Genomic DNA, 70,452 nt, shown 5'->3' on the forward strand with positions numbered 1-70,452 from the left:
CCAGCCTTTATGACTCTGTGATTCGATGATAAATGCATTACAACTCTCTCCTCAGCACACACAAGCCTGAGCCTTGCTGCCACCTTGCCAGAGCAAGGCTGAGCCAGAGGAACTTCAAAGCAAGAGCTGGTGTGGTCCCCATGCATGGGCTGAAACCATTCACCCACTGCTCACAGGCACACACAACTACCACCAGTCCCTAGAACAACACAGCTTCAAAACCCCTCAGGTGAGGAATTGAGCCTAAACCTCTAAAAACAAGCCTTGACCTGGGCTCTTGGGCGAGAGGGATTCCCTGGAGGTGTTCAAGACCAGGTTGGATGAGACCCTGGGCAACCCGGTCTAGCGGGTGGCATTCCTGCCTTATGGCAGGGTGGTGGGAGAAGATCTTTAAGGTCCCCTCCAACCCGAGCTGTTCTGTGATGCTATTTCCAGTGACGGGGCACCCACAGCTCCTCTGGGCAACCCACAGCTCCTCTGGGCAACCCTCGTCCTATCCCCACACCCCGTGCCAAAGGGTCCCTCCCCAGCCTTCCCGGAGCCCCCTTCAGGTCCCGGCAGTTCCCCTTCCCCAAGCCCTCCCCAGCCCTTTGTTAACCCCAGCCGGGGGCAGCGCACCGGCAAATGGCGCCCGCGCCTGCGCAGCCCCGCCTCGCTCCCTCAGCCCCAGGGCCGCCTCCTCCGCTCCGGCATCCCCCCCGTCTGTCTGTCCGTGTGTCCGCCCGGCCGTCTGTCTGTCCGCTCCCGGCTGCGGGGCGGCCTCCGAGGGCTCCCCGCGGCGCCGCATGCGGCCCGCGAGAGGTGGTGGCCCCCCGGTGCCGGCGGTGAGGGGCCATGGCCGCCGCCGGGGCGGAGAAGGGCGGCAAGAAGAAGACAGAGAAGAAGCTGGCGGCCCGCGAGGAGGCCAAGCTGCTGGCCGGCTTCATGGGCGTCATGAACTGCATGCGCAAGCAGGTAACGCGCGTTGAAAAAAAAAGCGTTAAACCCCCCCAAATCTGCCTGTGCTGATTTGAGGAGCGGTGAGCATTTTTCCACTCCTTGAGAGCCCCGAACTTGTGGTGTGGGCGCGGGGTCTGCGCGGCTCCCTAAACGTGAGGGGAACTTTCTGCTCGGCGGTTATTAACGTGCCCGTCTGGGCTGTGTCCTGAAAGGCGACATCAGATATCCTATACATCTTTTATTAATAATGCTGTCAATTGCACTTGTGTGCATAAAGCTTTTTGTGTAGCTCAGCCCCTGTGTATGGAGAACGGAGTTGGCTTCGATGGAGGGTTTGTGGTGGCTTCAGGTAATGGGGCGCTAGGACTGACGTTGACGCTCGGAGCCTATGACCTACTTCTTGTAGGATTTCTTTCTGCTTTGAATCGGGTAAAACATGTTCCAGGGTGCGGCTGAGCCCAGTAACTCAGCTGGATGCCATCTGTCTCGTACTGCTGTCCTTGCTGGCAGGGGGACGCCAGGTGCTGGTGCTCTTTGTGCTTGGGTAGAGGGAATCGAGCCCCGGTGTGAGAGGGTGAAGCTGAAGTGCTGCTGTGACACCTGTGGGTACTTCTGGATGTCTTGAAATTTGGGGTGCCAGCGGGGATGCGACCCTGGATTTTGACGTCTTTTATTGTGCCAGAGTTTCCCAAAAACTTCAACTCAGACCTCAGGGGGTGGCTTTGCACGTCTGTCCACCCCTCTAGAAACTTGTGTGTAGCTCATGACACTCCTGCTTCTTCTAATTGTTTGTGGGAGGAGCAGCCAGAGGAAGGCGTACTAGATCAGCTGGCTCATTATGCTGTGGTTCAATAGGACCTGTAGGAAGCTCTCCTATGTGTTTCGATAACTTGAGGATTGTGCTGTGCTTATAAAACCTCAGTATGCTGTGCGTGAAAACTTTCCTGTGGTGGTTATAGCAGCCTGCGTGCACAACACCACCGATTTGACTGCGTTGGTTTAATGATGTAGGAAAATGCTCTGGGTGGAAGGTACGGCTAATACTTAAACTGTTTTTTGTGTGAGATGGGATCTGGAAGCAGCTGCTACGTTTATGGGATTTTAGAGCAAACTGTGAACACATCTGCGCTTAGTTCTGGTGAGATGTTGGGAGCACGGAGGAGTTGTTGCTCATCTCCAGAATGAGGTGACCCATATCTTTGTGGATGTCACTGAGCTATTTGACAGCACGCGCATAAATCCTCTGTTACCACTTTGTAGCTGAGTGGAGATGTGCCAAGAGGGAAGCTATTGAGAATGAAGTTGGGGTAGGTTTGCAAGGTGTCGCTGAGCTCACAAAGCTCGGCAATGCCAGCTGATGCCTGGGTGTGTCCTATGGTTGACGAAATGCTGGTCTTGCATTGAATCCTTGGAGCTGTGGAGTGATGCAAGTGGGCCTTTTTGGAACGAAGTTCTTGCTGGGAATTTCTGTATGGTGTTTGAGACGGAGCAGTCACACCCAGGCACGTCACAGAGGGAGAAAGGAAAGCGATGATCCGTTCTGGCTGACAAATATTTCTTCCCACGCCCAGAGAGGCTTTAGGATATCTGAGATGCTTCAAATGCTGAGCTGAGGCAGTAAACATGCGGACACTAAGCATACCTCACAAACACAGCACGTAGGTCAAGCAGCATTACAAGCCTTAGCACAGCTTGCCCCCAGAATTTTATGGTATCTTGTAGTGCTAATGTGCAACGCTTATTTTGAACCAGATGTGCTGGGAATTCCAGCTTTAAAAGATTTCCTTTGAAATTTTTCTCACATGGTCCTTTTTATTGATTCAGTCTTAAATGTTTTAAAGCCATGGGTGCGCAAAGAAAGTTGGGTGTCATACACCCCTCCACTCTCTGATGAGTGTCCTCTAAGAAACTAAAAAACAGATTTTTTTCACAAGTCTCCATGTGGATTATCAGCCTGAGTTGAACCCTGGGTAACAGTCTATGTGTGGAGAAAATTCTAACACTCTTCTAATCAAGTGTATTTCCTTCCTACAGTAGAAGTGCTGCTTTCTGGGGTTAGCATTGGGATGGGTGTAGGTAGGTGTTACCCAAAATAGTCTCATGAACTTAACATAGTAACAGAAAGTGCTGAGAAGCTAACTTCCTAAAAACAGTTTTTCTTAATAAGAGAATGTTATAATTAACTGCAGTATGGCGTGCCCTCATTTCAGTCCGTGTGTTCTTAGCAAGGATACCATGTTAAAATCTATTCAAATAACATATTTTTGCCCTCACCCCTTACTCTTGTCTCCTGACAACTTTTAAGTTCTGTCACTTTGTCCTTCTAGTTTTTCTCCTACATGAACTGTCATGCGCTGTTTATATGCAATGAGCAAACAATGAGAAATAAAAGTGTATTTTGTTGGAAAGTTAGTTGCTGATGGGGTGTGAGCATTCAAACTCTTCAATATAAGTGGTGGTTTTGGGATATGCTTCATTTAACATATCTAGCTGAATGTTTTGAATTTGTTCATCACTTTCACTCTGGGCAGCGTGGTGGGATTCTACAGGTATTGGGATCCTCTGAGTTATTTATGAAAATTGACAGCTCAGTAGGTAAGAGAGCCCCTGATGGATGAAAAGGCTGCAGTGTCAATGCAGCCCCCGCTAGATTCTGCAGGGACTGTTATAGGAGGTTGATGTAAATGTCACAGGAAAAGCTTTAGAGTTCATATTTTATCAGTGACCAGCTTCAAGGAACAAGTTCATGGGGAAAACTGAGCTTTTTTTCTTCAACCTGACCAAAGGTTTGACTTGGTTGCCTTTCAGAACGTATTTTTGTTACATGATACTCTTTTGAGTTATGCAGATTGAGGACACCGGTGAATTTCCTTAGAGAAATATTTTTGAAAGTGTTTCAAAAAATGCTTATCTTTTCCTGTTTGTCTTTTTCCTTTGATTCAGAGAACTCTATGTGATGTCATTCTTATGGTTCAGGAAAGAAAGATCCCAGCTCACCGTGTTGTGCTCGCTTCAGCAAGTCACTTTTTTAACTTGATGTTCACTAGTAAGTCTTCAAAATCGTTTGATTTTATGCTTTCATGGTAATATGCTGTTAGATACGTGGCTGACAAGCTGTTTATTTTATGAAAGTGATAAATTTCAGAGATAAGTGTGAGTGAAGATTTCAGTTTGTATCCTTCCATTCATCTCTGTTAACCATTCCCCTCGTTTTCACTTTCTCTCCTTTGATCAAGTCAAGTGTTACTTCGTATGAAAGCCCAGCTGGAGCCTGTCTTGTGGTTGCTTTCCCTCCCTTAACCTGAAAACTGGGAGTTGCTACTCCCGTGGCACAAAGGATGCCTGCCCTGTTCCTTCCCACCATTAGGCACTGCCGCTTACAAAACAGGCTTCCAGGAACATAGGCGTTCTTGTGTTTGCACTAACTTTACAAATTCAGCCACATAGCATCTATGTTACAAATCATAAATAAGGCATGCAAAATTTAAACTGACTTCAGTGCGTGTTTTATAGCACGGTAAGTAGCAGTAAAACGCGTGTGCCTTCCAGTGGTTGGCCTGTAACCATCTGCGGGTGAACTTGCAATGCGTGGGGAGCTCTGAGCTGGCTCTATTATCAGCGTGAATATGGAGATAGCTTTTAGTAGTGCAGTCTGTGCTTCCTGTCTTTGGTAATGCTGGCTTGGCAGTCTGCACTGCAGTCAGCAGCATTTCTGACCCTTTCTATTTAATACACCTTACAGCATAATTGACACAACACAAGCACGTGTGCGCACGAGTTCTCTTGGTTGTCACACTGCCTCCTTTCTTTCATGACTTGCATGAATAATCCCGGGAAACACCAATCAACTGTGTGCAGTTTTAGCAAGTTCCCATTTTGTATAATCACTTTACATTTTGCAAACAGTGGAAAATACAATAACCAGAGTGGCTTATTGATGTAGTTTGTCTTTTAATCTCTTTGCAGCGAATATGCTTGAATCCAAGTCCTTCGAAGTGGAGCTAAAAGATGCAGAACCTGACATTATTGAACAGCTTGTGGAGTTTGCTTATACTGCAAGGTAGTTTTGGTATTTTAAAATGACATTTCTGCTAGAAAGCCTGCCAATTGTAAATGGTAAAATGTTAAAATAATGCTTTCATGATTCACCAGTTTTATTACTATTATAATCCTTTACTCATTTGAAGTCTGATGTGACTAGACCTTCTATTCTCCTCCCCTTTTCCTTTTTATTTAATCAGTAGGAAGCCCCACAGACGAAAGAGGGTGGTAATTGTCTCCAGAAGGCAATTCAGAATGCTTCTGGCTTCAGTGTTGGAGTCAAATGATATTCCCCATTGTTCTGAAATCCAGGCCCCTGTTGATAACAGCAGGGGTTTCTCTTTATGCCCATAGTAGCTATCACAGATAACCATTTCTGGGAGCTGCACCTTCACCTCTGGTCGAGCCGGGTGGATAACAACTGTGTGAACAGCATTTCCCTTCTATCTCAGGCTGCCCCCATGCTTGGTTTTAAATAGCACTGCAGGCACTGCAGTGTTTATACAAAGCTCGCTCAAACAGCTAGGATTGTGAACAGCACTTTGCAACGAGCTCTTATGGCAGATGGATGGCAGGCCCTTCATCTTCGTGCTGATGGGATTAACTCTCCTTAAGAAGGCTTTTTCTGTTTTCTCAGAGGAGCCTTGTATGCTTCATCCGTGGTCAGACACAGTGTCAGCGCCCCAGCTGTACTGTTGCCTCTGCTGGCGCGCAAATGCTTGCCTGTGGGCTCTGGACCTTTTCTTCAGGCACTCCCAAATAGTTGTTGTGCTCACACGCTTTAGACAGATCAACCAGAGCGGTGTCCACAATGAGTCTAGATAAAATTTGCTGATGTCTGTTTGGGAGTAGGTGGCTGTCAGGAAAAGGTTCTGTTCCTTTTCTGTTTTGTAAAAATGGTTCACCACACAAGTCAAAGTAATTAGCATGGTATTCCAGATGGCCTGTGTTAGAGGCTTAGCCTTTAAAATCCGGGACTGTTTGCCCTTCCTCGGCAAAGTACAGCAAACCAAAGCAATTTGGAAAGAGCATGAGGAGAGGCTGTGTCTTCTTTGCATGTAAGAGAAGGATGCCTGGGGAAATAGCAGGGGAATAATTTTGCCATTATTTCAATTGGTGTAAGTTGGTGTTTTGGCTCCAATGAAGTAGGTATTGGTGCTAACTTTGCATCTTCTGTTCCGCAGAATTTCTGTTAACAGCAATAACGTCCAGTCTTTACTAGATGCAGCAAACCAATATCAGATTGAACCTGTGAAAAAAATGTGTGTGGATTTCTTGAAAGAACAAGTCGATGCTTCAAATTGTCTTGGTAAGAGAAATGCAGACTTTTTACTTTGTTTTTAACTTTGCTATTCTCAAAACATAGATAGCATCATCTAAAAGACAGTAGTGCTTGGCTAAATCCAGATATGTAGAAAAATAATTTGGCTCAATCTAAACTGTTTTCCCTTGCCATAAACAAAGTGATCTGGCAGTTTTTGTTCAATACCAAGGTCCACTGACTTTGCTAGGTCTCATCCCAGTTTAGCAGCAGCCTGTAACTTCTTGTTTGTTTGAGATCCTTACCTATTTAATAAGGTGGAGCTTTCAGTTGTTGTTACTGTACTTGGAGGTGGAATTTGATGCTCATAGTTCATACAAAATTAGCCTATCTTCTAAAAAATATGAGGAGGGTAAGTTTAGGTTGATCTCTTTTTAATTGCTTCTCCTTTTGAGTGATGTCTGTGATTGTTATCTGGGCAGATTTGGTAGTTAATATAGTAAGTAGCCTTACTGTAAACTCTGAGTTACAAAAAAGGTAACAAGCAGAACTTGGTGTGTATTGGTGCTCCAAGATTTGGAGCACTTTAGTCTCTGTTTAAAGAAAATTTATAAAGCTTCTTACTGACCTTGGTTATGTTATTCTCCTAGTGACATCTCAAGTATGTTATAGATGTTTATAATATCAACAGAAATGTTTTGTGAAGTTTCTGAATTAAAGGATTCAACTGGTGCTTCAGTGCAGTACAGCAGTGGCTCCAAAACAACTGCTGGAAGGAAGACGTTACTTTCTAAGGAAAATGCCACTTATGCTTGCCTTGGGGCATGTTCAGTCCTCTGTGGTCTTTGTTAACTAGAAAGCTAATTATATTCTCTTAACGCTTGCATACTTTGCTAATTTATATCAAAAGGGAGATCGAGATTAAATCAAATCTTCCTCAAGATATGCTTTACAAGTTGAAATGTGTTCTCTGCAGACTCACAGGCAAGCCCTTAGCTCATAAAAAATGTGTACTTGAAAGAAACCGTGGTGAATCTGGAATCTCTCAAAATTGTTATTTCTCACTTGGACAGCAGCTCATCAGAGAGATGCTTGGATTTCATTATTGTATTTTTTATCTTACTACTTAGAGAAGCTCAGAGTTGCATCCCATGGATTGCCTTTCACTGGTGGGTTGCTTCTACCACCGCCCCAACCTCCAAAGGAGGAGAGGGAAGATTTGCAGCATGCTGAGCAGATTTCCTGCTGAGTATCCCTCTGCTTACCAGGTTACTAGAGGGAGGGTTGGAAACGGTGCTTCTCAGTAGCAGTTGCCTTTTGTACCTTTATGCCAACTTTCTGCTCTTGATGCAGTATTAACTCGACTTCTTTGTGTCAGCCTGCAGCAGAGTTTGCTACCGACACATAAAAGTCCCAGTTGGTTGTGGCCCTTGCAGGAAATTGGGCTGGGCTGGTGACTGCTGCTGCGTGACCAGGTCAGGGGAGGTCATGAAACCTGGAAGCGGTCTCTCAAGCTGTGCTGGTTAGACTGGGTTGTTGTAGTGTGGCTCAGACCTAGTTAACGTGCTGTTGGCTCTTTCACAGTGGGGAAGGAAATAGTAGGGAAGTAGCTAATACAGCAAGTGCTACAGGCCTGGCTCTCCAGTTAGTTCTGCAGGGATAGGGGTCACAAGTTCGGGCTTATCTTAGTTTGTCTTGAGTTGCAGATGAGTTGTAACAGCATCTTTTTTCTTCTGTTAAAAAAAAAATAGAAAAAGCATATCAGTAAATATTAACTAGGTTTCTAACTATTACTGAAGTTATGGTATTTTTATTCTAGTTTAATATATTAAAAGTAGAACTATAAAATGGCTCGGGTTGGAAGGGACCTCAAAGATCACCCAGTTCCAACCCCCTGCCATAGGCAGGGATGCTACCCACCAGATCAGGTTGCTTGGGGCCTTGTCCAGCCTGGCCTTGAACACCCTCAGGGATGGGGCATCCACAACCTCTCTGGGCAATCTGTTCCAGTGCCTCACCACCCTCTGAGTGAAGAATTTCCTCCTAACCTCTAATCTAAGTCTCCCCTCTTTTTGTTTAAAACCATTCCGCTTGTCCTGTCATTGTCTGACTGAGCAAAAAGTTGCTCTCCATCTTTTTTTATAAGCCCCTTTTAAGTATTGAAAAGCTGCAATGAGGTCACCCCGAGCCTTCTCTTCAGGCTGAACAGCCCCAGCTCTCTCCGCCTTTCTCCGTAGTAATTGCAGTTCAGTTGGGAATTCTTTTTTCAATTTTTCCTTTGCAGGTATAAGTGTGTTAGCAGAATGCCTAGACTGTCCAGAACTGAAAGCCACTGCAGACGACTTCATCCATCAACACTTCACTGAAGTTTACAAGACGGATGAATTTCTTCAGCTTGATGTTAAACGTGTGACACACCTCTTGAACCAAGATACGCTAACTGTGAGGGCAGAAGACCAGGTGAGATCCCTGTTTCATTGTAAAAGAGCTCTGTCCGCTAGCAGCGAAGAGCATTGAACTTCACTATGGTTTTCTAATCAAGAAACAGACTGAGGAAGCTCACTTCGTATGTTCCTACAGTGTGTGATGCACGCAGTGCTTGCTAAAAGTATATCCTAGCTTGGTCAAAACCCGATATTAATGAGCATCCACACTTGAAGTGTGGATGTTTCGTGTGTAGTCTCAGCAAGCTGCAAAGAGAAGTAATAAAGGCAGTAAGCGAAACAGCTTTCTATATTGTGATAGCTGTAGGGCTTTCAATTCCATGTAACATGAATGGAATTAAATTTATTATATTACAGGAGTTGCTCCCAGACTGGGGTGAGACGTGCACCTTAATGGCTGCGTGTCTCAACCTGAGTATGGGCTGAGCCTCAGCTTGTCTCAGAGAAGAGCTGCTGCTGATGGAAATATGCATACATAAAGTAATCTTCCAGAACTCAGGAACTTAGGAGCAAGGTGCACCAAACACTCAGAACTAGCTGCATTGACAGTGACAGGTTGGTGGAAGGCCTTTATTTATGGAATAGATTAAAAAAAAAAAAAAGCCTGGGTGGCTGGAAAGGGCCTAAAACTCCATTCATTTAAAAGCTGTAAGCTGTGGTAGAAAGTACGTTCACAGCAGTCCCATTTGGAAAACTTGATTCAGTATACCACAGCCCTGAATGGTTATTTGCCAGAATGTTCTTCCTACTGCAAGGAAATAAAGTACAGGTGTGTCTGCAGTGCAGCCCAAAGAGGTGATTGCAAGATGGTTGTAGCTGCTGGGTACTTCTTGAAGGTTCTCAATCAAATCTGTTGAAACCATACTGACGTTTTGCCTTTCTAGCTGGTTCTGGCGCTTGAACTAGATAATTTAAATTCATTTAGCTATGTCATCATGAGTCTGTGTGCCTCTTTGAAGTGCAACAGAGGGATCTCGTAATCAAAATGGTATGTGCGTGCACTTAAATAGAAATGGGTGTTCTGCTGACTCTGAAGTTTAGTCTTTGCATAGTTAATGCATTTGCTTCAATGTATCTGTTACATGAAAATAAGAATTACTATGGGTAAAGGAATAATATCAGGTGACAAGAATATGACAGCTAACTAGTTTATAAGTATAAATATGATTTAGGTCACAGTTCAAAATTCTTACCATGGACTGGGAAGATTTCAGGCCACAGGGTAACAGTCTCAAAGCTAGAAGTGTTATATTTTATTAGTTTGTAGTGGAAATTACACTTTAGAATTTACATTCTTGAAGTTTTGCTGATAAAGATGGGATGCTTCAACTTGGCAGGGGTGATGGAAATTTCAGGGAGGCAGCACGGCATGATAAAAATTCCTCTTGTTAAGTGGCAACGTACAGTATGAAATTGCAAAGTTAGTGATACCAAAAAAAATCGTCTTTCTTAGGAGTACCAACAGAAAGTTGCCATAGTCCAGTCTTTGTATGGTGTAAAGCATATTTACATTTAGCAGAAACAGGAAGGGCAGCTTTGATTACTAAGTGGCCTATTTTTCCTGAATGCTAATAGTGTTTCTGTTGTTGACTGGGACAGGAACACTGTATGCCAACATTCTGCTGAATTTCCTTAGCTGATGGAACTTGAGCCTTAAATCCTTCTTTCTTTCTCTACTTTTCCTTGCTCTGTGGTCATTTTGCAGGATTACAGCAGTGGAGGTTTAGCAATCCTTCTGAATAACTCATAATATGGAGAGACATTTAATGGCAGAACTAAATCACTCACAAGTGATCACTGTGATCAGTTTCAGCTACAACGAGTAGGTATTGAACGTGTTAATCACTTGTAATGAAACGAGTGCTGACTCTGAAATGGCAGCGTAGCAGATAAGCTTGCTATGTCTGAGAGCAGCACTGAAATATCTTAGTACGTAGGAATGGAAAGGAAGTCCACTATTACCTTCCTGACTCAGAGGACAGTCATAAATAAAACAGGTTACCTTGCTTGTCCTGTCCTCCCTGCCCTGCCAAGGAAACCCATTATCTTTTCCTGTAAAGAGGAGATAGAGAGGAGAGTCTCAGAACAGTAAACTTATGGCAGTCTGCAGTTAAAAAAGCATATATATATTTTTAAATGGTCCCCCAAGACACAATAGCAATGCATTTGGAACTTCCCAGCACTGATTCGATAACAGAAGCAGTTTGTCAGCTCACAACACTATATAAAGCACAAGCTATTTCAGCACTTCTGGTGAAGTATTTTCTGTGTTGTGACATTGAATGTGAAGCGTACTAGTTTTAATGTTGCCCAGATAAATATGAATTGCAGATTCATGCTTCCCACTTGAAGAAAAGGTTAAATGGCAGTAGAAGTTTTTATTAAAAAAAAAAAAAAAAAAAAATTTTGTACAGGGATTTTACTTCATGCCTGAGCGTTGTCTTGCATTTTTGGAAGATGGAGATGTATACACTTGTGAAATCTCCGTGTACTGAAATGTTGGTATGTTAACCCTCAATAGGTAGAAGAATCTGTTCAGAGCACTGACATTTAGCTTTTGTCTGAGTCTGTGGTGATGTACATTGTCCTTTTCTTTCCTTTTCTTTTGTTTAAGGTTTATGATGCAGCAGTCAGATGGCTGAAGTATGATGAGCCAAATCGCCAGCCATACATGGTTGACATTCTTGCTAAAGTCCGATTTCCTCTTATATCAAAGAACTTCTTAAGTAAAACAGTTCAGGCTGAACCACTTATTCAGGATAACCCAGAATGCCTTAAAATGGTGATCAGTAAGTTGACTTCTAGTTGAAATCTTTGATGTTCTGTATAACTTAAAATTTTTGTGGAATGTAGATTGTTGAAAATTGGTTTAAAATGCTCTGACAACATTTTTGCATTAAATACATCTGACTGTGTTCCCTTGAGGATGTTGCACTTATTTGAAGTTGGATTAGCAAATTGTCATGTAAATAGCACACATTCTTATGTAACAAGAGGAAAGAAGTGAAACATCATCAGCAGAAAGAAGTTAACACCATAAGCAAATGATGTTAACTCTGTGATGTGTAATGTAATGAAGTTTCTGTCAATGGGTTGTCAGGGTAATTGGAAGCATTAGCGTGCCTTTGGGACACAACAGTAACTTCAGTGTCTAATATTCATATGTGAATTATTAAAATTTAAAGAAATAAATTTTTAATATTGTGAAGCTTCCCTATGCAAATAAGAATGTTAAGCCTCTGTTGTGCTATTTACATCTCTAATATACTCTGGAAGTTGAGGCTAACAGATAGTTACATTCTCAAGGTACAGATGAGATGAGGGAATAAGCTTTTAGTGTTTTTAGACACCAAATTTGAAGTTTTATCACATAAAAAAGAAAAGCCTAGATGTTGATAAATATTCCAGAAGAATTTTTGCGTTTCAGTAGCAGTTATTTAGGCAACTTCCTTTTAGTGTAAATCTAAAACTGGCATACAACCGTTTTCCTTCAGTCAACAAGCAAGGTTCAAATTAGCCTATATGTTGTTAAGTATTTGCCAACCATCAGTATTTCAGTCATACTTTTTGCATGGCATGGAATTAGGTGGATTGTTGAAGGAATACATTTTTTTTTTTGTTTTATTGGTTTGTAACGTCACTAATATTTTTGTATTCTTTGGAATGTTTTTGTAAGAAAATGCTAATTTTCTTATAGAAAATATAGCTAATACTTTGGATTGTCAAGTTATGAACAGCAGTAAGTGTTTTTCATAGATGCATTCCTTATTGATCAGAAACCACAGGGTAAGGAGCAGGGTGTGGTGACTCCTTGTTGCCTTGAAGTTCCTTCTTTAATGTTGGTGCTGTGCTCCTTGGGCTCACAGTTCTGCCAGTACTAGTCATCCTTGGTTGTGCTTCTTTTTGCCAGTTTCAGCATGGCAAACTTAGTTGCCTGGTAGTATTGGCAAAAATTGAGCCAATAGATAGATTGGTATGTGAAATGCATCCATATCCGTGTCCTGTTTTCACATGGAGTAGGCAGATTGAAATGAGATGTAAATCTGGATGTATTCTCCTATGTGCTACTGCACATTGTTACATTTAAAAAACAAAACTAAGCCGTACAGATGTACTGTGGAAACTTGATTTCTCCCCCCCCCCCCCTTTTTTTTTTCCCTCGCTGGCTCTGAAACATCCCTTTCTCAGCTACGCTGGATTTACAACAGTTGTTGTGTTCCTTCCAGGTGGGATGCGATACCATCTACTTTCCCCAGAAGACAGAGAAGAGTTAGTGGAAGGTACGCGGCCAAGAAGAAAAAAACATGATTATCGCATTGCTTTGTTTGGAGGCTCGCAGCCCCAGTCCTGCAGATATTTTAATCCAAAGGTAATCGTTACCTCAGAATGCATTAACATTCACTGTCTGTAATCTTCCGCGGTTTATATTTGCTGATGATATTAACTAAGGCATAATGCTCTACAAAACGGCGTGGGGAAGGATGTATTCCCTGCCTCTTGGGTATGCAGTTGGAAGAGTGTAGCTAATTAGCCGTTTTCAAATCCGTGTACCTAGATGTAGGACTTCGTTCTGAGTAGAATGATTATGTGCTTGCTTGTTGGCAGTATTAGATAGGGAGTTCTGAAGTACTTTTGAGTCAAGAATTGATTGGTGTGTGCATCCCACAGCTGGAAATAACTAAAAGGTCACAGAAACATCAGGCGGGCAGTTAGGAATATATAAAAATCCATATGCATGTGCATGCGCGTATGTGTCCAGAGACTAACTCAGAGCAGTTTCTTCTTAGTGTAAGTTGAAACCTTGGCTTTTATGATAGTATAGAACCTGTTTTAGAGTACAAGGGGTTTTGGTTCATTCAGTATAAATGTGTAACCTTTCCTAAATTCCAGTGGTTCACAATTTCACGAACTAAGAGTATGTTAGAAGAATCGGCAGCCAGTTACCCTAGAAGTGTGGGGAAAAGTGAATTTCTACAACAAAACCCTTAGAGATGGCCAATTTAGAGCAATCAAGCTTTGCCTGATATTTTCTTCCACGTTTCCTGAATGAAGTCAAGCCACTGGAATGTTTATTACAGCTCTGCAGACTAGATGAGGTTGGAACATTGGCTGCTTGCAGGAGGATTACCCGTACGCTGTTTTACCAGCCAAGCACATGCAATAAAACAGAAATAAGTTTCTACCAAAGCATCAATGCTCTCTAATAAATTATGAAGTTACACAACTGTAATATTTTGTTGCAGAGATTCCAGTTGTTTCACCTCAGCATATTAAATGCTTGTTAGAATTTCGAACAGTTATGTGTTATCTCTCTGAACTGCATAATGAACAGGAGCCCTGTCAGATCTAATTCAGAATGAACAAGGCCTTGGGGTGCATTTTGAACTCATCCAACATGAATTTGCATTCCCTTAGGTAAAATAAAATTGAAGCCACCTCTTACGAGCATTGATCAAAAAAAAAAAAAAAAAGATTTGCTGACTTAAAGCGAGACATTTAATTTGTATTTTTATTGAGAATCCCAAATTCTTGAATAACGTTCATCTTTCTTCACGCGTATGTTCAAGTAAGACATATAGTGGGGTGGGAGGAACAGAGTAGGTGACTTTTATTTTTTCTTTTTGGAAGAAATCTTGCAGAATTACCTCTTGCTAGAGCTGTATGGTCTTGCATGTGGATTAACTGTGGGGCCGGGCGTGGGCAGAAGGGTAGGGGCAGGGAAGGAGAAAGAAGAAAGCAATTGGAGAACTTGATTCTAATAAGCATTGTCTCCCTTCAATGTCTTTTTTCTAGTGCTTATATGCTTCCTCAAGTGTTCTTAGCTAGTCTGTCATGTCTTCTTCAATAGCTTTACTTATTTTATTTTTAGCTCTTAAGTTACTTAAAGGTCCTTTTCTGGATATTTTCCTAGAGTGTGTCTTTGATCTTTAACTATGACTGTAGCTTCTTAAATGCCACAAACCAAGGATCCAGAACCCCTGTGAGATTAGCATCACGTGCATGTGAAATAAGTGTGGGATGTAAGGCTCCAATGCTGCAAATCTCCATGACATGTTTAACCTGCTTTAATTAGTCTTATCAAAAGTAACAGGAGTGTCAGAGTGCCAAAAATCAAGGTTATATATGGACTTCTGCAAGGTTTTAGGACCTTGGGAAGGAATTGGAATTCCTTATTTTGTTGTCTTCTGGGTTGATTGAATAGTGACCTAAGCCTCTACTTTTGATTTTAATTAAATTCAATAATTTAATTATTGAATCAGCAAAAGAAATAGTTCAAAACAAACTTAGGTAATCTTTCTCCTGAAAATATTATATTGGTTGTGAGTGACGTAACTTTCACTAATACTGCAAACATTATTTCGCTATTGAATAGGCCGTGTTTGTTGAAACTGTTAACAGAATTACGTTGACTGTCTTTGTTGTGCTGTGTTTAATACTTCGTTGCATGTACTTCAAGAGAGCAAAATGATGGAACAGATGCAGACTGGGGCATAAAACTCTCGTGGAGCAATCTGGCACTATTTTGAACAGAAATGTTTGGTTTCAGAATTATACTGAAAATCTTAGGTGTTCTATTTGTGGTGGTGGGAAATACTTTCTTGTTGAGTTTTCCACAGAGCACTAAAAAAAACCTTTTTTCCCAAGTTGGAAGTAATTTTTTTTTATGATTTCTTGATTAAAATTTATACATAACTTCATGACTTTAAGGTAGGAATACTCCTTTGAAATTATTCTGTTAACCCTAGTTTTAGGCTTTAACAATAAAAAATCCACCAATGGCAATTTAAAAATTAACAGATGCCTGGCATTGATGTTTTGTGACAATTAAGAGAACCAGCATGCCTCTTAGGAGGAGATAAGGAGCTATAGGTGATATGCTGTTAATGGCAAGGTTGTCCATGTTAGACATCTCTGCTGTTCTTCCCTGGAAGAGGAAGTAGCAAGTGAAACAAGAATTAAACAAAAGGATGGCCTATTATAACATCTGGAATTGTTGTCACTGCAGGGCCTTGTAGCTGCCAAGAATTCAGATAGTTTTAGTGAGTTAAATTTCTTTTTTAATTAAAAAAAAAAAAAGCCTTTCAAAAACAATTAAATACAAAGATACAGCTTCTGCCTCTGGCGTCCTGCATCACCAGCTGTTGAAAACCAAGGTCAGTAGGCGAAGTGTCAGCATATATTTATCTCATTCTTTCTTTCCTTCTAACCCCACCACTCCACCCCCTGAAAAAAAAAAAAAAAAAGAGGCTTCCCACTGCCCTGAGTTGCAGATCTTGGCTGTGGTGGCAAGCAACTGTTTGTAAGCGCAAAAGCCCTGTTGAGATGAATACTGTGTGGTACAGGCGAATGCACTGAAGAGCACTGAAAGAAAAGGACCTAATTGCCTCCTGCTTGAAGAGGAGGGTTCTGCTGAGCGTGCTGAGGTTATGGGAGAGCCTATGGCTTTTCATTTGGTAAAGGTGTGATTGAAAGGGTGGCTAGGAACTGAAGCCACAAAAGTGGGTCGGATCGCAGCCCTTACAACAGTAAGGGAAAACGAATTTCTGTAAAAGTGCCAGAAACTTGAGCCAGAAAATATGATGATCTTGCAGAAAGCACTAAGACATTTTTCTTAAGATTTATGCAGCTATTTATTTTGCCATGCTGTAGTATGGCTTTCCTTTCTAGGATGCCTCAGGACGTGTTTCTCACCATAAAGGGCCACATGCACCTGCCAGCTCTTCTTGATTTGGGGGATGCTACAGGAAAAGATTGTAAGATGTTTTGGACTATAACATGCTCTGCCTCTTTCTTTGAACCCCCATGTAGGAGTCGCTGTTCCTCCTCATTGACCAAGGTGTTTGAAGTATGTCCTTGCTAAGAAAATGTAATAATGTAATGTCTTGTGTGAACCATTACGATGAAGGTCATTCAGCAGGTTTAGCTAGACCATCTGAGGTGACAGAGATAAGTTCAGGTCCCAAGCTTTCCTGTTCAGCATAAGATACAAGCTGTGCTCACGATGGCATGGAATATGTGAGATGCAATTATTCAAGAACTGTTTCTTGTTCTGTATGCTATCCTGGTCTGCCATCAGTTGCTGAGTTTGGTGTTCTTAAGGCTTTGGGTAGCCTTAATGCCTATATTTGATACTTGCTGGTTTTGCCAATCCATGCAAAATCAGCTTCCAGGCACCATGACTGTCAGTATTTGTGATAAAGCATTACCCTATTTCTCATGCTATCAACTGTGGATAGCTATAGATCATTTGTGTTTTGTAAATTCTGTAAATAAGCTTCTAGTTGTTACGGTAATAAAGTATGTATCACAGAGCTTTTTAACTGAGTTGCTTGTCAATTTGGATATTATCTTTTCCCTTTTGCCATCGCCTTTGTTTGGTTTTACTTTCTGTACTTATTTTCTTTAGATGTAAGATGTCTTTTTCCATTCCTATAAAAGAAAATGCAATTCTGCTTTATTGATTACATGCATTGTTTCTGACTTGATAACAGCAGGAGGTCAATTCTGTTGGGGGAAAAAAAAAATTGTTTTTCAGGGAAGCTGTACGGGGTGTACAGAGGGAATGAGGAAATAGAAATTGATAATGTCATGGTTCGTTGCAGCTAACTATGTCTGTGTCTAAGCGAATTTTTCAAGAGTACGCCTGAGGAGTATTCTTCAATAAACAGTATTCATGTTTGTTTTGAAAAGGAAATTTAAAACTGACCATATCTAAATCTCTATGAAAAGCTCTGTTTGAAAAACACTCGCTGTGCAGGTAAGTGTTACAATCTATTAGACATTACCTGTTCTTTGTAATGCAGGATTACAGCTGGACAGACATCCGATGTCCCTTTGAAAAGCGCAGGGATGCAGCTTGTGTCTTCTGGGACAACGTAGTTTATATTTTGGGTGGTTCCCAGCTCTTCCCTATAAAGCGAATGGACTGCTACAATGTGGTGAAGGATAGCTGGTATTCCAAGCTAGGACCTCCAACACCTCGAGATAGCCTTGCAGCCTGTGCTGCTGAGGGCAAAATTTATACATCTGGTGGTTCAGAAGTGGGTAAGACACTAAAAATCTTTAAACCAAACCCAAAAAAAAAAAAAAAAGCACAAACAAAGATACCTGGAGATTTTTCTGGTTTTTGCATGATTCTGTTGGAACGAAACTGCACGTTGCCATGTTAGCCTAATGAGTTATTTTTCCCATATTGAGAATTTTCTCCTCCCTACAACCCAACAATCTATTTCTGTTGTGTTTTTAAGATGGTTTCACTTATTGAAATGATAATATTCACATTAACTGGCATGTAAAGCACACTGTACTTTTCAGAGTTAACTAGGGACAAGCAAACATGATTTGCCATCCCACTCTGCTATTAGTTCACCTCTATAAGTCCACAGAACTGGTTGAAAATTTTCTCGGGCATATGGCCGGAGTACCTGCATTTTGGCAATGGCATACATTGTATAAGTTGGGCCTTGTGATTTATTTATTTTTTTTCAAAGAAAAAAGTGTGAAATAAAGCTTTTGAGTTACTGCTTTTGGTGGTGAAGTTATACCTGAGGTTTTTTTTTTTTAGTCTGATTTTTCTGTGAAATGACAGAAGTTATCTTCTGTTAATTTGTGATTGTTGGCTTGCCTCAGTAGATGATTAAATACTACTTTATTTAGATGTAGTTAGACTTGTCCTTGTAGTTAAACTAAGACCACTGGGGGGTTTTACCCCTTCCCACAAAAAACAAACAAACAAAAAAAAACACTAGTGGATGACATAAACCCTAGCATAATAGCAACTGTTACTAATTTTTGTCTAAATTTGGTTTCCTGAACAAGCATCAGATTAAAGTAGAAATGTAGGTATGCTATTATCCATAAAAAGGTTTTTTAAAAAAACAACAACAACAACAAAAAAAAACACCAAAACACTGTATCTAGGGAGAAATTTTTAGTAAATCCTATTGAGTTCTGTCTTACTGCAGAGGAAAGAGCAGGAAAAAGTAGTTGTAATCAGTGCCAAACACTATCAAGATTTTGCAACTTCCCATTAATTGACTTAGTAATGCTATCTGACTTCTAAAATATCTGCTGCTACAACAGACGTCTTATAATAAGACAGTTTATAGCTGCCACCTAGTGTGATAAATGTGATATAACACTTCCCATTACTTAAACTGGTTTAACCAGGACTTGGAACACTAAAACCTATTAGATCTTCCGCGGGAAAGACAGAAAAGTCACATATAAAAATAAACAAACACATTTACTTTGCAAGCGCATTTTTGCTATGGCGTCCAGTGAACACTGCTTGTTTAGAAAAGTCCATCTGTCCTCATTACAGTGTTTTCTAAATTGGAGCAAACAATTATGCAAAGCTATTAATTGGGGAAAATGCGGTAGTGCATTTAATTGTAAAGAAATCTAAAAATTGCATGCTGCTTGCATTGACTGGAGAGCTTGGAAAACAAAGTACTGTGCCAGGCCACTGAGACATCAGGGTTTGTTTCACCTCTTAGAACTGATGGAATCCAGGTTTACTTGCAATACCCAGCAGAGTTTGAGCATTAAACCTCCTGAATTCTTCCACTATAATCAGGTGCAGAACAAATACTTAACATGATACTGACTGAAAACAGCAGCTTTTCACTTTTTAGCAATGACATTAAAGACAGTTATTCTCTACTTCCCATGGAGAAGAATTTGTACAACTTCAGTGCAATACCGATGTATAGTTACATCAAGAAAAAAAAAGTCTCATTTTGTAGTTCTTAATGATATGAGAATTATGTGGTAGGAGTAAATAAATATACAGTTTATAGAAGTCTACTGTATTTTGGGTCTGGAAACATAACACTTCCACATACCTTGATGATAGTTGGTAGTGAGTGCTGCTAGTGTACACGCTTCGCTCTTTTCAGAGCAGGTTGTATCCAGCCGCCTCTGCTTTCATTATGGCTAGTGATCCAAGCACAAGTATTTAAGCTCCAATTTATTTACATTAAAAAAAAAATACTTTTGATTTAATTAATAGTTTTATTGGCCCTTGAGGGAGGAAGACAGACCTTGCACTTGCAGAAAATATTAAGTATCTGCTAGGCCCCAGGAAGAAAGTAAAATGGTAAGGGCTAGCTACTTTGTGGTCACTAATAATTCAGAATTATGCTTTAACATAATCTAGCTATCTAATTCAGAAGCAGCAAATATGCTGGGAATTGTACAAATCACTTTGCTTAGAGAGAGACTCGCATGAATCTGTACTAATTCCACAAAGCTGGTTTCATCTCCCCATCCAAAAGTTCCCTATGTCTCCAAGTACTGAGAGTAGCGTGGATTGATGGCGATTTGATCAGTACCTGATCAAACTATAATGCACATCTTGATTCAGTCTGCCCCCCCTCCAAAAAAAACCCTGCATAACATATACTCATTTTCAAACACAAGCAGCAATTTTATAAACTTAAATATTTTGGAACAAAAGTCAATAAAAGAATTACAAGTATGTGCTTTTTGAATAGTCCCAAATTTCGAGTTGGTTGGCCCTATTTTTAGTGGTGGAAAAGCACCTTTCCCCTTACAACTAACAAAGCAAATTTGATAATTACTGTTACTCTCCTCCTGAAGGACAACCATCAAAATTAACACCACTTTGGTGGGTTTCTTATTTTTTGAAGGAAATTCTGCCCTGTATTTGTTCGAATGCTACGATACGAGAACGGAGAGCTGGCACACAAAGCCCAGCATGCTGACTCAGCGCTGCAGCCATGGGATGGTGGAGGCGAATGGCCTCATTTACGTGTGTGGAGGAAGCTTGGGAAACAATGTTTCTGGAAGAGTACTCAATTCCTGTGAAGTTTATGATCCAGCCACCGAAACGTAAGTGTTGTATCAACTCTGAATGTTTTTGGTCACTTTGAGCTTTGTTCAGCCAAGGAACGCATGAAATAGAGATGAATAGGAAGAATTGTGTGCATTAAAGTATTTTCCCTAGTTAAGTAGTAACGTATCAGTTACTTGTAGTTTTACTTGAAAGGCTAATTTTCTTCAGCTTCCTTTCATATTCCCAACTCCAGGATTTATTTATGTATTTTATATTTATTTTCTAGGAACTAAATTGTCAATTTTCCTGTGGTATTGTGTTGTTTTTTCTAGGTGGACTGAGCTGTGTCCGATGATTGAAGCCAGGAAGAATCATGGGCTGGTGTTTGTAAAGGACAAAATATTTGCTGTGGGTGGACAAAATGGCTCAGGTACTCCAGCACTTGTAATCCTCTGCATGGTCTCACAAGGTTTCATGGGGGGCTTTTGCAAAGAATTCATTCTACTTTAGTCAGCTGAAAAACTTTGAGCAGTACTATAAAACATCTTGTGCTGCTGATGCATTGTTGTTGCCCTCCTTTCTCCTCCATACATCACTATATCTCATTTCCCAAAGCGTTTTACTAATGATAATACAGTTAAATTCAGAAATGCACCCGTATTTTAGCCTAGTTCTGCAGTAGTTTAATATGGCTAAGCATAAGAAAAGGTAATCTTTTGGATGAGTTAACTTTTTTAGTCCTTTATTATGTATTTGAGAAACTTTGTTATTCCCCTAAGAGACAGGTAAAAATGTAGCCATTGTTTTGGGAACTTCAATCTAAGTGAGCTATTTTCAGGTGGTGAAAAAGAAAGAATTTTCTTGACTGCCCTAGTTAATGAAATATGACTGACTGTCATAGGCAGGTCACTTTATGATCTATCTCCTGATCTGTAAAAGTAGAGTGATAGCTTATCTCCCAGGACAGTTTAATTTTAATTTTAATTACATAGGATTTCTGAAGTGCTTTTGAAAATGAAAACTTCTCTGCTAGGAGATCTATTAATTATTATTTATGGTAACTAGAATATCTAATTTAACATTAATACTGTTTTAGAATAGAGCTTTTACTTTAATTAGTTACTGAAACTATTCCAACATGATTGACTCTTAATTTAAAAATAGCAGTAGATAAAATCTTTGTACTTTATCTAATAGTTATGGTTAGAACTGCCACTTTGCAAAATTTTAGTGTATTTGCTGAATGTGTAGTACTGAGGCAATAAGTATTTTGCTACTTATATTCTGCAACTATACTGATAAATTGTTCTTAATATAATGGTGAAGAACTATGGGATGAAATATTTATACCTCTTGAGATTAGACCTGAGAGATTCATTTCTACAATAATTCATGTCTAGAAGCGAAAACTTTTCTGTGCCTCATAGTCATTGTTAAATAGGGATAACAAGTTGTTTGTAGATCATATGAAGCATGATAACTGCCCATTTCCTAAAGAAACAAATCTTACGTAGATCTTATATTTTTAATCTTATAGAGATCTTATATTGATCTTATAGATCAAATGAATAACTTGAAACTATTGGCCCTTCCAAAGGCATTTAGGCCATTATGATAGTAAAATCCTTGAAATTTATTGGAGAGACATCCCCTGTCAGTATATGACGTATTTAAGTAAAAGTATGCTGAAGACTCCTCTAGAATGACATGGTCGCACTAGGGGCAAGGAGGTAGTTTCCTAACTCTTGGTTACTAGCCACAAATCCGTAATGTACTGGGCCTTGTTCTGTTCATGAAGCAACACATTAGAATCTTTAGTAAGTTAAATGTTAATCTTTATAATGTGAAACTTGTAACAATATCTCTCATTTTCAGTCTCCTTTCTACTCTTCTTTCCCTATTTAAAAAGGGTAGGGCAGCTAGTAAAGAAGCATGTGGCCCTCCTTTTCAAGGATTTTTAGTTTGATCTCTCTTTCAATGTAAACCTTGCAAATAACTAAACTTTATGACGCGTTTGTATGCTCAAGTTCAGCCTTGACAGTACATTGTAATAAGCAGTTATCTGTTTCATTGCTTCGTAGGTGGCCTTGATAATGTAGAATATTACGATATCAAGATGAATGAATGGAAGATGGTGTCTCCAATGCCATGGAAAGGTGTAACAGTGAAGTGTGCTGCTGTGGGATCTATAGTCTATGTCCTGGCTGGTTTTCAGGGTGTTGGTCGCTTAGGGCACATTCTCGAATATAATACTGAAACAGACAAGTGGATAGCCAACTCCAAAGTCCGTGCTTTCCCAGTGACGAGTTGTTTAATCTGTGTTGTAGACACTTGTGGTGCAAATGAAGAAACATTAGAGACCTGAAGATGTGTAGGAGATCCTGAGAAATTCTTCAAGGACTTGGGGAAAGATGGCCATTGGTACTTTGCTTCCATGTTTTACTGAATCTTGTTATACTGAGTAATAGGAAAAACTGAAATGCAGTCTTTCAATTTGTATATACAGCTTATTGTATAACATGGATTTTTGTGATGCCCATTTTATTGTCTGTTTTGAGATGGGGATGTGTTTTAAGAATCCACTTACCTACCTGAACACATATGCCATCTTCCTGTAAAAGGACTCTTTGTGTGGCCTTGTCAAAAAATAGACCCAAACCAGTTATTTAGAAGAACTCAAGGTATTTGATGAAGATAATGTTTCTGGTTAAATGACACCCAAGCACAGTTACAGAGATTCCTCCTTTGATAAAGGTGAGTAAAGATAGCTTGGGTCATGAGAAATGTGAGCAAATTTTTCTCATTCGTACATATCTGCAAAAATCTTACTGGGATGCAATGATTATTTTGCTCAGGAAAGACCAAGGACAGCAGTACTTAGATTCCTATAGTGAATGGGGATAGATTATACAGCTCTCCAGATTACAATAGGTGTTTTATTCTGGTGATTATCTTCCATCATCTGCATGACTGCATAGCGATTTTAAAGTCAGACAGGCCATATATATAGATAGATTTGAGAAATACTTTGCTTAATGTCATCTTTGGCATTTTGGGAAGCTCTCACAAAAGACTTTCCTATTTTATAAAGGCAGGGGGGAGGGGAAGGTCCACAGTAATTGTGCACTATCGGATCGAGTTGGAAATTCAAGATATCAAACTCAGTACATCTTCCTAGGCAACCAGGCTGTACATACTGTGGATGCCAAACCGTTATCAAAGAAGTGAATAAGAATGGGAAAGCAAAGTCAATACAAAGAAAAGTATTGATTTTTATTGAAAATGACTGTTTTTAAAATGGCACGAACCAAGTCATTAAAGTTATTTTGCAGAAGTCTTCTGACGTTGCACATGATTATTAATCTCTGGGTTTGTAAGTGTTTCCAGCCAACGTGATACTAAAAGTGATCACAATTTTTCTTCCAGCATAAAGTTCAAGTTGTCAGGCTATCAGTGTCGACATTGTGTACGTTATTCTGAAAAACTATACAAACTTCCATGCAGGTCTGTCCTCCTGCCATGCTAGTTCAGGAAGATCTTCATCCCAGTTTTGTCACTTTTCTAACTTGCCCATTCTTGCAGGTCTGGGTCTGTGGGACTACAGAGTTAAGGCTGATGCTTGCCCACCTGTATCTTACGCGTCACTGGTGGTGTGGATTTTTTTAGTCAACTTTATTTCTGAAGATCTTGCAAGTAGTACAATTTCAGTTCTCAAAGCTTTTTCGTAACCTTCTTCCTGATAAACTTCTTCCCGATTTTCTTGTACCTCTTAACAACTCTGCATGTATGGAAAACAGATGCGGTCAAGGGCTTAAAGGGGTTCATGCACCTTGGTTCTCTATTCAGGAGTAAGTGAATGATGTACAATGCTTTTTTTTTCCCCCCCATGCTTTTCTGTTTTTGAAAGAAACAAATGTCACTGCCCTTTTTGATCCTTATAAAATACTGTAAACATTTTTCTGTACTCTTTAGGCTGCGCACGCTCTTTGATTTTTCGTATCTGCTTTTAAAAACGCAAAGCGCCTTTTTCTAACTTTGTTTTGAAGGGGTAAATTCTTAGGTTATTGAAATATGTGTAAGGAGAAGGTTGTAAGAAGCAGGCTGGGTGCGCACCGGGCCGTGGGGGACCCCCCGTGACGGCCATTTCGTGAGGGGCGCTGTGGTGGCGGCCCTGCGCTGTGTCCCTCCGTGCCTCGCCACCTGAGTGGGGCCACAGAGCCCTGCTTGCTTCTCCTTCGTGCAGGGCCACGATGCTCCCTGTTACATGCACCACCAGGGCATCGCTGTTCATCGTTTCCTCGACTCGTACCGGCCCCGCTGCCTTGAACCCACCCCCGAACCGCCCCGCCCCGCAGACGCATAATGGCGGCGGCCGCAGGGCGGGGCCCGCCCCGTTCCACCCCCGCTGCTGCCTGGCGCCGGCCGTGACGCGGCGGCGGTTGCACGCTGTGGCGGCCATGGCCATCTGCCAGTTCTTCCTGCAGGGCCGCTGCCGCTTCGGCGACAAGTGCTGGAACGAGCACCCCCGCGGCGGAGGGGGCCGCCAGCAAGGTACCGGGGGAGGGGAAGGAGGGGGGGGAGCTGCCACAGCTGCCGCTCCTCACGGCCGGAGCCGGCGGCGGCAGGGGCTGGGCTCACCTGGGTGCTTTGGGCGTGTTTGGAGCTGTGCTTGTGTCGGCAGGCGCTGCCAGAGGGGGAGGAGGAGGAGGAGGAGGAGGAGGAGGAGGAGGAGGATGGGGCGCCTCGACGCAGAGGTACAGCAGCGTTATCCAGCCGTCAGCCTTCAGGAGCAGCGCGTGGGGCGGCAGCCGGGAGCACGGCAGGGGCTTCTTCGGCTCCCCCGAGCCGGGCTCGGCCGGCGGCGGCGGCAGGAGCGCCGACTTCTCTCAGAACAGGTTCTCCGCCTTAAGCAGCCAGAGCCTCGGCGATGGCTACAGGGATGAAGACGAGAGACTTCTGTAAGTTATCAGCCTGCCGCCTCGGAAGGACTTACGATGAGCTGAAAGTTTACTGGGTAACGCAGAGGGTGCGATCCCGAGGAGGGCAGCTGGGATATGTGGGAGAAGCACAGCAAACCCTGCTTCATGTAATTCTCGTCAGTTCTGGTACCATGGGAAGAGAGGGGTCCTTGCATTGAACCCGGGCAGGGCAGCCAGCCAGCTGTGACAGGAGGATAAGGAAGGAGAAGCTGAGCTGTGTATTACCTTACAAACATCCGAGCGCCTGTAACGTTTCGTTACTGTGGAATAATCTGCCTCTCCGCTTCAGTTTTTAACCTTTCACTGTTTGTTTACATTTGAATTTCAGCCTGTTGCTGTAGCTTCTATTTTTGTGCTTCCACCAAAGCTTTTTTTAAGCTTTTGATTCTTTTCCAAAACATATCGAGAGCACTTCTCTTACTTCCTCCCCCTTTACTGAATTTTGCTGTTTAATACTGTGCACATTCATTCACATCGTAATATCTTCTAATACTGAGAAGGTTCTAAAGTGACAGCACGTGCCATCCAGGGATTAAACATACATTGCGTGTTTGTTTTTTTTAAAGACCTGGTTTAATTTACTTGCTTTACTCTATACTTTAGATGATACAGTAAAACGCTTTGAAGGGACACACATATCCTGCAGAATGAGTGCGGTTTTTTTCCACAGAGAATTGTGTAGTTCTGTTGTTCATCCAGAGTAGCATCCTACTTAGCGTTAAACTTAATTTTAGTGTTTTCAGGTACTTGAATATGACTCTGCTTGTGGTGTTTTTCTTTTGACCGCTTAGTTTCTTCTTCATTTGTTTTTACACTTTGTTCTCTAGTGAATGTATAGTGAAAGACATGGAAATTTGGGAATCCTCAGGACAATGGATGTTTTCATCTTACTCACCTATGAAAGACAAGCCTAATATTACAGGTAGGTAATATTCTTAGTGTCACTGCGTACTGCTACTTTTTAAAATGTTCCTTATCCAAGTCTATTATACGTATATAATACTGTTTGCAAGGTGATCACTTGCATTGTGATGTAACAGAAAGGAATGTTGGATTATTACCAATTCATTTTGCATACTCGCATCTTCTGTAATTAATCCTTTTTGCAACACAAACAGTAACTGACTTATCACAGATGGTGTAGCAATGCCCATTTCTTCCTAACTAGAGAGGGTGACTGGAAGTTATATTTTATTTGAGATTTTTGTTTATTCGTCTCCTTGCAGGCTTTCGAGATTTCTCGCCAGAAGAATTGCGTCTGGAGTGTTATAACTGCAGAGCAAACAGTAGTGCTCAGACCTATGTAAGTATTTTAAAACGACTGGCTTTTTATTTCACTAGAGGACTTGTTACTTGTCTTCGGGTGGCAACTCTTGACTCACTTGATTACCAGACTCAAGGAGATTATCAGAATACCAAAGTATTTTTAACTTGCTGTGCACTAAATAGTACACAAAATAGCCGCTAGTCTGAGTGCTCTGCCGTAACTTCTTATTTCTCTCCGAAAATTATATGATACAGTCCTCAAAAATATGTAAGTATCCAAAGCATGTGTTTCTGTTGATAAACCAGGTCAAAATAAACGGGACAGATAAAAAACAAGGATAGAAAAGCTTAGTCTTTTATACATAAAACTTGAATCTTTTTTATTTTTTTTGCAAGCACCTATTTCAGATAGTGATAGAGCTTAGATTTAGAAAGCTCCAGGACATTTTTTAATCTTACTGTTGCATAAAGTGTAAAAAAATAAAATAAAGGCTAATAGTAAGAGAATTGAAGGAATTCTGGGTTAATAAAAATTTCAGCTCCTCGCCTTGAAATTTGAAGAGAGAAAAAAATCTGTCTTTTAGCTTAAGTTTTTCTTTTTAATTCTAGATATTTTCTTGTAGTTTGCTATCAGATCATTCTAGTTCCATTTTATCAAGTCTAATAAAAATATGCTTGTCTTTTCCCTTGTTTTAGTTAAATTCTGTCCAACAATTAGTAAAAGGCTGGAAAGACAGGCTGCTGCAGTTGAAGGCTTTAAATGCAACAACGAAAGTAGCATTGGTGAGTGTCAATGAAGGGTAAAATATTTCTGTTTCTGATGTCATTTTTTGCTTAATCTTTGGCAAAGTTTTGTGGTTTTTTGTCTTTTTTTTTTTTTTTTTAAGATTCACATAGTTTCTGTTAAAAAGGCTATTAATTAAATGGTTGCTAAGACATAGTTGTAATATTCCACCTTCTTTTTAATGAAAAAAGGATCTTGCAAATATTCCATAGAAAATTCAGCTGTTATTAAAGGGTTTAACTGCACAACTTTGTAAAAAAAAAAAAAATAAAATAATAATAATAATAATAATAATAATAATAAAAATTAAAAAATAGGTGATAAGTATTGCTTTGAATATCTCAGGATACTGTTGTACAAGCAAATACACATGATTCTTCTAGGGCATCCTTTTTTGCAACTTAAGTAAGTACCTGAGACCTGAAAATGTTTGGTTCCTGGATTTAGCAGCAGTTGCAGTGGTAGATACGTGAATCGTTCTGAGGAAGAATACCTGGCATGAAAATGTTTGGCTGACTGGCAGCATGAAAATCTTGGCAGTAATCTGAAAATGGTAGAGAAACTGCGAAGTCTGGAAGGAGGAATTACATAAGAGAGTGATTGGAGCTTGAAACCTGCCTCATCCTTGCTTCAGTGTGGTTTTTATTGGTGAGAGAAGTGCGAGTGAATGCTCTAGCGCTGAGTCAGATGAACATGGAAGTCTTTGAACACAGTTTGGGGTGTCAAATCCACCCTTCTCTGGAATCATGAAATCAGTGAGTTACTTGCAAGTTGGATTAGAAATAGAACTGTTTAGTTACCTAAGGAAAGTAGTAGTGAATCGGGATGATTCCAGTTAGGATGATGTTAGCAAAGCAGTGGCCAGGGTTGGAAAATGTTATCACTGCAAGTCACATGGGAGTAACCATACCTTAAGGATGGGTCTGGGTCATATGCATGTGTAGCAGGGTGCAAACAGCCGGCCCCACCTTTTTTCCCCTGTGCTGATGATGGCTTTTCTGAAGCGTAATCACTAGACCAGAACAGAATTGTCCTCCAGGCCATTTTAGGATAAATAGAGCATCTTGGTAATGCCAGAATGAGAAATTGATACGTATTTGATACAGAAGAGAGGCTGTGTTTAGGTGAAATGGAAAGACTAGTTGTTAGGCTAGTTGTTCTTGGGAAGTTGGCAAACAGTTGTGAATCGAGATGTTTCAGAAGAGGATGCTCAAGAATAGTTAAAGCCAACATTAAATAATCAGGGAGACAGTAAGTCGATCAAGCTGAAGTCTGCTTGAAGTGCGTTCAAGTTTAAGAACAGACCCCTCGATGTGTCCAGGGCTGAAAGTGAGGAGGTGGGATTTGGACTTCAGCACAGAAGACCAGATGTGTGAAGGTCAGAGAACAGAAGAGGCCAAAGCAGTGGCACAAATCGAACAGACTAGAAAAGATGAGATAAAAACGAGAGCTCAGAGAGGTGTTTGGTCATTGCAATTTATCGATTTTTTTTTTCTGTCAGTGAAGATATTTGTACTTCTAGGGTGTTTCACAGAAAATAGCCTTAAAGCAGTTTTTTTATACCTGCAGTTGCATGCAATTAGTGAAAATGATCAGTGTCTAACTTTGTCTAAGTTGTGTTAAATTGAATGGTGCAGCTGTTCTGTTCTTCCATGTAATTATTGAAAGATAGCTGCCTGCTTTGGAATGTAGTTTTCATTTATGTATTTTGAATTTTTAAAGCTCTCTGAGTTAAAGAACACGGTCATGCAGCCATTACCTTCATTTGGATTTGGAGGACAGCAAACATCCAGCTTCGGGGCATCAAGTAAGTTCCTGCATTAAGAACCAACTTTTTTTTGAGTTTTCTTCTGCGGGATTGAAATAGAACAGTGTTTTAGGATCACAGGTGTACCCATTCTAAATGTGTTTATAATTGCAGGTTTTCCTGTGAACAGCAGCAGTACCAGTGCCAGCAATTTCTCCTTTAAAACAAGTTCCAGTCTCCTCGGTGCCTCATCAGGAAATGCCCCTGCTTTTGGGAGCTCTTCTGCAGGCAGCAATCCTCCCGCGTTTGGTGCGATGTCTTCCACAAGCGTTTCCCATCCTCCTGCTTTTGGCAACCCATCAGCTCCCTCTGCAGCCTCCTTCTCATTTAAGCTTTCTGAACCAACCAGCGGTTTTGGATCTTCTGGGTTTTCAGGCTTTGGCAGTTCTTCTACTGTGAACTCCTCAAGCAGCACTCCACTTCCAGCTTTTGGAGCTTTTAATGCAGCAGCACAAACGTCCCCCTCACATTCAAGCAGTACTTTGTTTGGTCAGGCTGCCACTGCCTCTGGACATAACGTAACACCAGTGCCTTCTGTGCTCACAAATAGTGGTACAGCGGATAAGTTATTTACATCCAAGAGTGAATTAACAGCAGAGGAGTTGAAACAGTTTGAAGCAAAAAGGTTTATCATGGGAAAGATACCTCTTAGGCCACCACCGCTAGAACTTTTAAATATTTAAGACTTGTACATTTATTCTGAAATGACACCTTTTGTAGCTGGTCTATGACACCTCAAATACACAATTTTGTGATCGACTCATGAATTAAAATGCCTCTCTCTGAGATAAATTTTCATTTCATCTCAGTCTTCTGCAGTAATAAACACTTAAAAATTGAATTTTTTCATTCTGTATTTATTTTGGAGTTGACTTTTTATATCCATGAAATAAGCTACTGAAAATAAAATTTCTTAGTAAAAGTTCCCTTTTATATTCTGTACTGTGAACATGTGGGCAAAACGTGTATTAAAAACCTCTTGTCAAAGGCAGGAATGCTCTGGTGTGGCATTCACAGCTACTGTGAGTAGAATGCTAGAAAGAAATGCACGCAGTGCCAGCCTGCTTGTTGGACCACCTTGCTTTTGTCTCTTACTTACGGGCTTCGTGCAGCCTCTGATAATTGTGGCTGGGCAGGGAAGGAGCAGACCGCACAGGAGACCTCTGTGGCCCCGGAGGCACTTCCCTTTCCCAGCTGATACAATTTCGGTTTTGTTGGTTGTTCTGCCTGAGGTCATGCTACACACGTTCAAGTCATACACCCTGAAAGCATTCATCGGGAATAAGAAACTTGCTGTTTGCTGTTTTGGCACATCTTAGATAAAACTTTTCAGCAACTGTAAAACTACTTATGACATTTGCATGACATGATGCAGTTTTGTTGTCTGGGCCTCGAATCTTGATGGGTGCACGTGCCATACCCATACTGAACTGATGATACGAGGGTATGTATTTTGCCAAGATGCTATAAAAGCAGTGGTCAGAAATTTTCCAAAGGAGCTTCTAGAGTCAGGTGCAGACAATATTAGTTCTTGGCCCTGCACTCCTATTGGCGGTTTAAAATCATTTAACCTCTTATTTAATAGGAAAGCAAAAAATGACTCTCTGATACACATAAATCAATTGGCTGTTTCTTTAATGTCAAAGGTAACATTTCAGCTCTTGCTATGGACTCATGGTCCTACTTAAAACTTGACTGTAAATGTGTTTCCTACTTAAAGGCTGTTGCAGGAAGATGGCTTGCTAAAATAGCGTGAACAGATTTAAGATCTTGTATGACAGGGTATGGGTGGGCACTCTGCGGCCGTTCTGCTCCAGTAAAGTCAGAGTTCCTCAGTCCATGTGCTCAGTGTACATGAACCATAAAATTACATGTGTTATGTTACAGTGCTGGGTTGCTGCTATTAAACTTTTTGGGTGATTGTTTTGCAGATGAAGTAAGGCATCTGGTTTTTGTTATTGTTGTTAATGAACCAGTGCAGGCTTTGTGCAACCCACAAACAAAATACTGATACATTGGCTTGGAGCCCCGTTTCAATCTTATGAAACGTGTTTTTCTGAGCAGGATCTCTGGAGCAGTGCTAAGACTTGTTCAAATTAAGAAATGTGCATCTCTTAGGGCTCACTTAGCACTGGATCGCTTGTGCCAGTTACTCAGCTTTTGACACAGGAACTGAGGAACAAACCAAAATCCATTACGTAGCTGCAGAAAATCCACAACTTTACAGAAGCTATTAAACTCACATTTGTAAAAGCTTAGTATTCAACAACAACAACAACAAAGTGTGGCTTGTTAGATGAATTCCACAGCTGCCTAAACTTGGTCTATCCTATACCCTTTCCTGTATTTCATTTGTGAAGCCTTAGTGATTCTTAAACCCATGTGTATCAGAAAGCTACAAGTTTTGTTTGTTTTTTAAGTTCCTGCAACGTTTTTTTTACTGTTGCCATATTAAAGCAGTATTCCAGCATGGCAAGAGCATATTTAGGGGTAAAGGTGTAATAGACTGAAGTTCCACTGACAACCTCAAGGATCCCCTGGCATGCTTTCAGAAGACTGTAGGTAATTTTGGCTTACATTTAAGGCAGCAGTGATTTTGAAGTCACCTGTGTTTTTCATTTTTTTCTTAATGCTTATCCTCTGAAATAGGTTTAGTAAAAAAAAAAAATAATAATAATGGACCAAAAGGAGGGGGAGAGGGACTAAATAGCACTTAAGGGTACTCTGACGAATACTAAAGGTATCTTTCCTAAGTCAAAATACCTTCATACACAAGGGCAGTGAAAGATTGTTGACCTTCTGCACCTCAGTGCTGCTGTCATGCAGTGGAAGACCCTAAAGCAGCCCACTTCCAAACTTAAGCGATGAGCCGTCTAAAACCTTCACACTCTCATAGTATCTCAGCAGGTTGCTGCTGCTATGCTGCACTAAGATGTTTCAAGGCCTTGAGATGTGTAAGGGCTATTTAAGTCGAAGTGCTTTAAATTAATAATAATAGGACCATGAAAAATCTGACTAACCTGTTGCGTGTACCTGAATTAACAACATTGGCTAGATGTTCTCAAACATCATCCTAGCCTACAGGGATGTAAGGGGAGAAGGGAATTTGGAAGTCCTAGTTCACTTTGCTGTAAGAAATGAAAAGAGCAAGGTTCAGGGAGGTATTCCTGCTTTAGACGACAATAAATAAAAAATCATGTTTGAGCAAGTTTTTTGAACGATTAATTTTTTAGATCCTCTCTTCACGTGCTAAGAAAAATGAAACAATGCCTATTGAGGAAATACTAAAGGCTGGATGTTTCATCCCAAACAGTCTTCTGAGCGTCTAAAAAGATGACAGAGAACAGTGTGAGACAAGAATTGGTGATATGACATTGCTAGCAAAAGTCAAGCTATCTATTTGGCTGCAGAAGTGGAGATAAGGATAGAATAGAAAGAAATAGTCTTGCTCTAATGGGCTTACTAAACTGCAGAAAATAAGCAACAATTTGTCAGTAGATCAAAGCAATCTTTCCCAATATTTGCTCTCTATTTCATTTTTTGCAGTTTGTCCTTTTCTGTGTTTGTTACACTTGCTATCAGAGTTGGTTATGAGTACAAAGAAGGCTAAATAATACCTTCCTTTCAGCTTCGATCCTTTCGTTGCCTTAACTTCTCCTTTTCACATCTGCTTTTTTGTCTGCTAGAGGGCTGCCATCCAGAAAGCCATAGTATTGTGGTCTGGCATCCAAAAATACATATAGGGTGGCAGCAGTCACACATCTTATTTACTGCGCCTTGTTTTGGAACAGGAAACACGAGGTGAAAGCCCAAGCACGGAGGTGTAACACAGCGTGATCGGCAGGACTTGCTCTGGGAAGCAGGCTAGGACCTTCAAGCTCCATGTGATGTTTTCAAGTGCTTCCCTAACTTTGAAATAACAGGATTTATGAGTCACTGAAATTCCTGCAGTGTGGTACAAACAACTAAGTTGAAGAATTAGTTGAAGTTTGGTTTCCAAGAGATCCTGGATTAATCCTCAGACAGCAGCACTAGAGCCTGGCTGCGTGCCGGAGAAATGCCCTCCACTGCCCAAGCAGAGGAAGCAACCCAGCATGTAACGAAGGGGATCTGCTCTGCCCTCAATCCTCTGGACGATGCTGGCAGCAGTGGGAGATGTCAAAACATGAGCTATTAACAGAGAAGAGAAAAACAAGAGTCTCAGAAAACATTATTTTCTCTTACAAGTTAAGCATTGTAATCATGTGCTCTGTAGTTTGGCTGCAAAGAGGTGAGGTAGCCTTGCTCTGAGAGTGGGAGGCGCTGCGAATAATCAACTGACTGGCTTTAAGCCACAAAGAGTAAAGGCATCAACAAGAATGATTTAGCAAGAGACAAAGATAAGGAAAGGAGCTTCCACAAACATCTAGGGGAAGGAAATACAAAGAGCCTGTTAGTGTAGGTGCACTGAGGTGAGATCGGTAACAGATGGCGGCAATCTGTGTAAAATAAATACGTGAAATGGGGTGGGGGTTGGAAACCATCGTGGATGTAATGCAGTTATTGATAAATGGCAGGTGAGAAAATATTTATGGAATGTAATTCTACTGCAGCACAGCGGGAGTCCAGACAGTTGGCTTTACTGGTCAGTAAGGGAGTCAGCTAACGGAGTTACCATAGTAGGGTGAGTGTTTAGCTAAGTAATAAAGCAGTAGGGATGTGCTAACGGGGAAATACTACAGCTTAGCAATCAGAGGCACCTCTTTTGTTGATGATTACAAATAATTTGGGGGATTCTAGAGACTGATACTTTGACTTTCACTAAAGCATTTGGAATAGACACCAAAGGCTGTCAGAAGTGATTAGGGTTAGAGATTAGTCACACGCATTGATGGGTGAGTGAGTCTTTTATGTCTGTGATCTACAGACTAATGCTGATCCTAATGCTGATGATAGAGAGAGAAACTGTAATTTGATTTTTACCTGGTCAATATCTGAGGAGAAAATCCATAGGTTCTATTTAGACATTATCGGTAGGTACCTAATTGTATTTGACCTCATACAAGCCAGCAGTTGAAAGATAAATCTGTACTACCAGTGAGTGTACAGAGAGACTGAAAACTGCAGGGTCGCAGGGTACTGACAGTAGGTGAACCCACAATGGTTTCCATCAGGAAAACGTAGTTTGAGACATAGGAATCTTGTTCACTGGGCAATTCAGTAACACTGCATTCAGTTCTGAGCACACCGTTGCTGTAGAGGAGCTTGACAAATAGAAATTCAGAGAGCAGCCAAAGTGATCAACAGCTGGAAACAAGGATTTGGGTGGAATCAGAGGAGCTGAAAAATGCCTGCTTGGTGAAAGTGAAGGTCGTAGTATGGGATGACTGTCCTGGTGGAGGTTTGCTCACAGGAGGGAGGAAATGGGATTTTTTTACAACACCTTGACCAGTAACCAGAATATTGAAGTGCTTACTCAGAGATGCCTTAGGCAGCATGTTTTCCCGCTGGGAAAGTCCTATTAATTCTCTGCTAAGATCTGGCCAGGCCAAAACGACAACACTGGATACAAATCCCTGCTGTCAGGGCTAACGGCACATGTCCTCAGAGACCTGAGAGTCAGCATAAGCACTTCTGATCCCTCGCCTTTGAACCAGAACACACCAGCACTTGTGAAGAGACTGACAAGAGTGTGAAGCAGAGCATTTGAAGCAGGAGCTGTATGCTGCTCCCAGCTCTCCTGGGAAAGATTTAGGGCTCTCTGTAGCACTGGAAGCAAATATGCTTCTCAGTCTTGAAACTCTTACTCACAAATACTTGTTTTTTCTGTTAAGAATTAAAAAAAAAAAAAAAAAAAGAAAAAGAAAAAAACCTTTATTAACAAGGCAGCCCTAGGCAGTACTCTTATTTAACCCATGATGCTGTTGCAAGCTTTTGGTTTATTCTGCAGAATAAGGCTAGGCATGTTCTTACAACACGGTATCATGCAACAGGCTCTTTGCTAAGACTTACCCTCCTGCAAGGTAACAAAAATGGCTCTTAAAACATAGGGAAGAGGAGCAAGAACAAGGAGATTTAAATGTCAACAGGCTGAGCAACATTTTTTTCCCCATGTTACGTGGATTGCTTCGTCTTCTGTGCTTTTCTCTGCAGGCAGTGAGTGGGATTTGCCCTTACCATGTCACGTGAGAGGCATGAGAAACAAGTTTTACATCTTACGCCTTCCAGCGGGCAGCTCTGTTACATTGCTAATTGCATAGTAGTCATCAGAACAGTGAACTGGTGGTTTTCAAGTACCTGCAGCACTTACATCCTGTTCCACCTGAATTTCTGTCTCATTAGAGCAGTGCGCTCTTGGCAAACCAAATGCTTTCTAGTCAGCATCCAGACATGCTTCTGGAAGTCTTCAGCATGCCCTTATCTTTGTAAATCACATGAAAGGTACCCAATATAAATGCCCCAGCTGTACTAAGTAATTAGATTAGTCCTAATTATACAGAGTATACCCACCCTCCCGTATGAATTGAAGAAGCAACATTTGTGTGTGTGTGTATGCACAAATCACATCACATCACTTTAAAAGGGGCACTGCTGAGGTACAGTTCTGATCTCAGATAGCTCACCTTTTCTGCCCAACCAGCGCTGTTGCATTTTTCTCAGCCTGACAAGTATCTGCAGGACTCTGGCTCCTGGTGCACTTCAGCGCTAAGGCACTCCTTGTAATCACATGAGATTTTGATGTTGTAGCTTACTCCTACACCTACAGGCTCCTCCTTAACAGCCGGGTTTCTCTTGGATTATATGTAATAGTGAAATAGGCCCAAAATCATATAAAACTGAAACAGCAAACTTACAACAAAGGGTTACATTAAAAAAAAAAAAAAAAAAAAGCTTTACAGATTTAGAACAAAAGCTGTCTCTGGATGACTAGTCAGTCACACGATAGCACTTGTTGCTTTATATACCCTATTTTTCTCAGACATAAATGTCCTAGCAGGGAGGGGAGGAGAAAGGATTTGAACAGTTCCTTGTACTGACCGGTCATCTGTGGTCTTCTACCTTTGGTCGCAGCTCACTCTGTCATGAAACTCTTCCAGAACAGAGGGTAAGCACTGCATCCCTTGGCAGCCCCCAGCACCTTCTGGCTGTCCAAGTATCACTGGTCACCCTCTTGGGAGGTCAAGCAACAAGGCAAGGGGAGGTTTCCAGGGCCTTCAGCATTCCCCCACTGCCTTGGAGCTTGCTCAGCAGCTCCTAAGGTGCTGGGGACAAAGAGGTGCTCTGCTATGCCCACCAGCAGGTGAGGATGCCCTACGTTGCTCTCACAAAGCAAGGCGCTGCTTGAACTTCTCCATAGGAACTTGGCATGGCATGAAAGAAGGACCTGGCCTGCAGGCAGATCTGCCTGCCCTCAGATAAGGCTAACATTTCACAGCAGAGCCTCTTTCCTGGAGTCTGCTTCAGACATCTCTGTCTCTATCTAACCTGCCTGACTCCCTGCCCTGCATGTCTCCCACTCCCACCAACCTCCTTATTCCCCGGCTTACTCAGTGTGAGGGACACGACCCGCTCAGCCTTCCCACCCAGGATTTGCTGAGGGAAATGGCCACCAGAAACAACACTGCTTTGGAACTCTGTGCCCCTTCCTGATGCCTGCATGGGAACTGACGTGTGCATATGGCTCTGGTGACCTCGGGTTCGTGCATTACTCCAATCACCACCAAGCCAGCCGAGAAGAGACGCAGAGCTGTACCCCGCCACAGGTAGGTGGTGACACAGCTCCAGCACGACGTGTTTTTCCAGCTGGTGCTGTCTCAAGTGTGTGTCCTACCAGCACCCTGCATTCACATGTTCAAACCCCAGACCATATGATTTTTCTAGCAAAACTAATCCCCCTCAGCTTTTAATTATCGTGTATATCCACCAGTCAACTCCTCCAGCCTGTTCTTACCAGGTTCTCCACCCGGTGTACAGCTCAGGGAAGGAGGGAGCAGCTCTGGGCCCCCACACGATAGTGACCTCTCTGCTAGCAGTTGCTTAATTGTCTGTACCTGCTGACAGTCTGATTGACTTTCTCCTGTTTTTCCTTTCTGAGCAATGATTCACAAAGGATGAGAAAGGAGAAGGAATGGCACAAAGTACTCCAGCACTTTTGCTGCAGGTGTACTGGAAATCCCTGACACTGCCAGGGAAAAAAGCCTGGACATCCAAAATTTTGGCTGTATGTTTGAAGCACGAGCCCACCCTTCTTTTCACAGTGCAAATAAAGAGCAATGCTTATCAAAGAGCACACATTATACAAGTAACACAAGCAATACTTTTTGATCCCTGCATCAGGAAACACACCCAGTTGCCAATAATAAGTTGCATTAAGGTAACAAAGTCATCTTGGGCATCTGACGATATATAAGGCTGTCTGTCCTATCTGTCCTGATGAAAGCAGAGCACTCTTTCTGACCTTTGCTTCTTGATTTATCTACTTTCTGTTTGGAAAAAAATTATTGGGTAACATTAAAAAGAGCAGCAGAGTACCTCCATATTAAATACAGTGCTGGAGAACAAACAATTAAATGCACACAAGACACTTCATGATCACAGCTGCTGTAAACTGGTTCTGGCAGCAAAGAGATTTTCTCCCACTTAAGTGATCACTGGACCCATTCCATCCTTGTGATGATTTACTTTGAAAAGGTTTATTCTTCCAACAATAACTTAACAGAAACAGTCATGAACAGAGGGAGTCCTCTAAAATAACTGAGAAGCACATGAGAACAATGTGTGTGTGTGTGTTTTAAAATCTGTTGGTGTGTGTGTGGCTGTAATTTATAGCTCTGCATCCTAGATCACTTACTTAGGAGTCTGTATATGTTGCAGTACGTGGTATATAGCAAGAGGAAATAAATTGCTTTTTACAGCTCTCCCACCTCTGATGCTGGGCCCGTGGGGACTCATGCAGCTGGAGGACCCGGAGCCAAGATGCCAAGAAGACACTGTCTGGTGTGCCCTTGCAGACCCTCAGCGTGGACCTATCTCTAGAAACCATGCCACAGAGCTGTCACGCTGCCTGTTAGCTATCTAAAAAAAAAATCTCTATGGAAGTAGCACTTCAAAACAGCAATTTAAGTTTCTGAGATAATGCACAGGAGCCAGAAAACTGCCGAGGTCCAATTCATGATGTTTTCTGTTTTACAGTCAAATAACTCAATTGTTTTAGCAGGTTTCCTAAGAAAACAACGTGGTTTTGATTAGACTGTCTGATCATCTGTCTGTCATTCCTTCTGTCCCAGTCCCTTTTTTAAAACCCTGTGGCCAATTTCCAAGCACTTAAGCCTCGAAGATGCCTGTATTCTCATAGCTGGACTAAGAATTGGCAGCTGGATGAGGAGGGAGACCAGAATTAGTGCTTCGACTGAGAGAAAAACAGGCACAGCTCAGCTGCTATGAATATTGCCAGCAGCTGGCTGGCTGACCAGCACCCATGTAAATCCAGTTTGCAAAGCTTTCGCCCCACTGGGGTACAGCGAGGACAAAGGGCACCAATCTCAAGGAAATTAAGTTTCATACACACATTCTGTGGGCCAAAGCCAACTTGTTTTAAATATCAAAGCACAATTCTTTCACTTCCAAATGTGAAGTTCATCCAGGAATGAGGAGCAATACAGAAATCCTGTGCTTGTAAGTCCAGATAGAGCAAGGTATGGAGGCTCCCAGCTTCACGCTGGGTTGCTAACTTGCTGCTCATTCCATACTCAGTTGAAATCAATGAAAATAGCCATAATCCCAGATCTGTGCTGATAGACCCCCAAGCACCATCATTCCTAGAATCCTACTGGCACAGGATCTGGCATCCTTCCTGTCCCCTGAAGCTCATGGGGAAAACAGGTTCAGAGCAGATGAGCTTCTGCAATGGAACAGATACTGTGCACGATGTTTCATGTAAATGAAATTAAATAACTCGCTGTCTAAAGACCATTGTTAGAACTTTATTCCCCCCTCCTACTGGACAGTTTCTCTCCATGGCTAGTCAGTAACCCTTCATCATATCATGTAACACCATATTCATTTCCTTGGTCTTTCCTGTGGCAGATAATACCTTTTTTTTGCCAAAACAATTGAAAATTGAAAAAGTGCTGGCTACAGATATCAGCTGAATCCTACAACATATTCATTCATCTTCTAGTCTTAAACCTAACAAAACCTACTCCATAAGGCTTAAGGTACAGGACAGGCTGAATGTGAGTCAACTCAGACAATCTGAGATGTTTTTCTGTCACAGGTGCCAGGCTCAAACACTCTGCCAGCACTAACTCCTTCAGTTCAAACTGGAGAGAACTGACCGGGCCTCTGTATATAGAGCCTCCTTTACTTTGCAGGTCAGCCACTGCCCTGCAAAAAAGGCTCCAAAACATTCAGGACAAGCATGGGTATAACTGAGAATATTCAGCCTCAGCTGCAAACTGAAGCTCATGAACCACTCAGGTGGGCTCTCCGCCTGAGTGGTTCCACCAGGAAACATCACTGAACTGATAACCACATCTCTAACGTAACTTCTGTCTGTTCATACCGTGTCATCTCCAGGTGGCAACCTCTTACATGGTTATCATACAAGGCATGATAAAACTTGCTGAGATAGTCAAACAAGAGTTCCCAAATTGGGCTGCCTGTGTTGGCCAAGTCGGAAGCCACCAAGAATTACCTGCTGGCCCTATGGCTACCACAAGAGCTTGAGGCAATACAGGAGCAACCTTCCCTTGCTACCGGTAAATCATGGAGATAACAGGCGAGTAGCAGGTGGGGTTGCCTTTGTCCAGGACACCAAAGTTCCCATGGTAGAAGACCAACTGAGATGAGGCCACACCGTAGAACTACAACAGCACAGGAATACAGCCCTGCAACACCGGCTTATCATTACATGTTCATGAAATGCTCAGCACAAAGCAGCAATGGCTGATTATGCCCTCTAAATACCACTGTGATACTAACACTAAGCGATTCCATTAGCAAGTTCATTTTGCTGGTTCTTAATTACAGAGAGACTTGGGAAGATATACACATCAAAGGAATCCTTTTCCCTAGCCAGATAAGTCTTCTATTTATTCCTATGATATTTTAAAATTCCCCACCCTATTCAGCTTGGAAACCTGCTGCAGGCTGTTAGGATTTAAATCAGTATATGCTTATTTGGAGACTTTAAAGGTAAATGAAAGGTTACATGGACTGGTACAGAACTGCTTCTATTCGGTATGTTTTCAGGTACATAAGAAACAGAATTAAATACCTTCCTGCTCTCCCAAGCTGTCCATTATAAACCCCAGGCCAGTCATTTCTTAACTGAATTTAAAAGCTCTCTGAAAATAATGCGATGTACCGTGAAGCACAGAGCTGTCTGCTCCCAGCATTAACTCTGTAAATTATTGTTAGCAAAAAACTTGTATCCATCAACTCTTTTCCCACACAATGTCCTGCAAAAGCATTGGTGGACTGACTTAAACACTGAAGGAACTGGGATTCAGAAAGGAACTTAAAGGAAGGCCACTCCTAGGAAATAGACTTTACAGACATATACAGCCCTACAGCCATTGAAATGGCCCCAGACTGAGCACAGCAGAAGAAAAGGACTTGTCTCCAGTGAGAATGCAGTGAGCAGGGGTAGAGTTTCTTTTAAATTGCCTGTTTTGTCTTATTCTATATTTGCTCCTATTTAAATAGTGAGTAGTTCCCATTTATGTTCTAATCAGACCTAGCTCTTGAGATCCAAAGCTTTTCCTGTGTGTTGGGAATCTTTGTTTTAAGGAGAAGCCATCACAAAGCCTTGGACTTGGTGGGCCTCATCCAGCAGGAAATAACCTTTCTTCAGTTGTAAATCTGAAGTTTTTTATTTATTTATTTTAAATTAATATCTATGAGAAGTACATTATGAGAGGGAGTTCTGTGTAATCTGAAAACACATGAAAAGCATTCAAATACTATGGGAATGAAAACTATAAAACATGTCACAGATAAATGAAAGGCATAATTTGCACATCCCTCTGCTTTCAGTGCTGTTGTGATGGAGAGGTGGGTTCCGTAATTTGAGCAAAAATTTCAAAAAGATATTATTTGCTGGGGCTTTTGCCTCCTGTCTACATGAACACACTGTCTTCAAGCTTTCCAGCAAAAGTCACCTGATGTCCAAACCATGTGAATATGTAACAGTGCAAAAGTACTCCCTGTGCCCTTCAAGATATTCACATAATGTCCTTAAGCCCTGCCACATACGACTTCAAAAATTTCATAACAGTGTTTGCTCTTTGTTTTATTTCTAGATGTTCTAATTCTAAGAGCCCTGAAGAAATGACACGAAATCCGTAATGAAAGACCTAGTGATTTTAATAGAGTTTTTCCCTGAACCTAGATAGCCAGAAACATTTTCAACTGCTTAAGCAGAGAAGCAGTCATCACTGTAAGTATCCCTCCCAGGGAGAGAGTGCATGAGCTCAGGGGAAGATCTAACTGGTTATTCAGAGGGAAGGGAGCTGGTTCAGGACATTTTGATGGGCTCCTCTACCAAAGTGTCATCTCTGATCACTTTCACTTGCAGCCTTTCCATTTTGTATGAATTAAAGAAAGAAATCACAGTTGCCTTTAACCATTTTCAATCACTGTGAGCACACAATCTTAGTAGGGTATTAGAGGTGCTGGGAGGATGTATGGGGTCAGGAACATGCTGCCATCCCTCAGTGCACCAAACAGAGTGCTGACGGTGGTTATCCTTTATTGCATATACATCAGCATGGTGTTTTTATATATTGTCATATTTATGACCATCAGCTTGCTTAAGGTATTATTAAACCTGTCCTTCTCTTGATTTTTCTCCCTTACTTATAGAAAGCGAAGTAACTTATTCACCCAAAGAGCAGGGCCAGCAGTATCCTCCTTCATGAGTCTTTTTCCTGCTGCAGAAGGAGGTACTTCAAACCTCTCACCTCTGGCTGCTTGGACCACTGGGGTGGAGGAGAAGGAAGAAGCCTTGCAGACCCTCTGCTACACATCCCCAGACAATAGAGATGTTTTTCACATTTTCTTTCCTGAGAAATCTCTCTCCATTCTCTCCTCAGTCATGTAGCCCCATGCATTTACTTTTAAGTCTTTTTTCTCTCTCTAGCTAGACAGAAGACATCATTAATCAATTTTGTGCTGTGTGAAGACACAAGCAAAACAACCAAACACTCCCTGTTCTGATGGATCACCTGTGGCTTAATCAAGACAGTTTTGAGCCATCTTACAGTCCAATACACCTACCAGAACACAGAACTGGGCTTTCTATGAAGCAACAGGGGGAGACCATACCCACGGAGCCTCCTGGTGCTGCTTGCCCCTCGCTGCCCACTGCCAGCAGGCAATGTCACCACAGCTAACGTCCTCACCATGAGGTTTGTGTGCTCATTTTCACTTATTGGTGAGTTCCAGCTGGGTTTTACTACTCAGTAGATTGCTTCTGCAAAAAAAATGTAAACATCCATAAACACAGACTGTTTCACCAGTTAAAAGCATGGCTGCATGGGAAGGGATGGGAACATAACTGCATAGCTGTGTAAAACCCAAAGCCACAGTGGTCACAGCAGGTAGATGGCTTCAAAGCTGCTCCTGCCTTTGGACTTCAGAATTTCATCCTCGACAACAAATACCACTGCAAGGTAAAGAAGCTCTGACTTCATATTATATTCTAAACAAAATAAACATGGCAGCTTGGGCTGTATACCATGTTTCTTTACATTTGTCAATTTCTTGATTAAACTTCTTGATTTGAATAAAATTTAAATGCATACGAATGCATTAGTAATTAATTCATCTGTCCTCAGCACCCACCTAAAGTAGCTTCTATTTGCTATCAGAACACCCACAAAAGTCGAACTGCTAAGAAAACTGCTCAGTGGAAATGATTAACAGCGTAGCTTGGTGTATGTGTCTTAGCACATGCTGATTTTTCTTGTGTTTCTATTTTTAATTCTACAAAGCACCGTTCAATAACGAGTTCCACTTGCTGAAAGGTCTTTTGTATCATGCAATAATAGAAGATCTGAGTACTCAGGAATGCAGCAAACAATTGGCAAACAAAAGATCAGATTATCTCTATTTTCATTTTATCGTGTTCTTATTTCATAAAAACAACTTTTTGCCTCCATCTAAACCCTACTCACTGTGACTACCACATAAAAAAATCACTGTAAATTTATAGGAGTCTGAATGTACAATCTGTTTTCCTCCTCTTCACTTACACTACTCATTTCTTTATTTTCTTTTCTTTAGGGCTATTCCAATTTTTCTACTTTGACATCAGGCACTTGCAGTACAGGATTAAATCCAGACCACTCAAATTGCGCGTAATGTCCTTTACTGAGAAGAACTGCAGCTATTTTACATTACATCCCAGTTATTTAATAACTGTTAAACCTCCTTCCCCCTGCAGCAGAACCCAACCATTTGCAGTGAAAATGTAACCCCCTGTGTTAGGCTCCTGGCACACAGTAGTGCTCAGAGCAACCAGCTGCAATTAAGCATGTCCAGGGGAAGATTTGTTAAGCTCTTCTGCTCTTTCAGGGGAGACAATTTAAACTATAGATCTAAGAACCAGATTTTTCTGTTACATGATGCACAGACATTTTCTGTAACAATTTTTTTCAAGTCATCTAATATTTCCCATGCAGACCTCATAGCTCTGGTGATCAGTGCATTACACATGATAGAAAGATTTTAGCCTTTGTATTTCACTTAAGCCAGGGATTGTGAGTAGGCTGCTGCATTAAATCAATTTTTTGGTTCTCACACTGTAACACAATAAAGTCATGTTAAGTTTTCCAGCACTGGCAAAGAAAGCTAAAAGAAAATAGCTTTGTCCCAATACAGATTTAAAACAGAATCAGAATCGCATCACAGAAAATATAAATTAAGGATGTCAGTGTTTAAGGCAAACTCAGAAGACTAATTCTGATATACTCAATGTATGTGATGTTGTATTTCTCTGCCTATATGTGATTACAAGTGTTAGAGATTACTAATCAATGTTTTGGGGAGGAGGGCATTAAAATATAGATATTTTCTCATAATGACAGAAAGCCATCGGTTTCTGTTAAAGTTTTTGCAAGCACAAACCCCTCCACCTGTGCTGCAGCCCTGGGGGGCTGCAGAGCTGCCTTGGCAGCCCATCCTTCTTCCTGCCTAAGACACGTGGATGTGGTGCTGAGTCGGTACATGTGGGAACTGGCAAGTCAGGGCACGGCCACGCTGCTCCTCCTGCGCCTTGCCAGTTAACCCGGCGTTCCAGCAAGACATGACAGCTCTGTGCAAGCGACAGCAGATCAATTTGGAAAACAAAATACAATACAAAACAAAAGAAACAAAAATTAACAACAACAAAAAGCACGTTTTCCTTCTCTTTCCCTCCAGGCCACAGAATGAGCTTTCCCCACTGTTGCCAGCTACAGGAGCAGGGTCCAGGTGGATGTAATTCCTAGCACGACAGCAGCACATCTCTAGGAGCACAGCAGCTCCATTTGCTGAGTTTACCTTCTTTTTATGCCACAAATGTTACTATCTAAACAGGGCTTATAGGTAGAAAGCTGGGTGCTGCATAATGTATTCTTCTTTTTTCTCATTTTCCATTGCCTGTATGTCCACAAGTGGGTCTGGCCTCCAAGGAAGTGGTGAGTGTCTGAATTACTGCCGTGAGTGAGTGGGAATACAGTCCAAAAAATGCAAATTTTTGCCCACATTCTTGTTGTTAACATATTAAAGAGAATGTTATGCTAAAGTTCAGCTGCCAGCACTTTCATTTTTTTCAGACTCCTATTACAGAGAAGTGCTGAGCTTATTTCTTGAGCAGTCAAGGCAATTTCAGTGAACTGTAAAGCAACTGAGCTTCTGTGTTGAAATCTTGAAGCCAAGCCCATAATAAGTGAAATATACCATATACAGGGAAGGAGATATAACTTAGTACACTCAGTTTGTGTTTTTTCTTAGAAAAACTTAAAAGGAGCAGATTTTGGCTGAGATCACTTTGCCTTCAGTGTCCTGTCACCAAAATGACTACAAAGCAGATGTTTGTGTTACGTATATTCCTTTTGAAACAACATCACCTTTTTGGTTGGGTTTTGTTTGTTTGATTGTTGCTGGATACTTTTTATTTTGAAGAAATCTTTTTTTTAATTTTCCTAGACAAATATCAATGAGAGCCTCAGGGAAAACAACTTTTCAGCAAGAATTTGGTTGCTCTCTTTGGAGCTGGTTCATACAATATCTTCCTTTTAAAATCTCCCCGCTCAGCAGAGAGGCCTGAACATATTTCATTATAATAATGTGTAAAATGTGGGTATCACACAGTCATAATCATGCACTTTTACAGCAATTATCTGCCCTCACGACTGGAAGAGGATGGTGCCTTGATGAGTCACTGTGAACATAAGCCGTGTAACTAACAGTTCATTAAGCCAGCGTGTAAAATGTAGTACAGTAAACCCAATGTCCAGACTGGAAATGAACCGTGGCAACTCTACAAGTGGCTCAGCTGAGGTGTGCACAGGGCCATTAAGAAGCTCACAGAGGCCTTCAGGGGACCACCAGCAAGGGAAGCAGAGCACTGGGATTACTGGGATACCTCCTCCTTGCATTGGCACCGTAGCTAACAAAAATCTGCCTAGAGACATTGAATGAAGCTCACTTGCTCTGTTTATACATCTTGAGGAAAAAAAGGAAAAACAAACAAACAAACAAAAAAGAATAAAAAAAGTGTGGTGAGGTCTGGAAGACCAATCTCTGTTACCATGCTTCATCTCCGACTGCTGATCATACACATGAATTAATTCCCATGAGCTGGGAAGCCAAGTCCACATGTGAGAGATGAGTGGAGCGGCATGGGTTTGATCTCAAGACTGAGCTCTGTGCATTCTCTGATGTCAAAGAGCTGCAGCCCTTCCCTGAGTTGAATGTTATCTTGGGTTTCTGTGCCTTCCCGTGAGTTGCTTTCACAAGAGTTTTGGGGCACTGTTACGCACCTGATCAGTGAGGTTAGTGTTACTACAGAGAAAAAAACAGAGACATCCCTAGAAAAGGCGGAGAGATGGCATGGTCATTCAAGCCTTTGCTCTACAGGCAATCAAGCCAAAAATGACTTCTATCACACACACACACACAAACACAAACAAACAAACAAAAAAACCTCCAGAATTATATACTGTGGTTAAGTACAAAGTTTGGAAAGCATCAATGCATCAATACCAATACAGGAATTTGTAGAAGAGTACAAGTGCTTGGAAATGCCTTCCCATTAAAAAAAAAAAAAAAAAAAAAAAAAAAAAAAAAAAGCACAATCAGCACAATCTTAGCTGTAGCTTTATCTATTGCAAAAGAAAAAAAAAAATAAAAATAAATAAAAAAAGGAGACACTGGAATTACTGAAAGCCTGTTTGTCCACTTGTGATGGTTAACTAATTTTCGAGTGATAAATTGAGCTGGGTGGTGCCATAAACTGATCAAGAGCTTTAGTAGACCCTTTTTTTTTATGTGTTGCCATATACACACAGATACATGGCAGTTTTTTATGTATTTTCTGCAGAAAGACTGAAGACTGCTAACGCAGCTTTGTGCACACATTCAGTTTAGTCAGTTGATGAGGCACTGTCCCACGTGAAGTAAGACATGGATGATATCCTCCCAGAAAGGGAATTTGTGTCGCCTTAAGCAGCATTCCCTAGAGACCACTGGTAATGGCAGACAGCTTTCACCTACACGTACCTGGTTAGCTAAAATGAGATTGGTTCATTTTCATCTGGTAGCTTGGCTAAACATCAAGATCATTCTTCGTATCTGTTTGTTTTTGCTTTTTTTTTAAAGTTCCTATGAGAAGTGTTTAACAATTCCTGTACTCGTGTTGAGGAGATGGAAGCATGATAGCAGTGAGAACATGCCAGCTCTGTCACAATCTAGACATGCAGGTACACATGATTTGATCACACCCTGTCATCTGACAAGCCTTCAGGTAGCAGAGATCTGTATCTCTTGGATGAGTTTTAATAACTGAGGAGCTAAAGCTGTGAAGAACCAAGCTCTTCCTACCCACACACTTCTTTGTAAGATTAAGTCCTAAGTCTCTCTGAACATATTTCTTTGCTAAAAGAATATTTAAGCTATATTTTAAATCTTGTCTCTGTTGCAGCTACACAATTCAGTTCAGTTGCTTTAATTGTGAAGCCACTTCTCAGACACCAAGCATAATGATGTAAAATCTGTGAAGTTCATTTACGATCTGGTGATGATCAGCCAGCTAAAACCAATTCTTTGGTGTTTCAGAAGAACTCATGTTCAAATACAAACTGAGAAGTCAGCTGACACTGGGACATAGGTACAACTTTAAGTCAACTCTGTTTTCAGAGGGTCCCTTCAGTCTTCACTTGTAATATTTCTTCACTTTTTCTTCCTCTGGTCACTCTTTTTACATTTCTGTTCTTCCTAGCTCTTTCTTCCCTTATTCTATGGCTTCCTACTCTCCTCTTTTCTTGTTAATGCAGTTGGCTGCAGCCACAGCATAAATGGATCCAAACATTTTCTGTTTCAGCCCTTCAGGACTGTTTAGTCTAAGGCCCAAGAGCAGAAGAGGGAGACTGTGAAGGACCAGATCTTCACAGTACAGACACCTTTTAGTGATTACCCCAGCCCTGGTGGTTTTGGATTCCTGTAACCACAGGCCTGATCCTCAGTGCCCCTGAAGTCTATTTACAACATGTTTAATAATTTCCACCAGCTGGCTCTTATTGAGAGTGTCACTCAATATTTATGTAACATTTTCATGTATCAAATAACACGGCAAAAAAAAAAAAATCTGTCTTAACCAACCTTATTGTTTTTAGGCTGATAAATTTTTGTTTTTAATTACCAGACATTTGTTGTCAGCAGTTTTTCTCTGGAGGTTCTCAAAAACCCTGTTGGGAAAGAGTGCTCAAGCCTCCTTTCCCCCCAGCAGACTTTGGATCAGTGCTGAAACACAGTATTTGAAGGTCACTTTTCACTTTTAGGATCAATAACCTGGAAACAAAGGAGTGCAATTAAAATTAATGTCCGATGTGGTTTAAAAAATAGTTGTGAATGGCTTTGAATCCTGACATTTCAACTGGGAACGTAGTTAATTTAATAACAACAAGAAAGCAACAATCACATGAGGACGCTACAGTCATATGATTTTTTTTGCATAGTCAGTCACAGGTTTGACTTTGATTTACGCTCCCTCTCCTTTCTGCCAGATAATGAGGGCTTAGTTTAAACAAGCCTGGTATCCCTAAGGCTATTGCCTTCACCTCTTTTCCTGGCTTGGCAGCAGGAGGGAGATCTGGCTACAGACAGGAGGCTGCTGAACCATGGAGTCTCCATATGCAAGATACACTTCACTCTTCGCATGGCCTGGGATCCTTCTCTCTGTGCTGTTGAGAAGACAGGGGAAAAAAAGACACTCCTGTTTTCTGCTCACCCATGTCTGGCTTCACACACAAAGGCCATGACTTACTCTTTCTGAAAGACCTCCAGAAGGAGTCTTGCCTTGCATCCATCAGGAGCTTTTAAGAGAACAGGACATCAGAGTCTGTGTTTCTGAGTAAAAATGCTGGCCGGGGTGCTCCAGGTAGTGACAATAACTTGCAGGTAATAGAAAATGTTAGGGGGAAAAAAAAAAAAAAAAAAAAAAGACACTAAGAAAAAAATAAATTAAAAGAAGTCATACTTGTAAAGTCTCCTCTCATTGGGCAATCTCTTCATTTTGTTTACAGTATGTTGGATCTACAGACTTCCACCTGCCTTGCCCAATATAAAAATGGCTTAGTGTTGCCCAGCTTGCTCTTTTCTGGCTAACACCTAACTTGCCAGTGATTTTTGGGGTCACTGAAACCATTGTTGAACTCCCATCTTGAGGACTGTATTTGATTCTATGCCTTGTCTCATCAAAGCTTGTTTTCTGCTGAAAAAAAAAAAAAAAAAGCAAGAAACTTCATGAGGCAGCCAGGACCAACATAAAATTCAGTGGTTGCACCACCTATGGAAGACCACCTGGGGAAGGTGTCTATGCTGATGAAGCATGTTGAACCTGAATTTGAACCATAAGTGTGGTGTTTGAAAGTATTGCCTTCCTCCTCTTCAGCCACTGGCAACACCTTGTTATTAGGGTGGACAGTAAAGTCTACTTTTAATTTATCTCTGTACACCACACACCACATTGAAGTGCTTTCAGTGCTTTGGTCATGGCAACTAGTGACCTAGATATTGGCTGGCCATCACTACACAGCCTGTGATCATACCTCTAATTGTGGACATGTCATGTCACACAGCTGGGGCATGGTGGTACATGCATGTGCCCACTAAACAAGCCCTTAAATATTTTTTCCTTAAGGATCAGCTCTAATCAGGAGCCACATCCAGGGAAGTGCTAGAATCCGCCAGTCTCCATTCAGTTTGCAGTCTGTTGCCCAGCATGTGGGAAGAGAAACATGTTTAAGTAGTGGTGGGCCCATCAAATGCAATGAGCTGTTGCAGTAACACTAGCAAATCAGGCTAGGGTGAGAGTTAATTTGGATTTCTGGAAATGAATGTTCCTAATTTAAAAACAAATTAAGCACCAAAATTGATCATACTATAAAACTAGTATAAAAATGCCTGCAAGGTAAATGGCGTGGCTCTAAACAGGTCTCTCAGAAATCCCAGGGAATGCTGAAAGCAAAAGGAGTGAGTCATAAGCACATGAGCCGAAAGAAGCTGAAGACAAAATCATGCATCTCTGCTTAATTCCATCACATGATGAGTCCCGGGGCCCTTCATTTAATTGGAGAGCTGCGCAGCGGAGAAACTTTATTCTCACTTCTCAGCGGAGACCGACGGAGTTGCTGCGTGCAGGAGCTGGGCACCCTCTGCTCCTCCGTGCGCGCCGACCCGACGTACGATCCCTCACACCATGAGCGGGGTCTGCTGCCACCTCGGATTCCTGCTCCTGGCCAAAGTGGTGCTATGTGCTGCTGCCACGCGTGAGTCCTTCATCCCTTTCCTCTCTCCTGTCCTGAGACTGTGCTGTAAAACCTGACGCTCCTTGCAGGTGTGGTGGTTCCCGTAGCTGTACTGGCTGTAGGAAGATGCCAAGAGCTGTCCGGTTGTCTCCTGGCAGATAGACAGTTGACTGGAGCTTTGGGGTTCATTTCCTCAATTCCTAACAATATTTCCCCAGTTCAAACCTGGCCAAAAAGGCAGAGGCAGTGTGGATTTCTCATAGTCTGCTCAGCTGTGTCTGGAAGAAGCCACCAAACCTCTGCATCCTGAACCTCAAGGAGCCCAGTCAAGGAGCTGGACCTTCCAGCTGCGGTGGACGGGCACTGGGCTGGTCCTGGTCTTCTTCCCAGACTCCAGCTTGGTTTACAGTCTTATGCTGGCTCACTGAGCTTAGTGCTAGGAACCCAGAAATGGGAATTTAGGGTCAAGTTCCAGCATCTGAGAGAAAGAAACTGAAGAAAGAGCTGAGGCTGCGCATACCGCTAGCCTTGCACCTGCCTCCAGTGGGGAACAGTCATAGATGTAGAACTGGACAAGTGTACAATGGCATTTACCAAGGATACTTCTCCAGCCTCCACTGATTTATAGCACCAGAACTTCCTCGGTCAGATGTAGAGCCATTGTATTTAACAGTTTTTTACTGGACTTCTCTTCTGCCAGTTTGTGCACTCGGGTTTTGGCGGTAGCCCATGTAAATTTTGAGCACACACAACATCCTGCCAACAAGAAATTTCACAGCTTAACTGTGCCTTGCATGAAGAAATATCTTTTTTTTTTCTTTAGTGTGTGTGTGCTTAGAACCTATAACCTGCTGGTTTCATTTGATTGTCCTTAACTTTTGTGCTTTCAGAAACTGAAAAATTGCTTCTTTCACCATGCTGTTCTTGATTCTGTTTTTATATTCTCCTCTGTCACTTCTTTTGTAGGCTCAAGACATGGTCTATTTAGCTGTTCCTCATACGGAAACGATTCCATCCCTTTACAGCATCCTTGCCACCTTTCTCTGTATTTTTTTAGCTCTTTTACATCCTGCTTGAGCTGCAGAGAATACTTGTGTCTTGAATACTTGTGTCTTGAATACTGTATGTATGCAGAGCAGCATACAGTATTCAAGACACAAGCACACATGGAGTTATACAATGCTGTAAAGACATTTTGATCTCCATTCTCTAACCTTTTCCTAGGTTTTCAACTATTCCCAAGCACTGCATTCAAAACTGTAAAGCTACAAGATCTCATTTCTGAGTGGCAATAGCTAGTTTAGAGCCTCTCATTCTTTAACTTTACCTAAAGTTACATTTAACCATGCTGAATTTCATGTTGTTGTGTTGTTGAGTCATTGAGTCTCATCCAGTCCTCCTCTCTACTACTTTATCATGCTGTCTTTGGCAGAGTACAGAACTTCACTGGTTACCTGTTTTCCAGATCATTAACATTTAAAATTATTTCAACAATGGTGGAAACTAGCCGCTTGCTCACAGCTTTCAAACATCCTAAGCAATCATTTACTCATGTGAAATCCTTTTTGTCCCATGGTAACTTAGCTCCTTTATGCGTCTTTAGCAAAGTGCCTCACCAATGCTGCCTGGAACTCAGGCAGACTGTAACCAAGAGGTTATGCGCTCTCTGGCTCCCTCAGCAAAACTTGAATATATTTGTGAGGAACACACTCCTTTTACAGAAAATCATATTAATCCCCTGTATCTGCTAATTCTGGTCTTCACTGCTGTTTCTACCAGCTTGTCCAATTTGAGTATCACACTTTCTGTAATCCTCTAAATCTTCCCTGGAAATGTTTTTAAAAACTGTCATCACAGTTGCCAACTTTTGTTTCACAGCCACTGAAGCAGTTTTAAGCAAGACTTTACATGCTGTGGTTAGCAGCTCATTTACTTCACTCTTGAATAACTTCCACACCTTTTGAGCCACCTGAGCTACACAACTCTTTTGTTTGTTAATTTCTTCTATAATTCTTCTTTTGTGCCAACACTTCATTTTGAGAGAGATTCTCCATCATCGTAAAGAAAAACTCTGGCACAGAAGTCTCTCAGGCTCCTCCTTTGTGAATGAAAATGTAAACTAATGTATATTATTTTTGTGCCATTGCTTTTTCTTCCTTGAATGCTTCTTCTGTATCTATTTCATCTATTGGCCCTACAGACTTACTGGCAAGCTTTCTACTACTTTTGTATTTTAAAAGATTAATTAGTAGGTTTTATGTTTTTGCAAGTTGTTTCTCAAAATCTCTTCTGTCCTGCTTTATTATGTTCCTACATGCAACTTTGGTAAGGTTACATTATTTTCTGTGTTCTTAGCTTAGCCATAACATCAGCCTTTTCCCATTCTGCTCTTTAACTATGTCATCTTTTTATTGCTATTCTAACATTCACTTTCTCTCTATCATGGCTAACACACTATCACAGGAAATGCTGAACTTCTTGACTTTTCTGTATTTTTCACCAAAATGAAAACCAGAATGAGAAAGAAGAAAGTCTATTGAAGTTAAGATCTTTTCTCCTATGATCACCTCACCGAAACTATTATAGAAATCATTTCCTTAGATAGTTTTATTACTGTCTATTTTGAACTGAATCGCTCTAATTTTATATTATGACCAACATCTGTTCTTGAGTGCTTTGGGCTGGATTTTCTTTAGGTTGGTTGTGTTTGTTTTTTTGTGTGTGTGTGTGTGTGTTTTTTATTTTTTTTTGTTGTTGTTGAAGAATAAATGCATTACTTTAGATTTAGCAATGGAAAATCTTCAGTTCCATGTGTTAGAAAAACTAGAGCTAAAGTATTTGCTCATCTTAAAAATGCCTTTGTCTAGTCCTGAAGCTTGTGAAATGTTTTATATTTGATTGAAATACACAAAGCACATCAGGGAGGCACAGAAATGCCTAAGGAGCTTGTGATTTAGAAGCAGTGACCACAGTTATTAGTAAAACTGGACCAAAAAAAATGACTTCTGAATTCAAAAATTGTTATTCAAAATTCAAAATTAAAAGCATTTATAAAGTTAAAAGTGTTCCATCTCTTTTTGATGAAATGAATACTTGGGAGAAAAAAACAATGATTGAAATGTTTTGAACTGGCAAAATCAAAACATCGTAATCTTTACATAATTTTTCAATAAAATCAAAGAGAATGGGAAAAACTAGGAAAAAAATCCCTGACTACTTACTTTCAAATAAGATGAAATTAATTTCTTGACATAAAATGCAATTAAGCTTGATAAGCCTTTGTGAAATATTTTATAGTCTCTAATCTGTTGTTTTTTTTTCCCCTGAGAAAAGTTTCTGAAGGACAGTATTACCCAACTCTGCTTCTGACCAAGACTGAAAATAATAGAGCATGTGATACAGGCCACTGAGTAAATACCAGTCATGATGTTATGCTCTGCTTACATCAAAATATATTAACTCTTCAGGAAAGTCTTGATCCAAGTGGTCTAAGTGAGGCTGTGAGGAGTTCCTGTAGGGCAAAACAGTATGGGAGATTATGTCTCATAAAATCTCTAAAATTTGCCCTTTTCCTCTGATCTATCAGTCCTCAAACCTCAAGAGACTAGGGAGAAAGCTACCAGCATCACTTCAGAGTGACCACTGAGATGGGACTGGCCAAGGGAAGTCCTGCCCAGCTGAAATTTCTCTGGGTGGTAAAATGCCAGGAGAAAACAGCTCCTGCCTCTTCTTCAGTGCCGTTTCTCTGGCTCTTCCTTGCAGTAAAATTAGGAGTCACATGCCCATAAAGACCGTGCTTAGACTGGCTGCACCTGCTCTGCACCTTTTCCAAAAGCAGGAGAAACTCCAACACACTTGGTTTTGTAACACCACGCAGGGCCATTTCTGTCCTTCTTTATAAGTCTCTGCATTTTCCTTGAAATCAACCAGCTCTTCGCTGCACTTGGGTATAAATCTCAGAAGCATCCAGCATCTGGTAACTTTAAAAGTCACGAGAAGCAGAAATCCTAACTCCCTTGATCTTGTGACAGAATGGCACACCCAGCAGTTACCTGATTAACATGACAGGGTTGTTTAAAGCCTCCAGGCTTTAATGGAACTCTGCCTGTCAGCCGGCTTATGAACATGCTTCTGTGGCATCCTCCAGTGTCTGACATGTTCCTACAGGTTACTTGGATATTTATTTTGCTTCCCATTGTGCGAGTACTTTGTGAGAGAAAGAGGGATCCTCGAAGGCCTGGGAAAAGTTTGAGTCCATCATTTGTAGTAATATAAGAAGAAAGAGGTTATTAAAGTTATTTAATCTGAGCCATTTTAAAGTAATAGGCGTGGAGCTAATATGTTTTTGTTGTTATATTACAAACACATTGAATTTACTACTCAGCTCTGAATTTCCTTTTCTGGAAATGCCAGCTTCTGTTACGATTGGTTCCACCCCTCCCACCCAAACCACCAGCCAGCTCACCAGAAAAGCCTCACTGGGTCAAAATTCATTCCTAGCATAACTTCCAGTAGAGCACAACCCAGACACACAGGGAATTTAGCCTGCTACCCTTTCAGTCACAGATTTATTACCAGTCAAGCACAAAGCAGTCAGCAACAGCAGTCAAGCAGCCTCTTTACAACTGGCCTGACTGTTGCATGGTTATCTCCATTCATAAGAACAATTGCTCTGATATGGTCAAAATGTTGTAAAACTTTGCATTCTTCCTCTGGGGAGCCTGCAATAGTGCAAGCAGAAAAATGTCAGGCTGTCAGTGGCAGAATTGTCTTTGTGCTGGTTGTAGCTGATTTAAATGTCCAGAGCTGCAGTGACAAAATTCTGTAACATTCCACTGGCAAAGAGTTTTCTAAGCAGCACAAAAATACAGCCACAATGAGACAGCTGTTCAGCACAGGCACAATGCTTTAGAGGGCAGGAGGGAACATAGTAGCCCATTGCATGTTTGCTTTTCTATCCAGGGTTTCAAGATGTGCTGAGCAATGGAAGAACTCCTCCTGTTGCATCCTACAAGCAGGTACAAGGCTGGTCTAGCGATCAAAATAACTGGAATGAAAACCTTTATCCTGTCTGGGAGGAAGATGATCCCAGGTGGAAGGACTGCTGGAAAGGTAATTGCACATATGCAGTTCACTGAGAAAATTGGCCATAAAATCCACTCCACTGAAGAGTGCGGGTGCTGCAGTGCATTTTTCATAAGTGCAATGTTCACAGCTGCTGCAAGCAAGAGCAAAGTAGAGACAATTGGGATTGATGCCATTACCGGAACACTGTCTGAAGCAGCAGAATAGTGAGTTGTTACAGTAAATGCTTTCCCATAGCTCATAGCCTCAGACATGAATACTTATTAAGATGTATCGATGGCCAGGGCTCTAGGATAACCCTTTCTTTGAAGCATGCCCTACAGGATATGCAGCTTCAACTTCTACCTCAGTAGGGTACTGTGGGCTTCAGGTTAACAAATTCTGCGTAGAGCCTGTTTATTATCATCTGCTCTGAGCTGAGGTCTAACAGCTGGGGAGAAATAAAAATATTTTCCTTTGGAATCTATCAACTCCATGGGTAAAAAGCTCATTCTTAGCTCTAAGAAGGAAATGAATGACAGATCAGTAAGTTACGTGGGCGAAAATGAAGAATCCCCATTGTCCTAAATTGGGACTTTGATGAAAGCACAAATGAGTGAGGAGCAGAAATTCCCTTGGAAATAAAGGAGGGATAAACAAAGCATTCCTAAGGTAAAGGGTGCACAGCTGAAGGTAGCTGCTGCTCTGATGCATCCATTAATGCTGTGAAGACCAATTTTGTTTTTTACAGGAGGAAGAGTGACAGCCAAACTGGTCACTGATAGCCCAGCACTGGTAGGATCCAATGTGACCTTTGTTGTGACTCTCCAGTTTCCCAAGTGCCAGGAGGAAGATAACGATGGCAACATTATCTACCAGAGAAACTGTACCCCGGGTAAGTAATGGCAATCTGCATGCACTGTACCATGCGTCTCACTACTGTACTGGTGTGAAAGCACCATAAATCTTTGAAATCGTGAACAGTCACGGTGCTTTTAACTGATAACTACACTAGTGTCTAGCCTGGGTTGTACCTTTTTCCTTCCTCAGAAGATCACTGTAGTATTTTTAGCATTCTGTACCTGTTACATATAATGACCAAGTAATTTAAGGAGATTTGTCTTGAGTATAAAAATGGCTTCCCAAAATACTTTAATTGGCTTTAATTTGGCTTCCTAACAAAACTGGTGCTGCTTTTCAGCTCAATCACAAGGTTGAACAGTCCCGGGGAGAGTACAGGTTCAACTGATCTCTCAGTCACACTGTTTTTGTCAAAATTTGCAAAACTGTCCATTTATAAAATTGAGCTGTTTTTGCTTTTTTTTTTTTTTTTTTAATTACATACTGTAGAACTCACTAACAATCTTTTGTATCTTGAAAAACTCACAAGAAAGTGTAAGTCTCACATTCCCCCATTTTAAGAATTGGAAACAAGAAGAAAAATAAATAAAGAATTTAAAAAACAAGCAATCTCTTCATCAGAGAATCACCTTTTTTATCTTATTTATATAGGTTCCATGAGGAAAAAACAAAAACAAAAACAAAAACAAAAACATAATGACTTCAATGTTTGAAACTGCCAGTAATTTTCATTTCAAGGCATATCAACATTTTTTTCAGCCTATGTTCTACTTTATCACCATCTAATGCTTTGTTAACTGTTGATAACCATTTTCTACTTAATGTCTGTTGTGCAGTTTGAGGAAGGAAACTGTCTTTTCATTATTCAGAGAGGAACTGAAATTCATGTCTAAGTTATTTAAAGGTGCCATAGAAAATTATTTTGACAAAACAAAATAAGTCACTTCCTCACAGTGTTTCCATGGCTGCCATTTCTACTCAACATTTAAAATTCTGCTTGCCAAATGCCGGGGCAAATTCACTAGCTTCAGTGAAACACTAGAATTGCGTGCAGTTGACAGAAATTTTTGGACAAGCAACTTAAATTGTGTCTGGCCTATTATACTAATTTTTTAATCCTCTAAACAAAACAGTTCCAAGCAAGAAAAATGTGGTGTTTACACTAAAAACAAAAACTAACAAAACAAAAACAAAGGACAATCTTGCAAGAACTGAATTTCAGTCTAAAAATATCCCACTTACCCTGCTGCTTAAGTGCAGAAACTTTGCTGTAACCTGGGGTGTTTGCCTCCTGTTTCCTCATTTACTGCACAATTCTCAGTTGACCAGGAACATGTCCTGTTTCTACATTTAGATTCCCCAGCTTCCCAGGATCAGTATGTCTACAACTGGACCGAATGGATTGACAGCTGTGGCTGGGAAAACTGCACAGACAACCACAGCCATAATGTGTTCCCAGATGGGAGACCTTTCCCTCATAATCCTGGCTGGAGAAGAAGGAACTTTGTCTACCTGTTCCATACATTCGGTTAGTACTGCAACATACCTGTGTGGCTGATGCTGCGAAGCTTACATTCATTCTGTACATTAACTCATTTTACCAGTATCTTTTGTTAAAAGTCCTTAACAAGATTCCACACTTCTTTAGTGGAGACTCTGAATTCATTCCCCACTTTCCAGGGAGGCCACCAATTGTTCTATTATCTTCTGCTAGATTTGGAAAACATGTATTACCAGATCTTCAAGTCTGCATTCACAGAACTACCACCAAAGAAAAATAATTTCCTTTCCATAGTACTCAAGAGACTTTCCTAGGAAAACAGAGGGTCTAGGCAGGTCAGTCAGATGACTTACCAGTCACTGCCATTTCAGATTCTTAAATTTAAGAGAGAACACAGAACTGTATATGTTCAGATCAGTTTAATGGTACAGCACATCTTGACTCTGGCAAGAAGGTGAAAATTGTCATTGACCATGTCATACTGTTCTGGTCACAGATGCTGATTTTCCAGCTGTGAGTATGTAATAGTTGAGCTACTCCTGACATTGGCTACATACTGAATCTTAGTATCCCGATTTAGGTTGAGAAAATCAGCAATACCATTAGTATCAGTGTAAGTAATAATGTCCCTAATTTTACATAGAGGTGATACCTATCTCAATCTGCTGACATGAAGAAAAATTAATAAATGTATGCAAAGGATTCTGGGGTACAAAGCAAGAGGCATTATATCTTTTTGCTACACTGAAGGCTAACAAACACAAGATGACTTAAAATGCCTAAGAGGTAATACCATCCACTACATAATCCTAATAACATAACACAATTTGTTTGGAAAGATGAAGATGCCTTGGCAAATGTCCTTTCTTAGATCAGTGAAATCTGGGACATCTGACACCTTTAAAACAAACAAACAAACAAACAAACAAACAAAAAAAAACAGAGAAATAATGGGAGTAAACACATTGAAAAAGTGCTCTAAAAACACTTACCAGATAACTGAAAGACAATTCTGAACTGTACATTTTGATTTAGACAATCTAAGATTCACAGAGATATAGGTCCTCAGAAACGATTTTTCGTAGCTGGCCTTAAGGAGAAAACATATTACAAGTTCGTGTTCTGTTTCAGGTCAGTACTATGAAACAATTGGACGATCTTCAGTGATTTTTTCAGTCAACACAGCAAATATCACTCTTGGCAAACACGTAATGGGAGTATCCATTTACAGGAGAGGGCACTCAACATACATTCCAATTGCAAGAGCAAGTGCCATTTATGTTGTAACAGGTGAGTGTGCTGAAATAAACTGATAAAATACTGGGGGTATTTGTTGGTTAGGTGTTATAAGAATTCAGCACAAACATCATCTGGCATGAAAAGAAGGCTGAGAAAGGTTCTTAATACAAATGTGAAATATCTGGTAAATTGCCTTGAATAATGTAATTTATGTTTGTACCTGTCTCAGTTGTGACAACTCTACTTTGTGATGAAGCATGATTTACTAGAGGAAACATGGTTTCCACAGATGCCTGTGATTCCTTATTTGTTCCTGTACTTTTCTGGGTACCTGTTTCCCACTAACATTAACTTGTCAGATCGGTAAATCAAACTAAAGTGGAAACCCATATAAAAAAAATTAATGTCTCACATTCTGACTCTTGCTGTTCAGAAGCTTTGGAGCTGTTTGTTGCTTGCAGCCAGATATACATGGTTTATTTATTTTCTTCCTTTTTTTTTTTTCCTGGCAGAAAAAATTCCAATATTTGTGAGTATGTACCAAAAACATGACCGCAACATCTCAGACTCCATTTTTATCAAAGACTCGCCAATCATATTTGATGTGAAGATCCATGATCCCAGCTACTACCTAAATAATTCTGCCATTTCCTACAAGTGGAACTTTGGAGATGGAAGCGGCTTATTTGTAGCAAGCGGTGCCACCACACCTCACACCTATGCTCTGCAAGGAAACTTCACTCTGAATTTAACTGTCCAAGCTATTATACCTGTACCTTGCAGGCCAGTAACACCTACGCCACCACTGCCCACCTCAGCAGGTAAGAGCTTGTCAATCAGCAGTGATATTAGGAGCTCTGTGTAGCTCTGTAAACAGTCTATAAATTGGTTTAAAGACAGAATCAATAAACACAGACATCATTTACACATTTAAAAACCTAATTATCGATTGCACTAAATCTAGCTATACCACCACAGTGACAGCACAAATAGGTGTTCAGATGGACTCAGCATATACACATTTGTTTTTTTACCCTGGCTTTGCCAGATCAAGTGGTTTCACTCTTGCCTACTCAGAGGCATATTCTGAGGTAAGACGCAAATTTTAAGTGAGGAAGAGGTATTTCAGAACACTCTTATAGCCTGTTCCTTTCTAGGTTGCGTTAACTTCCAACCCAAATTAAATGAGATTGAATTGAACTAGAAAAAATGCACTCATATTTAAAAATATGGGATTTTCAGATGGCATTAACCCAGAATGGCTCTTCCACTTTACATTTATGCACTACTGCATTTCAGAATAACATTCATTATATTCAGTATTGGTTTATTATCTCAAAGTTTTATTAAGGTTTGCAAAAGGACTGCAGTTTAAGGCTGGGTAGTTAGAACAGTACCACTATTAAATTGTAAATCTGACTATATTTTTCAAATGTCAGGATTTTATTTTTTTTAATGAAATGGTAAGTGAGAATGAAAAATGAAAGACAGAATTTCCACTACTTCCCTACTAGCTCTAATGTAGAGCAATGGAAAAATACCTACTTTTAAAGAGAGCATTTTAAAGCTCTTACTGGCCTTTGGATTTATTCTACTATTGATGAGGGAGTTTTAAAGAAGTGTTTAATTATACCAAACCTTGCAGTCTCACTTTTACTTCACAGAGACAGGCAACTAGCACAGAAACTATCTAGGCTACTCCAGGGTTCTACAGAACAGCTCACCACGTGTTCTCTTACAATGATCCCATACAGATAAATATATTACTGCATAACTGTAAAGCAAGATAATCCATGACGTATGACATGAATGCAGTTGAAGGATATAGCCATGTTCAGAATACCTGTAAGCAGAACTCATTGTAAAGCTATTTTTCTTCCTTCATCTCTGAAGCACCTTCTAATTCAACCTATTCTGCTGCTGCTGAGACAATGGAAGACAATCCTGATGGAGGTTGCCATATTTACAGAAATGGATACTATTCAGCTGGTCTCTCCATTGTAGGTAAGGACACGAGTCAATGCTTGGAGCAAAATGGGGCTAATAATGTACTAAACGTATGGTAAAGATGGTGTTTATTGAAGCCACACTTTTATCAGATTAGTGAGACCCACAGTAAGATCCTTCTCTTGGACATAGCTGACATTTTTAAAGATTAATGTGCACATAGCTAACAGGCTTTCTTTCGTTTCTATACATTCTGCCAGATCAGATCAGTAGCAGAGGTTACAGTGCGTTGGTTTCAGACATGTGAGTCTGAGCCTTGATCTCGATGCCTTCTGATGGTTGCCCCTATTCTACACATGGGTTTCCAGGCACCTGGGCCGGGAAATGGCTGGTGGGGACATGAGACCTATCATTCTTTTCTGTATCACCAGCTTCTGAAACTGGCACACCCCAAACGTACAGGCCTGAGGGGTCACATTAGGTTGAGTAGACCTTGGCACACACAGAAGTTGTGGTTAATGGGAAGCGGAGGTGATTTTGTAATAGAAATAACTAACCAGTTATAAAAGAAAAATAAAGTGGAGCAGAAAGGAGCAACCTCACAGGGAAAGCACTGGAACATTTCACAGCTTTCAAACCCTTCAAAATGAGTGCTGAGGGAGGGAGAAGGTTATGGAAAACAAGACTTGACCTGAGCATCAGCCAAACACTTGAGGTTCTGTACACACAGGCTTGTCATGTGTCCTACAGTTGACATCTGTTTCCTCTCCAGAGGGAATCCTTGAGGTAAATATTATTCAGATGACAAGCATCCAGATGACAGAAAGTCAAGCTGAAAATTCACTGGTTGACTTTGTTGTTACCTGTCAAGGGAGGTAAGTGTGTAAATGAAATTGTCAATCATCTTCCCTCTTTAAAAATAATTAGGTGCTGGAACACTGTCTGCATTTAGATGCAGCTGAATGAACTAAAGCTGGGAACCACAGTGTTTCTATTTCTTGACTGGAACTAAAGATAATGCAAGTCTCATTTGTAAACTATGTCAACAGAGGTTATTGCCAGGCTCTTAGGATTCAGAACAAATGGCCAGCCTAAGTAAAAGTAAGAGAACTAGATACTGAGAAGTAATTCTATATTTTCCTGGCAAAGACGAGATTTCAGCACTCACTGTGAAATTGGAAGCAGTCTACTGAAATTGGAAGGAAACCATTTCTTTTTGGCCATGATTTTTTGACACTTAGAGTAAATGGGTGTGTCCAAGCAATTTCTTGGAGAGGAAAATGTTGCACTAATATCCCTGGCTTCTGGAAGAACATTTGAGTTGAGAGGACTGAGAACTACAAGAATTGTCTTGGCAACACAACCAGAAAACAATTAACCTCTCTTAAGTTAGTGTTCACTTTGTCAGCACATGATATTACACATAAGAATCCTCATTCCTTTCATAATGATGTGCATTAAAGGTAACAAACTTCATAAGCTGATTTGAGGCATTTTTTTCTGTGATCACGATAAAATGCTAAATATGGAAACAAGCAGACAATTTTATAGACGTATTTTACACCACGTGTGTATATATAAAATATAGAGGTATGTATAAAGTACAGATAATATATTGATACCTTGTTCATAAATCACTGTAGTATCACTGACTTGAGTAACCAGGCACCAGCATAATACTGGGGCATCGGTGCAATGTGTCTCCAAGCTGTCCTAATAGGACTTGACAGATGTGATGCATTCTGTCTTCCCACCCCAGTCTCCCCACAGATGTCTGCACAGCAGTTTCTGACCCCACGTGCCAGGTGTCTCAGGGTGTGGTATGTGACCCCGTCGTCATCACCGATGAATGCTTACTCACCATAAGGAGAGCTTTTGACGAACCTGGGACGTACTGCATAAACATCACCCTGGGGGACGACACAAGTCAAGCCCTTGCCAGCGCGCTGATTTCTGTGAACGGAGGTGAGTCTGCACAGGGCTGATGTGGGTTGTCTGTGAACAGCTTCTCCTTGTGGTCATTTTGCTGCTGGGGGGAGAACACAGGAGGGCTTGTAGGGGTTTTAGCATGCCTGGAGGCCTCAGCTGAGGTTGTGCCATCTTATGTGAGAGTCCATACAACAGTAAGAGATAACTCCTTCCCTATGGAAATCTTAGATGTTAGAACTTGATTTGATTTATGTGTACAATCTAAAGAGTACAGCAACTGCACAAACCCTTCAGCATCACAAAATATAGTGCTCTTAAGCTGTAGTTTATTTTTTCTATTGGACAGAAGAGTAGGTGAGGGACATGCCAGTCTACTCTGCACATGGAGGAACAGGAGAAACTAAGAGCGGAATTCAGCTCACTTGAAAGAGAATAAAAACCTACAGCTGAGCTAGCTGCCCTGAGCCCTCTCTGTAGCCCATTGATCTTGACCAGGTTTCTATTTCTACTTTGGGATAAGATGAATCAGATTCTGGAAAGGCCTGTGTCATTCACTGACTACAAAGTGTGCCCAGGGCAGCTATTTCAGAACAGAAGGTTTACTTTTGTTCAGCTGACTATAACTGTGTCTTGCTCATAATTAACCAAGCAGTCTTTGACAGAACCAGGTATTAAACTTGGTCTCAAGTAGAACCCCAAATGATCATGCTGTCTCTCTGTTCCCACCCCATTCCCCTTCTGACCTCCCACTACAATGTCTTAGTGATTCTTCTGAATGCTTTAATTAACATCGGCCAAGAAACTGACCCTTTGCAGGCATTTGTCACAGTATTTTTGGCTGCTTTTATTTTATCTAGGTATAAAATTAGCTGTACCTAAATCAGTTCGTGGTGACTAAGACACAATTCCTGACCTCTAAATGTATTTAGGCTCCTGAAGATGAAAATAAGCATGCAGTAGGATTTTTCAAAACTTTATTCACAGAGACTAAATTTAGCCCCAAAAGACTGTCTCCCGAGGTTTCCTCTAGGAAGAAAAGCTAAGTTGTATTTTGGGGCTTCAGCTATAATCATAGCAGAATTAGGATCTAAGAAAGGTTGCTGTTATGAATCACCTTCCATAGGAGCCCATCTGGCATTTCCAACCATTTCCCATGAGCCATGATTTTCTACTCATTTCAAGGGAAGGCAAGTATTTATGAATTTCTGAAAATCCTATAATTTGGTGCCTGAGAATACCTGAACACCTGTCTTTTGAAGTTTAGAAGGACTGTGCCAGGGTTATGCAGGCATTGCACAAAAACTGCTGAAAGGGTTGCAGTCCTATGACTTAGACCTGGCCTATCAATGTGTGTTCCTTTGCAAACTAATTCAAAGATCTATCTTATTAATAAAATAAATCTCTGCACTCTCAGCAAAAATACTGTGTAAACTGGGAATGAGGTCAAGCCTTCACAAATATTTTATCAACAAACTGAAAAATGCATGAGTCACATGTAACAAATAAATGGTAAATCCTGATCTGATATCTTGATTTTATAGATATCAGCTTAGATATCTTGATATCTTGATTTTATAGATATCAACTATAAATTAATACACTGGAAAGGGAAACCAACAAGCATTTCTAGATTACTCCACTGTATAAACACTGTTGATAATGTGAGGACCAACAATGCGTATCCATCTCAGCAAACTCAATAAATAGGTCCAAGTACAGTCTGCGAACTGCAAAATTAAGATATTTAACGCAAATTTTAAAAAACATACTTGTAATGATTCACCTTCTTCCATCATATACAGTGAATTAGGAGTAGATATGAGTGAAATGCTTAATGACAAACCAGAAGGCAGAGCTCAATGACAGGCAGAGCCCAAAGTTAATTTCCCAGAACTGTGAATGTTAAAAAAGCAGAGCCCTCACCTCTTGAATAAGGCAAACAAGCCTGGGTTCATCAGGTTCTCAGCCATGCTTTGCTATCTTAGCATGTGGGGCTGAAACAAAGATGCAGAATATTTAAGGAACTCATTTTTTATTCCCTTTTCCTTTCTCCCTGGCTATCACCCTTAAGAATAAGCAGAAGTTGATTCTCACATCACAGCTTATTGGTGCAAATGGTCAAGGCGATTGGCAAGGAGCAAATTAGCACCACCTCGTGGGATGCCAGGAAGCACTTCAGTTCCCTCCCACGCTGGAAGGGCCACTGTGTCTTTGGAGCATGGCTCATGCAAAACCAAAGCCCAAGTCACAGCCTGCTGGTGCTGAGAGTTAAATTGATCAGGCTGTGAAAACACCACCGCCTGCCAAAGTCACTGACCTCCAATGCTTAGCTTGCATTCCAATATTAGAAGTATTAAGCATGCTTCAATCTTTACATCAATCAAATTAAAATGACATTTTCTTTAGAAAGTCTATCTTACTGTAACAACAAGGCTAACATTTAATCAAACTATTTCTGAACTCTAGGATCATCCCCAGGAACAACAAAAGGTGTCTTCATCTTCCTTGGGTTGTTGGCAGTGTTTGCCTCTGTTGGGGCTTTTGTCCTTTACAAGTAAGTTACTAGTGGCTAAGATTAAAAGTATTTCAAGGAACTGACAAGAATATTACTTTAAATTAATAAGACCTACAGCTTAAGTTTGTGTTAGCTATATTTTTGTTTCTTTTTTTTTTATTGCTGTTCAAATATTCTAGCAAATATTCAAGAAAATGAGATTACTGCCTTAAACCACAAAATCATCACAAAACATGTAAATATTAGAAAAATTATTAATAAAAGGCAGCCTGCAAACTGCATGTAAGCAGTAAGCAAATTCAAGCTGCATGATGTGATTTACATATGCATTAAAACCTAACAAATAGAAATTTAATTTAGCATTAAAACTCTTACAAGTACTGTTTGTGAATGACTGACAGATTAAGAATTAATCGTCAAAATACTTCATTAAAAAATTGATAGATTGTTTGGGAAAAGGATACTGGGCTGCAGGAAAGTGGTTAAAAGAAGCACGTATTACTGCATTTCTGGCTTGGACATTTCTCATGAAACTTTAAGACTGCACTGAGACTCCTGAGTCAAGAGTGTGCTCAGCCCTAAGAGCCAGTGGCGAGAAAGAAACAATTCCATGGAGCACCAGTACTCCTCTGTGCAACACAGCCTTCTCATTAACCAGGCCTTAGTCACAGCTAACTAATATTATTTATTATTTTGGGGGGGATTTAAGAGGGAAGGAGAAAAAAGAATATATGCTATGAACACGATTAACTCTCTTACGTGTTGGTTGCACGCTACATGTGGATCTTTGTTTAAATGTCTTCCAGCAACTAACTGTACACATTCTTTGTCTCGCAGGAGATATAAACAATACAAACCTATCGAGAGAAGTGCAGGACAAGCAGAGAACCAGGAGGGACTAAGTGCTTACTTCAGCAATTTCAAAGCCTTTTTCTTCCCTAGGAGCACTGAGAGAAATCCTCTCTTGAAAACCAAACCAGGCATTGTTTAAACCTTTACTCTGACACTACTAGATTACGTACAGGACTCATATCTGAGCTGTACCTTGATGGTTTGGGGTTTTGGTTTGTTTTTGTTATAAAAACAAGGGGTGAGGGGAAAACACACATAGATTGGTGGGTAACTTTGGGGGGCTTGGTGCAATTAGAAATATTAAAATAGTCCTTATAAAACAGTTAGTTTTGAGCACTTGCTGTTCTTGTTTGTAATCTAGGATATAGTTTTCTAAATAACTAATCCCCCTCCATCTGTGTTTTCTTACTTCTGGGTTAACTACCTGCAAAACTAATCAGATCCATAGCCTGTAGGGGGAAAAAAATATTACTAAACAAAGAAAATAAAGAATTGTAAATATTTGGTCTTAAATACACAGTCCAGTACAGCTGTTTACCACCTTAGTGAGAGCCATGCCTTTGCTGGAAAGCAAGCTACAGGCAGACAGGTACGGGTTATGTCTGTGGAACAAAACATTGCCATGACAGACAAAGCCCATCTGCTTGGCTATTCCTGCTGAAACATTTTACTTTTAAAGAAGCGCTAATTTCTGCTTGACCCTCCATCCCTTCTCTTTGAACACTTACTCAAGTAAATGAAAACCCCTAAATGTAAATAACGCACTGTGCTCCAGTTCTTGCTTTTGCATGATGAAGCATAGAAAGTGTAAAGTTCTGCAAAAAAATCAAAACGTGTTGACTTGCTCACTGTAGCTGCAATTCTGCATTAACAAAACTTACATGGAAGCCTTTCCCAAGTGACACGGTTGGTCTTCTAGCTGTATGTTCTTCTAAGTCTGCTTTGTGGCGTTTCGTAGTGGAAGACTGGAAGCACACTGCTGAAGCCTGGGTCACTGGATAATATGAAAAGGAGAACATCTTATTTGTGGAAGGCAAAAGGTTGCTAAGAAGATTAATTGAGATGAGAAAGCAGACCAAAAAATGCTTTAAACAGTTTGTTTTTCATAAGTGCCTTACTGTTAACATTAAAGTTTCTAATCAAAATGAAATTAACTTTCAGCTAGGGGCAAATGCCTTTGCACAATCCTGTTCTTTGAAGAGCTATATTTCGATATATTTAGCTTATTTACTGTATCTTGGAACATCTCTGATACATATTGTTCTCGGTTCCTGCAGCAATAAAAAGCATAAACAGATTTTTCTGGTATCTTCGTAGACCTGTCAAATGCTTGTCACTTACAATCTGAATGTAGTCTTCGTTAGCACTTCCCCAGAGTGCATAGACACGACTTGAGGATATAAAAAATACAGATTGTGGCATACCTCTGAGATTAGTTCTTTAGCTATAAAATGCAACAACCTCTTTTCTTCTTTTGTTTCCATATTCTCCATTTGTTTTAATTCTTTTGTGGCCATTTCAGACATTGACATTTTATTAAAAGCACCATGTTTGGTTTTATTCTGTCTTCCGTATGTGTAACAAGCTATTATCTAACCATAACTGGGCATCTAAAATGATTCTCTGACTTAAACAGAGAACAGTTCCTACAAAAATTGTTGTCGGAATGTTATGACCCCTGTAATGTTTGACTCTTGACTTGTTGCAGGACAGGGGTTTAGTCAAAAGCTTAAGAAAATCTGTAATGAAGCATGAAAAAATTATGTCTATCACAGTTACAACACTCAGGATTAGTGATGATGCACGTGGCCGACCTAAGCTGTATGCAGAAAGCATCTTGTTTCTGTAGAACACTGCATTTTGGGAGCTCAGAGACATCTTAGGCTTTTGTATAGAAAACAGTTCTCAGATATACTTACAGAACTTTTTTCACCTTTCACCTATGTATACAGTATAGCATACACTATCTTCCTTTAGCTATAATGTCAGAATATTAAATTTCTATAATTTGATTTTGCCTTTTCAACTGTAACTTCCCTTCCATACATCTGTTGTTTTATACAAATGACCGTTTAACTGCTGTCTTGACAAATAAACCACCTAATGATTGTAAAGAGTACTTTTCCTTTATCTCAGAAAGAGACGGTCAAATAGGCGACTTGATGAGTTTCTAATTACTGATCAAAACAGTACCTACCGCCAGAAAACAGATATGGATTTGCCTTAGTCTTAGTTTACTTATGCGTATCTGGTATTACTTATTATTATTGCTTATCCAGCAGTGTTTACTGCTGCTGTTCAAGTGTACTTAGAACAACAGCACCACGAACCTGAGAAGTGGGGAAACTTCCTTGTTAACCACACAATGGCTGTGAAACTCAGTTTTGGAAGAGATCGGGATAAAAACGATCTTCGTGTCCATCAAAGGCAAGAACAGCTGACAAACAACAGATTTGTGAATGTCAGCAAATGTGTTCTTAGTCATATGGTCTGATTCTTTGGGTAGACCTGTGTGGGGAGAGGAGCTGGACTCGGTAATTCTCGTGGGTCCCTTCCAACTCCAATGTTCTATGATTCTAATATGGATAGGTTTCAGGCATTCCCTTTGGAGAAATAACATCAAAGAATGGCATCAGACATAAATGTATATCATCTTTAAAAATGGTATTTTCAAACACGCCACCAAGAGAAACAGAAACACTACTTGGGTAGCATGTTTGTTTAAAAATTACTTAAAAATGAAGTACTGTTCAAACAGCTTGTTTTGTTTGTCCTCCCCCTATTTGCTGAACGCATTTTATAGCACACAATTAAGAGATTCATCAGATATTAACATCCTTATTAAAAGCATTTCTGAGATAAAAATAAGGCTAAAAAATACCAGCTCCTGAAGGAACCGTAAAGGAACCAAACTACACATTGTAAGACATCCAGATACTGTAGCCCTTTAGAGAACACCTTCAGCTGTGTAGTTGAATTTATTCAAAGCTAAAGCTTTTATCACTACAAGTGTTTGAGTAACAAGATTATGACTTTAAAGTCTTATTACCATTGTTATTATCATCACTTTGTGAGGGGGAGAAAAACAGAAGAGTCATTTTTTTATGCATCAGTGTAAATGCTCACATCTTCAGGGAGTGGGGTAAGTTTATTTTTATCCCCAGTAAAAAAATAAGTGTATTTATATCTATTTTCAAGCCAGCTGCAGCTTTCTTAGACCAAACTACAGCCGGCGCCCCAAGCCTGAGGCGCCCCAAGCCTGAGGCTCCCGAACTCGAAGCCCGGCGCCCCCTCAGCCTCGAGGTGACCGTTGCGCACGCGCCCAACGGCTGCCCCGGACCGACAGCGGGGCGAGCCAATGAGGTGCGAGGGCGGCCGCAGCGCTGGCCAATAGCGGTGCGGGGGCGGGCCGCGGCGGCAGAGGGCGGCCGGCGGGGATGTGGCGGGCGCTGCGCGGGGGGCGCCGCCTGCTGCGGTTGGGGGCTCGGCCCCGCTCCGCTGCTGCCGCCCGCGGCCCGCGGCCGCTCCTCGGGCCGGCGGCGGGGGCCGGAGCAGCAACAGGAGGAGGAGGAGGAGGAGGAGGAGGAAGCGGGGTGCTGGGGGCGCTGGGGGCGGCGGCGGAGCAGCGGCGGGCGGCAGGTAGGGCGCGGTGAGGGGCGGCCGGGGCCGCCGCCGCCGCCATTTTGTGCTCGGGCCACTCGGGAGCAGGCGGGGGCAGCCCTTGGGCGCGCTGCTCGGCTCGGGGGGTCCGGGTTGGGAATGAGGAGACTTTGCTCCGCAGAGAGAGCGCTCAGGCAGCGGGACGGGCTGCCCGGGGAGGTGGTGGGGTCACCGGCCCCGGGGGTGTTGAAGGAGAGGTTGGGCGTGGGGCTTGGGGACAGGGTTTGGTGGGTGACTGTGGTGGCAGGGGGTGGTTGGAGCAGGTGAGCTCGGAGGTCTCTAACAACCTGCATGGCTCTGGCAGAGCAGGCTAGAGAAGTAAAGTAAGTAAAAGAAGTGGCTGTCCACTGCATCACATCGGCTCCATTTTTGACATTGATCCCATCTACTTGAAATTTTGGAGTATTTTCATCACCACATATTATCACAGGCCTGCTGGGGCCTGTTGACAAGCATTGTTTTGAAATATTTTTAATGGGCTTGAAACGAATGTCTGTTGAAGTACTTAGGTTTCATTCATCTTAATCATCAGGTGTCTGATGATAATACTGACTCTAATACGTATGAATA

The 70,452-nt window shown here is 41.1% G+C and overlaps 4 protein-coding genes and 1 long non-coding RNA gene across 9 annotated transcripts in view; 4 read left to right on the top strand and 1 right to left on the bottom strand.

Moving 5' to 3' along the window:
• Positions 1 to 619: 619 nt before the first annotated feature.
• Positions 620 to 23,819, top strand: KLHL7 (kelch like family member 7). Of its 2 annotated transcripts, none has more exons than XM_084509069.1 (11): positions 620 to 954; positions 3,883 to 3,985; positions 4,906 to 4,999; positions 6,165 to 6,289; positions 8,526 to 8,701; positions 11,300 to 11,474; positions 12,912 to 13,054; positions 17,490 to 17,730; positions 20,340 to 20,541; positions 20,818 to 20,915; positions 22,567 to 23,819. In XM_084509069.1, exons 1-11 carry the CDS (start codon positions 835 to 837, stop codon positions 22,848 to 22,850), a joined length of 1,761 nt encoding a protein of 586 aa, XP_084365195.1. In that variant the 5' UTR covers positions 620 to 834; the 3' UTR covers positions 22,851 to 23,819. The 2 variants fall into 2 exon arrangements, with proteins under 2 accessions (XP_084365195.1, XP_084365196.1); XM_084509070.1 differs by having other exon boundaries at positions 876 to 954; positions 4,883 to 4,999.
• LOC311431536 lies at positions 23,008 to 25,263 on the bottom strand. Its single transcript, XR_014689524.1, has 2 exons — positions 25,124 to 25,263; positions 23,008 to 24,263 (listed from the first exon to the last, which is right to left on the bottom strand). It is a non-coding gene; the product is annotated as an uncharacterized lncRNA (long non-coding RNA).
• NUP42 (nucleoporin 42) lies at positions 24,262 to 30,162 on the top strand. Of its 4 annotated transcripts, none has more exons than XM_084509071.1 (7): positions 24,262 to 25,036; positions 25,149 to 25,443; positions 26,292 to 26,386; positions 26,691 to 26,767; positions 27,427 to 27,513; positions 29,237 to 29,321; positions 29,436 to 30,162. In XM_084509071.1, the coding sequence occupies exons 1-7, from the start codon at positions 24,736 to 24,738 to the stop codon at positions 30,002 to 30,004; spliced, it is 1,509 nt and encodes a 502-aa protein (XP_084365197.1). In that variant the 5' UTR covers positions 24,262 to 24,735; the 3' UTR covers positions 30,005 to 30,162. The 4 variants fall into 4 exon arrangements, with proteins under 4 accessions (XP_084365197.1, XP_084365198.1, XP_084365199.1 ...); XM_084509072.1 differs by having other exon boundaries at positions 25,167 to 25,443; XM_084509073.1 differs by having other exon boundaries at positions 25,179 to 25,443.
• Positions 30,163 to 50,136: 19,974 nt separating this feature from the next.
• Positions 50,137 to 67,519, top strand: GPNMB (glycoprotein nmb). The gene is made up of 11 exons (XM_084509698.1): positions 50,137 to 50,335; positions 55,277 to 55,426; positions 56,130 to 56,273; positions 57,594 to 57,767; positions 58,872 to 59,030; positions 59,492 to 59,800; positions 60,873 to 60,983; positions 61,699 to 61,801; positions 62,686 to 62,891; positions 65,322 to 65,409; positions 66,208 to 67,519. Exons 1-11 carry the CDS (start codon positions 50,266 to 50,268, stop codon positions 66,359 to 66,361), a joined length of 1,668 nt encoding a protein of 555 aa, XP_084365824.1. The 5' UTR covers positions 50,137 to 50,265; the 3' UTR covers positions 66,362 to 67,519.
• Positions 67,520 to 69,659: 2,140 nt separating this feature from the next.
• MALSU1 (mitochondrial assembly of ribosomal large subunit 1) overlaps positions 69,660 to 70,452 on the top strand; it is a gene marked incomplete at its 5' end in the record, with an annotated part of 4,913 nt that continues 4,120 nt past the window's right edge. The window contains one exon of the mRNA XM_084512113.1: positions 69,660 to 69,861. Within this exon, the coding sequence (XP_084368239.1) occupies positions 69,660 to 69,861 (202 nt within the window). The remainder of the gene's footprint in view (positions 69,862 to 70,452) is intronic.

The sequence above is a fragment of the Aythya ferina genome (assembly GCF_964211825.1).
Source record: "Aythya ferina genome assembly, chromosome: 2".
Lineage (NCBI taxonomy): Eukaryota > Metazoa > Chordata > Aves > Anseriformes > Anatidae > Aythya > Aythya ferina.

Excerpts from the sequence above, each read along its gene's own strand:
- KLHL7 (XM_084509069.1), top strand. The coding sequence starts at position 835 with ATGGCCGCCGCCGGGGCGGAGAAGGGCGGCAAGAAGAAGACAGAGAAG. Across the intron at positions 955-3,882 it reads TGAACTGCATGCGCAAGCAG|AGAACTCTATGTGATGTCAT; the intron begins GTAACGCGCGTT and ends CCTTTGATTCAG. Across the intron at positions 8,702-11,299 it reads CTGTGAGGGCAGAAGACCAG|GTTTATGATGCAGCAGTCAG; the intron begins GTGAGATCCCTG and ends CTTTTGTTTAAG.
- NUP42 (XM_084509071.1), top strand. The coding sequence starts at position 24,736 with ATGCTCCCTGTTACATGCACCACCAGGGCATCGCTGTTCATCGTTTCC. Across the intron at positions 25,037-25,148 it reads CGGAGGGGGCCGCCAGCAAG|CTGTGCTTGTGTCGGCAGGC; the intron begins GTACCGGGGGAG and ends GCGTGTTTGGAG. Across the intron at positions 26,768-27,426 it reads ACAGTAGTGCTCAGACCTAT|TTAAATTCTGTCCAACAATT; the intron begins GTAAGTATTTTA and ends CCCTTGTTTTAG.
- GPNMB (XM_084509698.1), top strand. The coding sequence starts at position 50,266 with ATGAGCGGGGTCTGCTGCCACCTCGGATTCCTGCTCCTGGCCAAAGTG. Across the intron at positions 57,768-58,871 it reads CTACCTGTTCCATACATTCG|GTCAGTACTATGAAACAATT; the intron begins GTTAGTACTGCA and ends GTTCTGTTTCAG. Across the intron at positions 60,984-61,698 it reads AGCTGGTCTCTCCATTGTAG|AGGGAATCCTTGAGGTAAAT; the intron begins GTAAGGACACGA and ends TTTCCTCTCCAG.